This window comes from Pelobates fuscus, chromosome 10 (genome assembly GCF_036172605.1).
Source record: "Pelobates fuscus isolate aPelFus1 chromosome 10, aPelFus1.pri, whole genome shotgun sequence".
NCBI lineage: Eukaryota > Metazoa > Chordata > Amphibia > Anura > Pelobatidae > Pelobates > Pelobates fuscus.
This window is the reverse complement of record NC_086326.1, coordinates 40,640,485-40,712,573: the sequence shown is the minus strand read 5'-3', so window position 1 is coordinate 40,712,573 and position 72,089 is coordinate 40,640,485. Positions and strand designations below refer to the sequence as shown.

The window sequence follows — 72,089 nt, the reverse complement described above, 5'->3', positions numbered from 1 at the left end:
AACGTTTTTTATTTTTAAAGGCACGCTATTGTCACACCAGATATGAGTGGCAAAGTGGACTGGCAGAGGTTGGCACAGTACACGCTGAAGGCCTGACACACCAGCTTGAAGGACACTGACTGCTATTAGCTTACAGTGAATAACTTTTTTTCTTTTTAAAGGCACGCTATAGTCACACCAGATATGAGTGGCAAAGTGCACTTGCAGAGGTTGGCAGAGTACACGCTGAAGGCCTGAGACCCAGACGCTTGCAGACAACTAACTGCTATTCCATCTATTACAGTGAAAACATTTTTTCTCTTTTTAAATGTCAAGCTTAAGCTATTGTGACACCAGATATGAGTGGTGGCACTGGGCAAGTGGGCACAGTATCCACTGTGAGCCTGACACAGAAGCTGGCAGACAACTAACTGCTATTCAAACTATTACAGTGAAAAATTTTTTTTTCTTTTTAAATGTCAAGCTTAAGCTATTGTGACACCAGATAGGAGTGGTGGCACTGGGCAAGTGGGCACAGTATCCACGGTGAGCCTGACACAGAAGCTGGCAGGCAGGCAACTGCAATTAGATTACAAAGGGAAAAAAAAGCAGACTGATGTTCTAGACCTAAAAAGGGCTTTTTGGGGTGATGTTCTTACAGCAGAGATCAGATGAGTCCTTCAGGACTGTAGTGGACACTGAATACCCTAGCCTAGCTATCAATTTCCCTATCTAATGAGCAGCAGCTACACTTTTCCTCCTCTATCTAAGAATGCAGCTTCAGAATGAATCTAAAATGGATGCTGTACAGGAGGTGGGAGGGTCTGGAAGGGAGGGTCTGCTGCTAATTTGTTGGAATGTTTCTGCTGACCGTGAGGCACAGGGTCAAAGTTTCCTCAATGATGACGAATAGGGGGCGGATCGAACCGCGCATTTGTTCGCCTGCCGGGGCGAACGCGAACACGCTATGTTCGCCGGGAACTATTCGCCGGGCGAACAGTTCGGTACATCACTACTGATCACCAATAAGCAGACAGGACAGGCCTCTGTTCCCAGACATTGCACACTGGCCAAATCTTAAAAAAACAAAACACTATTTAGTAGATACACCCTTAATTTAGTTATGCATTTTCTCATTGCGAGTATATGTAAATATTATTATTGGTATTTATATAGTGCCAACTAATTCCGCAGCACTTTACAATATTATAAAGGGCGGGGGGAAGAGGGGGTGGATTTACAATAAACAAGACAATTTCACAGGAACAATAGAGAATATATCTATCTATCTCTTGCAAAAGCTGCAGATCTCTTTTCTGTAGCCTTTGCAAGCTCTCCCCTTCTAACGCTGCCCAGACTTTATGTGGCAGTCGAATCAATGACAGACTTCCCAATGCAGCTTGATGATAAGTCTTTGCAAGGCAGGTGCTCTGAGCAATTGCTGCCTCTTGAGTCTATTGCCACTGAGCTAACCAAACCAGGAAGCAACCATTTGTCTGATTGACAGCCGGGAGTCTAACAATGTTCATTTGTAAAAGCACCAATTTCTATTGAAATCTGCACTGTTTGCAAAATAAAATAAATAAGAGGAAACACTCTTTACATATAAAGCAGTTCAGCAAGCTAAAGTGCATTAGAGGTCCGGAGTGTCCCTTTAACAATATGTGACCACGAACAAGTCCTTTCTAAAATGTCCCTAGGCAGTGCCGCACGTCCCATAATAACAGGCTCTAGAGAACATTACTACAGGGTAAACATGAACTGGTTTATTGGTTTAAAAACCTCAACTGTTTAAACGCAATAGAGATGGGTGTGGGGGATGACTATCCAATGAGAAACAGAGACTAAAAATTACTAGAGATGATATTGTAGACCCCACCGGACCACCAGGGATGGAATCTCCCCCCTCCCTGGACAAAGGTAAGCAGGGAGGGGGGAGAAACAATTTAATTTTTTATTTTTTTTAATTATGTTAAAATGCCCCTTCTTCCCCCGCCCCTCCCCCAGATTGCACATTTACACACACACTACATACACTGACACAACACACACACTACATACACACACTGCATACACTAACACAACACACACTCTGCATACACTGACGCAACACACACACACTGCATACACTAATACAACACACACTGCATACACCAACACACACACACTGCATACACCAACACACACACACACTGCATACACCAACACACACACACTGCATACACTAACACAACACACACTCTGCATACACTGACACAACACACACTCTGCATACACTGACACAACACACACTCTGCATACACTGACACAACACACACACTGCATACACTAACAACACACACTCTGCATACACTGACACAACACACTGCATACACTAATACAACACACACTGCATACACTGATACAAAACACACTGCATACACTAACACACACACTGCATACACTAACACAACACACATACTGCATACACTAACACAACACACACTGCATGCACTAACACAACACACATACTGCATACACTAACACAACACACACTGCATGCACTAACACAACACACGCTGCATACACTAACACAACACACACACTGCATACACTAACACAACACACACACACACTGCATACACTAACACAACACACTCTGCATACACTAACAACACACACTCTGCATACACTAACAACACACACTCTGCATACACTAACAACACACACTCTGCATACACTAACACAACACACACTCTGCATACACTAACACAACACACACACTGCATACACTGATACAAAACACACTGCATACACTAACACACACACTGCATTCACTAATACAACATGCACTCTGCATACACTACACACTAACACACTCACCACATCCACTATACTGACACACACACTGCATTCGCTACACATTAACACACTGCATTCACTACACTAACACACACTCTGCATCCGCTACACACTAACACACTCTTTGCATTCACACTCAGCATTCACTACACTAACACACACTCTGCATCCGCTACACACTAACACTCTCTGCATTCACTACACATTAACACACTCTCTGCATTCACTACACATTAACACACACTCTGTATTCACTACAAATTTACACACACTACATCCACTACTCAAACACTCTCTGCATTCACTACACTAACACACACTCTGCATCCGCTACACACTAACACATCCTCTGCATTCACTACACATTAACACACTGCATTCACTACACTAACACACACTCTGCATCCGCTACACACTAACACACTCTCTGCATTAACTACACATTAACACACACTCTGCATTCACTACACATTTACACACACTCTGCATTCACTACACATTTACACACACTCTGCATTCACTACACATTTACACACACTCTGCATTCACTACACATTTACACACACTACATTCATTACACTGAAACACTCTGCATTCATTACACACTAACACACACTCTGCATTCACTAAACTATGCACACACTCTGGATTCACTATACTGACACACACTCTGCATTAACTGTACACACAGCATCCACTACACAAACATCCTGTATTCACAGTACACACACTACATCCACCACAAATTGAAACACTCTGCATTCACTATACACAGACACTGCGTCTAATACACACACTACATCCACTACAGACACTGCATCCACTAAACACATTTCATCTAGTGCATAAACACTACATCCACTACACAAACACACAATACATCACTGTACACACACTACATCCACTACTCAAACACACTCTGCGTTCACTATACACACTGCATCCGCTACACAAACACACACTGCATTCACTGCACAAACACTACATCCATTACACACATTCTAATTCACTTCCACTATACACACCACATTCAGTCCCGCATCATTGTCAGTGGACTGGGTAGGGCGTGGGCGGGCCCCCGGGAGGGAGGGTGCGGGGGGGGGGGGGGGGGGCCCAGACCTTGTGCTTTGTCAGGGGCCCCAAAATTTCTGATGGCAGCCCTGATTGCAGTTTAGGAATAAATAATGAGTCCTATTTCAATATCTTAATTACAGTCTGTTTAGGAAGTAGAATGAGTAATTAGGGATTCTAGCCTCGGTGACGGAATAATCTAAATTTTATTAGAGACAGGAGGTGAATATTTGCTTTACCTTATTTACTGAAACCTCCAGCAGCAAAGAAATCGTTAACAGAACTTTTCAAAACAACCAATCAGAACAAAATAACAGCAGTATAAAACCAAGTTTTCATTTAGAATGTATCTACTAGGGGCGGAGTCTGACTGCCAAGGGAACCAGACGTGCTCGGCAAGAGCTCCTGCATCTGGCCCCAATAAAGCGAGATTACACCCAGGCCACTCACCTAGCAGACACTCACCTAGGCACTTATCTTACCAAGGGAGTCACGGTACACCGGAGGATACTCGTCTTGAGCTGATCCGACCCCGGTACGTCCTGATAGCAGTCTGCGGCCTACGAAAGCCTGAGCTCTGGAGAGACGGCCGCTCTCCAGGCTCCTTCGTTGCCTGAATGACCCTGGTGACCGAAGCTATGCTCCTTCCCCCCCCCTCTGGACCGGCGGGGGTTATCCCGGTATCCACTGGCTGGTGCCCCCATCAACCCTGCACAGCTTCCACCTCCCGACGCATGATCGCGGCTGACTCACCTAAGATGGCGGCCGGGCCTCTGCACTACCAGCAGGGCCTACTGCAGCCCATGGAGACACGAGGAGATGCTGCAGAATATGTGTTGGAGCGACTGGATGCCACCTTTGCTGCCTTCTGGGCTAAATTGGAGGCTTTAATTGCAGCGACACCTAATCAATCTCCAGAGGGAGATCAACCCAACGAGTTATCCTACCTACCTGCAGGAAACCAAGCAGTTACAGGGGGATATTCTACTACACAAAGCGGCAAGCATAACCCCCACCCCCGCACAACTAACAAACGGAAAAAGCGCAAGAAACCACAGTGGCGAACAACGCTCCGCCGACCAGGCCAGCAACATGGACGCTACTACCCACCTCGACCACGGAGCTCCAGACACCCACAGCAGGGGCAAAAAAAACCAGAGGTGATCTCCCTATGGAGGAGGCCACCGAAGCTGAGCATAAGACCCCCACAGACAAGGCAACCGAAGCGGAGGGGAGCTGGACCAGGGGAGGTGACCGCGACGGGAAGGAACATGCAGAGCTACCCCAGCCCAAGACAGGCACAGCTTACCCGACACACAGCTTGGTTGGAGCTACACCCAGTACCCTCAGCAACTCTGCATAGCCCAGGAGATGTCAGCTCCTTCACACCAAGGAGAATACACCAGCTGCACCGACTACCACAGCCCCAACAAGGCATCGGCTGACCTCCAGACAGAATAGGACTCAAAGCCAGGCATAGTACCCTCTGTCACACAGCCCTCTGTGCCCCATTTGAACTCTCACAAATGTATACTGGATTATTTGAATCTGCCTAAAATGTTGAAAAGTATGCCTTTAAATTTATCTAAGCAGCCTACACTAGCAAATGTTGATTACTATTGTTAACACTATACGCAAGACTAAATGTTTGACTAGCTTGTTTACCCATACTACAAATAGTTTAACGACACAGAACAAGGTTTGTTAGCAAGTACCCTACTGATACTACACTTGGTTTTATCTGCTATGGCATCTCATACTATTTATTAACCGCGTGCCTAAGTTATTGCATAGTCTACTGTCACTTTTTGATAGTCTGTCAGGATAGGCATAGCTACTAGCTACAACATGCTTTTGTTCCACGACAAGTTAACGCTACTTAAAAAAAAAAAAATGAGGCATCATTACTCAGGAAATGTAATTGTCCAAAGCTATCGATATACTAACCCTTTATTGTAAACTGTTATTGCATTTCCCTCGCTTTGTTTCTGTACCCCATTCAATATGCTTCAATAAAAGAAAGATTGACAAAAAAAAAGAATGTATCTACTAAACAGTGTTGTTTTATTAAATTTATTTTGTATCTGCTATGTCTGTGCCCCATTGATTTCCTACCTGTTCTATGTTAAATTTTGTATTTATTGTGTATTAATATTGTTTTTGTATTTTATTGTACCCTTATTGTAACAATGCAATGTGGACACAGGACATACTTTAAAACAAGAGAAATCTCAATGTATCTTTCCTGGTAAAATATTTTTTAAAGAAATAAATTTAGGCAGACCCTCCAACTTCCTCTTTCTTTGATGAGCTGGAGCAGGAGAGCATAAAGACCACACAAAACCAACTGTATCTGGCCCACTCAGACGAGAAACCGCCATATCCAGAACAACTTCAGATTACACTGCAAGGAAAAAGAAACAAAGTGAAAGTAAACTGCCAAAGCAGAATGTCAACCAAAACTGCAGTACCGAAATGTATTTATTTATGAAACATGAGACCATACATTACAAAGAATATAACAATACCCCTGATTAACACAACAGCAAAAGACAAAACCAATTCCAGGGCGGGAAACAGTAAGGAAGGGAAATATTCGCCTCCTGTCTTTAATAAAATTTCAATTATTCCCTCACCGAGGCTAGAATAATCCCTAACTTTATGGCAAGACAGGAGGCTTCATATTTGCAATTTTAATGCCCAGACATAAAGACAGGAGATCGGACGGAAATAAAAAGGTACGGAAAGTCGATTCCCTAGACCAATCAGCGGCGCCGAGAATATCCGGAAGGGACCCACCAGCTTCAAGAGCTGCTGAAGCTGCAGCGCCCCAAACCATATATGCCCAAAAGGAACTCACCACATCAACCGAAGAAAGAATCCATCGAATCCAACGAGCGATCGTAGTTGCAGAAACAGCCCCAAACAGTCGAATACAGGAAATCAATAGCTGCCCATGGGCAGAAGGCCGAAATAACGAAGTCACGGAGATATATGACTGTAGACAATGTGCCACACAGAGGCATGGTCTATCTGGAAAGTAGGGATACGACAAAGAAGACCAATTAGATTTTGTCCTGCGTGAGATAGAAACAGTCACACAGTCTGGTGAAAAAGATTCTATGTCAAAGGCACAGACATCCAAAACGCGACAAAAAGACACAAGATATAGCACTGGAGCCAGAGTAGCGGAAAGCTGGCGCAGAGACAAGTCCCGGTTATTAGGCCATTCCTCAAGGAAACGCGAAACAAGCAAGACATCCTAAAATGAGGAATAGCGAGAAGCAGGGGGTCTCGAAAGTCACACACCTCTGAGCAGTCTCCAGACCGAGGGGTCCCTACAAACACCAGAACCTTGAGAAGGTACATGAGCCGCCAAGATAGCCGTTCGAAAAACGTTAATAATCCTATATGACTTACCCTGAGAAAACAATTGAGCCAAGAAGTTCAGGACAGCCATAATAGGGGCCAAATGTCTCTCCAGACACCAGCCATGCCAGGATCGCCTGGCGTGCAGATATGATTGTCTGGTGCCAGGCGTCCAAGAGTCCTAGAGCAACTCTCTAGCCATAGTTGATAGGCCACCAGGGACAGACGATCCTCCAATATCAACAGATGTGGATTCCCTGCTGGATCCCGCAGGAGAGACCTGGAGACATGTAGCAGTAGCGGGTCTTTGCACGATAACTACAGCAGTAGAGGGAACCACGGTTGGCTCCTCCACAGTGGCGTGATCAGGACAATCGACACCCTCAGAAGCTTGATCCGATGTAATGTCCGGAGGATCATGGAGAAGGGGGGAAACGCACATGCCCCCAATGGAGGCCACACTTGGAGGAATGCATCCACTGCTACACTGAGGGGATCCGAAAGCCAGCTGAAGAACAATTCCATCTGACGTTTGACCCTGGACGCGAGTAGATCTAGATGGAGGGGACCTCGCAGGAGGTCCAGCATTCGGAACACCGGAGGGTGAGGTTGCCGGTCGCTGGCATTCCTCCAGTGTCAGGAAAACCAGTCCGCTACGAGATTGTCTTGTCCCGGGAGATATTCTGCTACGATCATACTGTACAGTTCTGGTAAAGGTCCTTCATGAGATCCAACAGAAGTTTGGAACGGGAACCTCCCAGCTGGTTTATGTAGCTGATAGCCAAGATGTTGTCCATGCGAAGAAGCAATGAGTAGCAACTCTTTCCTTTGGTGAAGCTGCGAATGGCAAAAGACCCTGCAATCCGCTCCAGACAGTTGATGTCCAGAGTCCTCCTGTCGCCACGCCATCGCAAGTAGCACCCCAGCTTAGGCAGCTGGCATCCGATTCCAGGACGAAGTTTGACTTGGATCCGAAGATTGCCCTGCCATTCCAAGCCTCCATGTGTTGAAGCCATCAATGGAGTTCCACACGGGCTTTGTCCGAGAGCAACACAATTTGGTCGTAGGAGGCGGACGAGCGAAGGTAGCGAGCCTTCAGGCGTTGGAGAGCCCGGTAGTACAGGGGTCCCAGGAAGATAGCTTGAATGGAGGAAGATAGCAGACCTATTGTCCGGGCCAGATCCCTTGACGTGACCCTCTGATGTCCTTCCTGATGGTGGCCACCTAGGATACCGGATGGCGGAGCAGGGCCTGAGCCGAATCCACCACAAAACCAAGAAACTGGACCGACCGAGAGGGGGTCTGCACGCAGATTGATTACAGGGCGGAAATCCCCTGACCTCTTCCTCACCAGGAAGATATTGCTCAAGAAGCGAAGGGGGGCAGCCGCCCTCTCCACCACTCCCAATAGGGCGAGTATTCCTGAATGGACCACGTTAGACGCCTCCTTGTTCATATGAATAGGCCTTGGAGCAGAGGCCTGCTTTGGAGGTGCCACAAAAATCGATCCGGAATCTAGACACGATCTGCAGAACCCACAGATCTCCTGTGATGGCCTCCAACTGAGGAAAAAAGTGATACAGTCTGCCCACAATGGGTAAGTGTGGTAAATAAGGCAGAACTCTTACCTGAGGCATATCTTGCCCGTGTGGACGGAGCACCCCGGCCCCTGGAAGATCCTCTGGAAAACAATGGACGGTACTTGTACCGGGATAAGGAGGAGGACGACTCCGAGATGTGGGGCCTGTTGCCCATGGAGGCAGCTCTGCTGGTGGCGCAGCCCCTGTGCCGGCCAGCCCTAGAAAAAAACGGTCCCCCGGACCGGAAGACCCTTTGGAGGGATTGTTGTGCCTCGTTGTGGGACGTGTAGATGGAGACGTGCGGATTAAATTCCTTCATGAAGGCGTCTTCGAATAGTAGGCCCTTGGCATCCGGACCCCGCTCCTTAGAGCATGGAAGCCAGGATCGTCAGACGTCACTGAAATAGAAGTAAAGTGCTGTCAGTATAGTACCTAGATCAGGCCAGCTGGGGGTCACCCAACAGCCCCTTGACAGGGAGCAGGGCACACACCCCACAGACAGCCCAGCAAATGCCTCAGATACAGTAGACATGCAAACACAGCAAGTAAATACTATGAAAAAAACAACCCAGAGCAGAAACTCTGAGTTGGTAAGTGCTCACCAGGAGGCAGCAGCAAAGAAAGAGGAAATGTGAGGGTTTGCCTAAGTGGTTTTTTAACTGCTGTTATTTTGTTCTGATTGCTGGTTTTGAAAAGTTATGTTAACTACTTTGCTGCTGGAGGTTTCAGTTAAGAAAGTGAAGCAAATATGAAGCCTCCTGTCTTGCCATAAAATTAACACTAGGAACTGTAGGTCTGAATTAAGGTGTTGGCTAGATACAGGTATCAACAGATCACAGATTTCTTCAAGGTCATAGCAACGACGTAAAAAACAAAAAAATAGGAAAATCTCAAATGAGAAATCCCTCTTAAGTATAAAGAAAATGATTGGTTGAAAAATTAGACTTACAACATATAACCATAGACGAGGAGGAGAACTATATAGACCCTAAAAGTTAGCAATAGGTATGTATGTGAAGGGTAAACCAACCGGCTTTATTGATTTTACCAAAATGTATTACCCATACCTAGTGCCATTTGTAAAAGCATAGAAAAGTTTATTGCTTCTGGTCCAAGTATTATATTCAGGCATATAGTATACAGAAATAAACCTATTGTAATGTAGTCCTGGTTTAACCGTGGAAAGATGAACTTATATCAACAGACATAGGATAAAAAAAATTAAAAAAAAAGAAATTAGGGAGAGACTTGCTAAGGTGTTAAAGGTTTAGAAATAGGAGAAAGATTTCAAGAAGAATATAAAACACGTAATTGTAAGACCTATATATTAGCACAGGTCAATAAAGCAATTGAACAGGACAATGTCTACTGTGTAAATGTATCATAAATATACCATAGGTAGAGTGGAAGAGAAAGTTTGTAGTGAAAGGTTCAGCCTCTCAATGATACAGCGTAATAATGTGGTATAAGTACCTTGCGAGCTACCTGCTCAATACTTGCACAAAATAGATACAAACATATCTTAGTAGAGTTAATTATTGCTACAAATAGCATTTGATGTTATCGATGTATAAGGTCTGTCTCAGTATACAAGGATAATACAATACTATAGAGACTAAGATGTGAAAATAATCAGTTCACAGATTCTACGTAGATTCTAGATGTGAGCTGATTACCTGTAGGTACTGAGTCACTGCGCTTTGCATACATTGGGGAATAGGTGCCAGTTTGACTAGAGTGTTGCTCGATTGATCGTGTCTGTATAGATACTTGTGGATAATCATTCTTAAGATACATTTTGAACTCAAAGATTTGAATGACCATTCAGCGTTCACTCTATGTACTCATACTGTAAGGAAACCAAGTGTATTTAAACCTCTTTCGGTAGTTTCCTCCCGAACCGCCAGAGCCTAGGATATATAGCTCTCTGTTCGGTAGCTGCATTGAACGAAATCCATACAGAATAACAGTAACTTCACAAGATAATTCCCTTAGTAAAGCATACAAATTCCAAATAACAGCCAAAGTCCAAGATCAGGATACAAGAAGAACTGAAAGTCTTGGCACACCCAGCCTTGTTTTTATTACAGTCTTTTCAAATACAGGACCACCCACAGGGAGGGATAAAACAACCAATCAAACAACAGTACAACCCACAGTTTCCCTTCCCCTCTGCCTGGGAGATAATTGAGTTTCTTACTGTATCTACTCAATTATCTCCCAGCTAAAACGTATACATTTTTCTACATTTTTATAACTTTATGATTTTTTTTATCACACCGCAATAAAACTTATATTTTTATGAATCACACAACTTAGGGACACACATATTAAAAATTCGTATGAATCGGTTCAGTGGTTCCAGAGATATGAAAAACGTCTCTTTGGACCGACCGCACGCCTGTTTGCATGCCCAAGATAGTTCCACAGATTCAGGCTGTGTGGTCGGTCTATTTCTGCCTTAAAAAAACAGCAAAGTCCCATCCGAAGGCGGCATTCGAATAGTCAAACGCACTTCGACTTTTGTAAAGTAAAACACGGTTAAACTTCCGCGGTGGTCGTTAGTCGAGTGGCAGTCTATTTCCCATGAAAAAACGGCAAAGTTCCATTCGAACGGGTGTTCGAATGTTGGAACGGGACTTAGTCTCCAGCTGCGGTGTCGAAGGGTAGGGGAAGGTACAGGTCACCACTGAGTGCATTAAAATGGCCGCCGCCACGTGTTCGAATGTCTAATGGCGGCCACTTCGGTACTTCGACGGCTTCGGCACTTCGACTGTATCCGAAGTTCAGTATCGAAGTACGAATCCTTTGTGCAAAACCGTTAAAGGGCCAGGAACAGCAATAGAAGGGAAACATGAGGAACTACCGGACCTTCCCTATCGCACCTTCATGGGTGCCGATTAAATAAAGTGTCCCTCAATCATAAAGAACTCCTCTGATAGTAGGAAAAAAATCCCCCAATCTCCAAATAAAATCCCCTCCTCCTCGTAGAGAGCAAAAAAAAATCTAGTAATATAGAGTGGAGAAATAAATTAGTGCATAGTGAAGTTATTAAAATAAAATAATCCCGATGCGCGTTTGTCAGGGGAGATGAAAGTTTCCGGTATGTAAAGGTGATTAGTCCCACCCATGATCAGCCGCAGCCTCTCAGGCAGTAATCTTGAAATCCGCCTTATAGCTTTAGAACAGGGGTGCCGAAAAGTTAGATCCCCAGATGTTGTAAAAACATGTCCCATGATGCTTTGCATGCGGTTAGGATGTCTTTAGAATGACAAAGCATCATGGAAGCTGTCGTTTTACATCATCAGCGGATCTAACTTTTGGCACCCCTGCTTTAGAATGTGATTGGACAGACAATTAAATTGCACAACTTTTTAAACTATTGATAGCATGGCACCTTTTTAGCTATATTTCAAATTAAATATACACAGATGTAAGGGTAAATACACTGTTTCTATTAGGTACACACTTAGTCTATGAACTGTACTGGCAGGATCATTACTTCATGTATCAATTAATACATTGACTTCCCTCAAGCATCATTTGCTTCTTCCAAGATTACAGAAATGAATAGAAAATGCTACGTTTCCTGGATACATATCATCAGTGAGAACTGACTGTAAATCAGAGTGAATTTCAGTAGCCAAACTGAAATCGTAGCCAACTTAAAGAATTTTTCCAAATCTTTTACGGAGGCCTTAAATTTGAAATTCGCTTTGAATGTTTGACAGTTTCTGATTTGTGATGGGCACCACATGAAAGGTCACATGGGGGCCAGAATGAATTTAGTTAAAGGAATCTGTAAGAACCTGCAAGTTAATGGATTTCACTCATACAGCATATAATTGCTGCATACTATAGGGTGACACTTCATTTGCGGACGGTCAGCATGTAGAGGTGAGGTGTCCAGAAAACACATTATGCAAATGGCGCAACCATGGGCAAAGAACTTATTGCTATGAAAATTTACAGTAAGACTAAAATATATAAAGAAAATGAGAGTCTAGATCCAGTGTAAGCATGAAACCTCATCAAAACCTTCACTAAAATCCAAATACTCAACTACCATAATTTCAATGTCAGAGAAAGGGGGGTGGGGAGGGAAGGGTTGTTGGACGGAACCTGCCTGCTGTGAATACAGGTATCTGCTTTGCAAGCAATTACCGCTAGATGTATGCATCCTGTTTTATGACAAAGGTCAGACTTACAGGCCTGGAGTTTCCAGAATCGTCACTACTTTCCTTTTGAACGGTGCCACTACATTAGGGTGGAGGGAATTTTATGGCAAGACAGGAGGCTTCATATTTGCTTTATCTTTCTTTGCTGAAACCTCCCAGCAGCAAAGAAATAGTTAACAATAATGTAAAATAATTCAACCAATCAGAGTGTATAACAGTATTATATGATGTCATCAAGCTCCTCCCATATCCTCTTTCTTTGCTGCTTGCCTCCCAGGTGAGTCTGTTCCAATTATATGGCTTTTGGTTCAAAAAATTATTTGTTACTCTGTTAAAAAATTTTTAGCACCATATTATCATTTAAATATTTTTTTCTAATTGATATCTCCTGATTACATTCTCACAATTTATTTCAGTGACAATTATCCTTACTACACATATTGTCCCCAAACATATAGGATTAATTTGTGTTTTTTTGTACAGTGTCAAATCTTTCATATGTTTCCCCTTTAAATCGCACCGGGTTTATCTCCGCGATTTTTTTCATACTTGCGGCCACGGTCTCTCCACATTTCTGAGTGACCGCGGCTCAACTTTCAGTTCCCCTCATCAGTGCCGCGGACTCCATTTCCCAGGAGTCCGTGACTCAGTCTCGCGCCCTTCACGGTTTCCCGCCCTTTCGCGCCCGAAATTCCTGACGCGCTTCTTCCCGCCCTTTTGCTGGCGGCGGCCATCTTAAACCACGGTTTTTGCTTTGCTTAACAGCCCGATCGTTCATCCCATGTCGGATCCGGTAAGTACCTTATTTACTTGGTTACTAACAGCAACATAAAAGTGCTGACACCCTTTTTTTTAAATTCAAGTTACTCATTAGTTTTATTAACAGGAAATACCTGCTGTACTTTTCTTTATCATTAAATAAAGGAGGGCCTTGTGGGTGACCCCCACCTTTTTTCTCTGCTACTGTTGTTCATTGAATGTTTGTTGTGGGTGACCCCCACCTTTATTCACTTTGATAATCAATTTCTAACAAGGTGTTTCCACACCATTACTACAGTGAGTGAACCTCACCGTTGCAAAATATATATATTATTTAAAGTGACCCCACACTTTACTATATTTTTTACAGACATACCAATTAAAAAGTCTTACTATTTGTGTGGTGAACCCCACTTCTTTTTTTTTTTTTTTAAATTCTTTATTTTTGTGGTGGGAAAGTGCCCACCTGTTTTGATGGTAGTTTACAAACGTTCATTACAAGGAGAGAAAAATAATCAAAAGGAATGCAATTCAATCATCACAGTAGATAATAGTTAACATGAGTCACTCTGCGCCAGACATGCTAGCTTCTCTGGTGCCGTCAGTGGCCTGTATGGGTAGTAACCATTATTAACGCTGATATGTATAATACACCAGCCGCTTGTGCGGACTAAGGGTGTGCCGTGCGCTGTAGCCCTATGCTGTTCCTCTTGGGTTATGGGGTATCAGTATGGCTCCCCAGTTTAACGGCTCTATCGGGCTTAAGGTATACATCACCCTTCAACTCACTTTTACGCATGAGGGCTTAGGATTAATTCAGGTTATATGTCTTTGCCTGCTGATAAACTGGGCTTAGGGTGAGCAGTTTGGTGTGTTGGGTTATCAACCCCTTGGGGTTCCGGTTGTTAGGGTTACCTCGTTGGGAGCTTAAGCGGACCCAAAGTATGGAGTTGTGCGCCATTTAACAAGGAGAGGAAAAGCAAACATGTTTTTCGTATCGGCTATAGTTAAAACATAAAATAGTATACACGCTTAGTGAACGTTGCTTTGACCTGGCACATGCAGTAAGTTCACTATTGGAAACCTGATTCGAGTTGAACAATAGCCAGGGTGGGTAATACATTCTTGTGGGGTCATGTGGTTAGTTGGTGTAATGATGAGCTCCCTCGTCCCGGGTCGATGTACTATCTGAGGCTAAGGAAGAACTACACAGAAGTGAGAAAAATTAAAACAGTTGGTATGCTCGCGGTGTTTGGCTCCGCTGTGTATGGCCTCACAGGGAGTTTTTGGTAGTACAAACTTTAAATGTTTTAAGCAATAATATCTAAATGTACAATAAAGTCTATTGCTAACAGCTCCCCAGGACATGTAAAAGAGGAGAACAGTAGATGTCATAGATATAAGCCGCTATATCCGAACCCTGGCCCATGGGTGGACACTGACGGGTACATGTGGCTATCTGAAGGGGGCCCGTGATCTGCTACCATATGGGGGTTACAGACACATCGCTATAGACACAGTTGCCGGCAGTACCTCGATCTCTGGGTTGCTCCTGCGGGGCAAGTATATCCATAGCAAGGCAAAACGAGCAGTAAAAAGTGACTAGTAAATTCCTCTAAAGCATTGAAATCTGTAGTTAACTGGTTGGCCGTGTCTCGATTAAGCGCCGCACCGCGGGCCTGCAAGGGCTGCGTCCTGCTAGACCTAGGCAAAACCGCCTTAAACTCGCATTGCCGTAAAGCATGTCTTTAACCTCTGTGCCCTATACTACAGGTGTCACACGTTATATGACCAGTGAAAGTTATAGCGTGAGTTCTTCGGGGCCTGCACATAGTATACAAACAATAAAAGCAGACATAACAGCCATAAAGGTACAAATAAAATAATCCTTAAACGTTCATCTAGGCATAGCACTAACAGATCAGTCTTTAAGCCAAAGTTAGTAGTGTGAAATCATCACAGTGGGGAAAACTTGTTTAACTTAGCTGTGGTGCGGGTAAGTGGTGTGAAATTATAGGAGCCGAGGGGTTAAGCTGTAAAATAAATGGGAGCAGACTGTGATTAGTCGTTGGAGTTCAGGCAAGTATTCATCGGTATCTTGGGTATGTGTGGAGGGTAGCTTGGGTTAGCTGTAGTTAGGTCAAAGGGATTTCCGTTCCCAATCTTGAGTCTTAACAGCAACTATGAAAGCCGGCAAAAGTACTGATCGCGCCCTATGTAGGACTCAGGTCTTCCCCTGTGGGGCTCACTGTTGTCCTTTGGAGTCCTATGGAGGATTCTCTGGGCGGGGTGGTTGTTGGCCTCCTCTGGGTTTGGTTTGTTGTTCGCGTGGCTTTGGGGTTAACCCCTCTGTTGGAGTCCCCTGTGTGTCCGAGGCGTCCAGGTGGGTATCCGGTAGCTTCAGTGCAGCCAAGAATCTTGTGGGGTCCTCTCCCGCCGACACGGTGAGCACTTCATCTCCGCGGGTCACCACCAGGGTTCCGGAGACTCCCCACCTGTATCTTACTCCATTTTCTCTTAGTTGCCTGGTGACGACCTGCAGTTTGCGTCGCTCTAGCAAAACCGAGAATGGTAAGTCATCAAATATCCTAATGTGATGGTTTTCTACTTGGACAGTGGGTTGTTTCCTGGCTTGGGTTAGTATCGCCCCTTTGAATGACACATCTCGGGTGATTGCAATTATGTCCCTGGGAGCATCTACAGGCGCCGTTGGGGCCTTCCGGATTCTGAACGCGGAGACTAAGGATGGTTCTCCGTGTTCTCCTGAAATGCCTAGTGCTTCTGCCGCTTTATTGACGTAGTTTAGCAAGGCCTCCGGGCCCACCGTCTCTGGTGCACCGCGGATGCGTATATTCCGTTTACGGTGTCGCGCCTCCAGAGAGCCTACAGTGCGTGTAAGCCTCTGCACCTGTTGCGATAGGGCTTCGACTTGGGAGCTTGTGGCTTCGAGCCGTCCATCCCTGTCTTCCTCTCGTGTTTCCACCTCCTCGATTCGCCTAGTGATGCTCCCCATCTCGGCTTGCACAGCCGCGAGATCTGCCTTCCAAACTGCCCGCAAGTCCAGTAGGAGCCTTTTGATGTCTCCTTTAGTGGAAGGCGAGGTGTCTGAGTCTGAGTCGGCCTTTCGGTGTACCCCACTCGTGGTCTGCGATCCCCCAGATCTCCCTTCCTCGTGGGATTCCTCGGACTCGGTGGAACTTTGTGGTTCTTCCAGCGCCATCTTGGGTCGGGCCTGTTGTTGCGGCCTGTCAAAGGACCGTCGGATGTCAGGTAAGTTATAGCACTCTGCGTGCGCCGTTTTTCTGTTTTTTCGTCCCATAGCTGACCCGGGAGGGTTAGGGTAGCAGTGGGTGAAGTTTTATGTTCGTTTTTCTCCTTTCTTCGTGGTATTTTAATCGATTTAGAATGGTGGAGGTCGGAGCTCTCCACCAGCACGTCTGTTCAGGTTCACGGCTGGCCACGCCCCCCCGGTGAACCCCTCTTCTTATCGGTACAGTGGTACAACCCACTTATATAACTTAGTGGTCTACCCCCTCTGAATATTGTGTGCTGCCCTTACATATCAACTACGTTGATTTGGGTGATCCCCATTTATAAATGTTATCACACACACACTTGGGTGAACCCCATTTAATACCCTGTCTTACATTTATTTGTCAGATCATTAATAAAGTTCCTAAAACCATGTCTGACAATACTGAGCCCGCAATCTCTCGGGAACTTAAAGCTTGGCTGGTCTCGACAATTGCCGAATCCATCCCCAAGGCGTTGGCAGCCTTCCATGAAAAAACTTCTGGTGAAATCAATCCCATCACACATTTACCCTCTGACTCAGAGGACTCTCAGCCCTCAGATCAGGAAATCACACGTAAGCGCCCTTGGAAAGGGAGTAGTGTGGCTGAGGGCAAGGCTCCTGCCAAGTCCCAAAAATTAACTGTCACTTGCCCCGCCAAAAACTATCTTTTACCCCTTGGAGGGTTCTACATCTCATAGGGGCAATGAGATTGAAGACTACTACCTTGGCTACTCTGATGAGGACCCCTCGGCGAAGGCGCTAGGGGATACACCATCGGAATTTGTCAAGGAGACATTTATTACACAAAAGGACACTGATGCAAATGCACCTATGCAGAAGGGACCCTACTCAGACATCCTCCTGGATGCTTCGGGTGTCCCATTTTTCGACCTCAGGGTCATCAGGCATCCACGGTCGGCCAAATAAGACAGACCAGGATAAACTCCTGGACATCGCTGGCCCCATCATTCAAATTTTCATAATAGCTGACGAAGCCATAACTAGTGGGGAGTTTGACCCAAACACAGTTAGAGAATGGGCCCAGAGAGCCTTATGCTTCCTGGGCAACGCAAATGTGGCTATATCCACTGAGAGACATATAGCATACAAGCTGGATGCTAAATTAGCCGATCTGAGCTCCCGAGAACTGGGACCAGAGGCCAATGGATTGCTCTTTGGAGACTTGTTTATGAGGGATCTCTCCAAACATGTAGCAGTATTCACTACCCTAAATAAGGCCCAATCCTCCTTGCGCAGGGTTTTTCGTTCACAGTCCGGACGTTTTTCTGGGAGAGCTGGACGTTATAGAGGCCGAACGAACAGCAGAGTTGCCTTCACAGGCTACAGGCCTCGCCCTTCAGAGAATTATTGGCACTCGGGACAACCCCGACCCTACCACAGGCAGTTATTCACCAATAGAGGATCTATCTGGGGACGTGGATCATGGTAAGAAACCTTCCTTTTTTCAATATACCTATAGCAGGTCGACTAACCCATTTTTTCCAACAGTGGGAATTGATTTCACAGGACCGATGGGTCCTACACACAGTGCAAGGGTTCAAATTAGACTTCCTTTCCACTCCCTTCCAGGACACATCACCTACACCACTACGGATGTCTGCATCAGACAACCTGACACTACAAACAGAATTGCAAAAACTAGTAAAAAAAAAGGGGCGATAGAAAAATCCCCTTTCCCACATACCTTTCTCAGCAACATTTTCCTGGTCCACAAAAAAACTGGAGACCTATGTCCAATTATCAATTTGAAAGACCTAAATCACTATGTCAGGTATCGTCATTTCAAGATGGAGGGCATCCATCTGCTCAGAGACCTCCTTTGCGTGGGAGATTGGACATGACGACGGCCTTGCTACAAAACCTAGGTTTTGTAATCAATTTTCAGAAATCGGCCCTGAAACCTTCTCAGAAGGTTCAGTTTCTCGGATTTCTGATAGATCCCGTACAGGCGATTTTGCAACTACCCTCCGCAAAAGTCAAAACTATAAAAAAAGACATTCGCAAATTATTATCAGCCCACCAGATTTGCCAACACGATCTGGCCCATACTGACCCGGGACCTTTACATTACCGAGCCATGCAACGGCTCAAGACATAATATCTACACCATTCCACCTCCTACGATCAGTACATCTATCTAACAGACGACGTTCGTATAGAAGTTCACTGGTGGCTTCACAACATGGAAGCCTGGAATGAATGGCAAAGCCATTTTCGGATCGCAACCAGACTTCATTCTGGAATCCGATGCCAGTCTCCTGGGTTGGGGCGCTACCTGCTCCTAACGGTCCACCAGGGGCCTATGGTCCCCCTCCGAACAAGCACTGCACATCAATTGCCTAGAATTGATCGCAGGATCTTTTGCAATTTGCAGTTTCGCAAAAGATTGTTTCAATTGCTCACTAGTACTGCGCATGGGCAACGTTTCTGCAATACGTTATGTGAATCGGTTAGGAGGTTCCCGTTCCAAGTTACTGTCAGACCTTACCAAGGAACTCTACCAATTCTGCCTAGAGCGGAATTTATCCATCAGAGCGAAATATCTTCCGGGCACGGACAACCTAGTCGCAGATTGGTTTTCCTGCCATTGGAGGGACGTAAGCGACTGGCAATTGGCTCCCCGCCTGTTCTATCAAATTCACTGTCTTCGCAGGCCCCTCACACTGGACCTGTTCGCGTCTCGGCTAAACCACCAGACGGAGGCCTTTTTCAGCTGGCTCCCAGATCCCCAGTCCCCGACAGTCGATGCCTTTCTACACCCTTGCGTTCCCACCTTTCTCCATGATCCAACGCACCCTTTACCGGGTCAAAGCCCTAGTAGTGATGATAGTCATTGTCACTCCTCTATGGAGAGCCCAGACTTGGTTCCCAACCCTACTAGAATTATCTGCGAATTACCCAATTCTACTACCTCGACATCCTCAGGAATCCAGCAGAGCTCTGTCACCCACTCGCCCTTCAAGGTCGGCTCCAGCTTGTAGCTTGGACCGTTTCAGGGGATCCTGGAACGTCTCGGGACTTTCAGAGACAGCTCAGGCTCTCCTATGGGACTTCTGGGCCCAAGGCACTAGACAAGCTTACCTTGCTGCATGGCGGACATGGGTCGGCTGGTGTTTGGAAAGGGATACCGATCCCTTTTCAGCACCTCTGACGATCATTCTAAATTTTCTATCTACTCTTTTTGATCAAGGCAAGTCCTATAGATCAATTCATGTTTTTAGATCAGCTATTTCTGCGGCCCACAACCCTATTGACAATGCATCAATAGGAAAACACCCTCCAGTTTGTAGACTTTTACGAGGGATCAGGCTAGCCCCCTCTTCCTAAATATTCCAATTTCTGGGATGTCACTCAGGTTTTTCCCCTTTTAGAATCCTGGCCCTCCAACGAGAATTTGACGTTACGTCAACTCTCTGCCAAACTGGCCTTACTCCTATGTCTGGTATCCTTCCATAGGGTCTCCGACATTCGAGCATTCGATTTCCACGCTGTTTTCTCGCCTGAAGGCGTTAAATTTCACATCACCAGGCGTAACAAAGACTAATTCCTCCTCTGTATTCTACCCTTATTTTCCAAATAGACAGTCACTCTGTGTGGCGCACTATATAGATGCCACAACCACTCTGCGTCCCCCTACAGGACCCCTTCTCGTGTCCTACATCAAACCACACAAACCGGTGTCCGCTCCCACCATCGCGCGGTGGATCAGATGGCTACTAGCCCAAGCAGGTGTTGACTCCTCTTTTGGAGCGCATTCAGTTAGAGGAGCAGCCGCATCCTCAGCCTTTCGTGCGGGTAGCGCTCCCTCTCAGACATTTTGTCGTCTGCGGATTGGTCCAGGGAGTCTACCTTTCGTACATTCTATTTCAAACCTATGCCACAAGCATCTTCTATCATATAGGACCGTTAAAACAGCAAATATGAAGCCTCCTGTCTTGCCATAAAATTTAGGGACTATTCTAGCCCCAGTGACTGAATAATCTAAATTGTATTAACGACATGAGGTGAATATTTCCCCCCCCCCGTCTTTGTTTTCATTATCATTTATAACCACCCTAAGGTAAGTTGAAACAGATCGACTAGAAAAAATATGTAGTAAACATATTCATACATCATCTGTCATAGGTTTACACCACAACACTCTAACCAAGAGTTTAATATACGCAACATCATTTTACATGAAATGTATTAAAATTGTTGTTCCTAATGTGCATGCCATAAACTTGCATTCAACTTGTATGAGAACCTATACTCATGGTTTTTTCTCTACTTCCCTTTAGTGTGAAAAATCCCAATACTTGTGATATATGGATTCATCAACCCCGTTGAAAGTTTACATGGTTGACTACATCAGGACCTCAAATTGGTCCACAGTTCATAGTGAAGTGGAAATCAATCAATAAATTGATTATTTTGTGTATCTGCCCCTTGCCAAATTAAAGAAACAGTGCGTGCACGCTCTCTGAAGTAATTCACACCAGACACAAGTTTCAGGTTAATGAAAAACTTGAGGTATGTTTATTAGAGGGGGTGGCATGCCCCTTATAAAGTAAAATTACATCATAAGCATTGTCAGAGATAACATAGAGTTATACCTCATTAATTGGTTAGGTGTTAAGTGGCTGATTTATTGCTCTTCCTACCGGGTGTGATGTCACTGGCATCTTGCAGGTCTCCCCAGATTCCAGCACCATCTGGTTAGTGAGGGTGTTATTCGATGACAAAGGGGAAACTCCCTGGCCCTAGCGGCCATTTTAGGTAAATCACATATGGAATGATAAATGCTCATCAAAAACTATATAAAGTAAATAGACATTTTACTAACTAAAATTAGGGTTATATTTCATGTCCACAACAGTCCCCCCTTAAAATGACTATTTACTATAAAGACAACTACAACTGTCGCTAAAATGTCCCAGCAGCTCATCTGTCTTAACCTCGAACGCTTCACTCCGTGGGTATCCCGCAGTGGCTAACCCACTACTTCTCCCACAACAGACTTTTGCCCGTAGAGACAGACGCTATCCCTAAATGAATGCAGTTGTCTGTTTAAACTGGTGAGATTGGAGGGGTGTGTGTGGTGTGTCACATTCTGTGTCATCGATGTCTTGGTGTAAAAATGTAGGAGTTGCATGATCAATGGTTTGTCCTACAGTTTTCTGTAAGTATTTCTGTATGCAAGGAAATACACAACAAGTCAAGAAGAGAAAGAGAACTGTCACAATAAGAACCGCCATTTCAACCTGGAATAAAGTCTTCTGCCAACCATTCATCCATCCAAACCATCTATCCCATGTATTGGGGACCCCAGAATTCTTTTGTAATTCGTCAGAGAGACTGTCCAATTTCTCTATTACCATGGTTTTACTTTACCATTGGGTCCAGTGTTGTCTGGGATAAAGGTACAACATGTCATGGTATCGGGGAGTATTTTACATACGCCCCCTTTCTCGGCTAGAATCATATCTAGCGCCATCCTATTCTGAAATGTCATCTGTGAGGTAGCTTGCAGCTGTTCTGCCAAGCCCTGTAGGGCATCTCTAGTATAATTAACAAACCGCTGTTGGTTATAGTATATATAGTTAATCCAGTTGACATTCTTGTTAGCAGTGATTAGTGGAACCAAAGATTCGAACCCTGCTGCTACCTCATCTCTGGCCTTAAATTCGTTAGGTACCCCCCTTGGCACCAATATAAACATGCGGGTCAAAACTCCCACGGATGGGGATTTCCCTTTTAACTCGGAAATATGTGTGTGGGGAATCAAGTGGACCTTGGTGGTCGTCAGAAATAATATGGATGGGCATTAAGGCTTTAGTCAGGGTACATTCTCCCCACCACAGGCCTGCTAATTGGGATCTTAGTTGCATATCACCACATAACCAATACATTTCTCCAACAGACTTGGCATGATTTACTAATAACGTCATGGGTGGGTCATGATATGTAGCACAATAGCCAGACAGGAATTTGCCCACGAACTTACCAGTGTTTTTACGCACTGTGTAACATGTGTAATTACCTAGGTATACTGTGACTGCATCAGATGGTCTGACGTTTCCCTGGGTGATAGGGTACACCTTTTTCCATGATTCACATGTTGATGAATTAGTGGTTGATTGCACATAGAGGTTTAGAAAACACAATTCAACATCAGGAGGTAGATTGAGGGGTACTGTACCCAAATGGGGTCTAGCCCCGCCACATACATAAGTTAGTCTTGTTGTGTGAATTAGCATTATATCTCATCCATTCAATCCACAGGTTATATCTGAGAACCCAGTTTCTACTGCCATTGTGTCTTCAAAAGTGGGGTTAGCATTGTAAACCATGTCTTTCAAAGTCTTAATGTGAGGTTTTAGTGGATTGACAGTCATGTGAGTAGTACCTACCCAGTCAGGTGATGTGAGCATGTCTTGTAAATAGAAGGTTCCCAACTGATTATGTGAACCACCTCCCTTCCAATACATACCCATTACATATTCCCCAGCATCCCCTGGGCTGTGATGCTCTATATTTAAGGTAAGTTTCATTGGAGTTGACCCTGTTGGCTTACACAGGGTCATTCTATACAACAAGGGCTTCCCATTTCTGTCAACTCTGCCTAAGGCACATTGGGGGTTATAGCCCCAGGGTCTACCAGTGTTCCATCCTGCTGCTTTCCAAGAACTACAGTGATGTCCCCAGTGCCCCCATGTTACACATATATATGGGTCCTTTTTGTTAGGTATGTCACAGGAAGCTCATGGTTCAGCTGGGGTAGCTTCCTCTGGGTCAGGTACTTTCTTACAATGTGAAGCGTGTATCCAGGAACTCTTTCCGGCCAGCTGTACCGAGGTAGCTGTAGTCAGTAGTACTTGGTAAGGACCATCCAACCTTGGTTCAAGAGTATGTTTCCTGAGGAATTTCTTGACCATAACCCAATCACCAGGAAGTAACTTGTGAGTGCCTGTGTTTGACTCTGGATCTGGAATAGAAGAAAACACTTGGGCATGGAGTTTGGTCAAGGCATGAGAGAGAGCAGTTACATAGTCTACCATAGCATCTGACTGAATCTGAATCTGTTGGGGAAAATAACAGCCTAGCCTAAGTGCTGTACCGAACAAAATCTCATAAGGAGATACATACCGTACACTGAACAGTGCTAAAGGAAGACTCACGGGCCAGGGCATGTTAGTTTCCTGGGACATTTTGAGCATTCTGGCTTTCAGTGTGCCATTCATGCGTTCTACCTTACCGCTACTCTGCGGGTGATATGGTGTGTGAAAGGCAAGGGTCACCCCCAGTGCTGCCCAGACCTCCCTAGTTAACAGAGCGGTGAAGGAGGTTCCTGGGTCACTTTCAATCACTTCTGGAACTCCATACCGGCAGACAATTTCTGTAAGGAGATGCTTTGCCGTGGTTTTTGCTGGGAGGTTAGCAACTGGAAAAGCTTCCGGCCAGCCTTAGAACATATCCACTATAACTAGTGCATACTCATACTGTCCACTCTTTGGCATTTGGATATGGTCAATCTGAATCCTCTGGAAGGGATAATGTGGTTTGGCCAGGTGGTTAGGAGCAGCTTTGATAACCTTTCCAGGGTTACACTTGGCGCAAATAGTACAAGATCTGCAATAGTTCTGTGTCAGTGTAGTTATACCAGGTGCTTCAAAGTATTTGTCAATCAGGGAGTTCATCAGATGCTTGGACAAATGGGCTGGCCCACTGAACAACAGCTGGATACATGTTCCTGGGTAAGCAAAACTTGATGGAGTAAACATCGTTTCGAAGGATTGCCCCTTTGTCCTTCCAGCTCTGTTTCTCTTGAGGGGTTGCTGCGGCTTGTTGTTCTCTCAAAAGTTTGAGATCCGTAGGTAAGGCTTGCATAGTATAAATATGAGTCTCTTCTAGCTACGGGGTCAAGCATGCAGGAGAAATAGCCAATTGGTCTCTGACGAGAGCCATGTGATTGAGTGAGGACCCCTGAAGCATGGCCCATCTTTTCTGAAACAAACAGTTTGAAAGGCAGCTGGTAATTAGGTAGGCCCAGGGCAGGGGCGGAGGAAATTGCCTTTTGCAGGGCTGAATAGCAATCTATTGCTTGAGGTGAGAGTGAAAACGGTTCGCTCTTCAAAGCATCATAAAGTGGCTGCATGAGTTGGGAAGCTTCAGGTATCCAAGATCTGCAATAAGTAATTAAACCCAAGAAGGCATGCAGGGTCTGATGAGTAGATGGGAGTGGCAAATTCAAAATTGCAAGGATTCTGTTTCTGGTGAGATGACGGGGTGCCATGGGAGAGGCAATGTCCCAAGAAGACCACAGAGGGCCGGCACCATTGTAACTTTGATTTAGAGGCTTTACAACCTTCCTCAGCCATAAAGCACAAAAGATCTTCGGAATCTCGCTCAGCAGTGGAGAGGTTATCAGCGCAGAGAAGAAGGTCATCAACATACTGGAGCAAGACCACGTCTGTGTGAGATTTTTTGCCAGGGATCCATAACAGTAGACATGGCCTTGGCAAATTGGGTAGGAGAGTTCTGTGCCCCCTGTGGCATGACAGTCCATGTGTACTGTTGGCGGTCATGAGTAAAGGCGAAGAGATGTTGACAGGATGGATCCAGAGGTACACTGAAAAAAGCATTAGCAAGATCAACCACCATGAAGAACTTGGCAGTTGGTGGGACCTGTGACAACAATGTATGTGGATTGGGGACAACAGCAGTGTCTGGGACAGTAACATCATTAACAGCACGTAGATCTTGGACCATGCGGTACTGATCTGGTTGGCCCTTTTTGGTTTTCTTCTTGACAGGGAACAAGGGAGTGTTGCATTGTGACACACATTTGATAAGAGCTCCTTTTGCTAGGAGGCTATCAACTTGGAGATGGCAAGAGCTTGTGCAGGTTTCAAAGGGTACTGAGGTCTTCGTAGTGGGGCAGCTCCTGGTAAAAGGGTAACCACAACTGGTGGAACACGCAGGCGGCCTATGTCATCAGGGCCTGTGGACCAGAGTTTAGCAGGGATCCTGTCCAGAGAACTGGGGGGCATCCGTAACCCTTGCTCCCTCTGTGGGGGACATAAGATGTAATAACAGGGGTAGGGAACAGAGGTGTCCTTGCGTGATAGGGGTGTGAGTAGTTGAATCTGACCATCTGCAGTGAATGTAATAGAGGCCTGAAGGCGGGACAAAACATCAGCACCTAAGAGGTTAATGAGACAAGTGGAGAAAACAACAAACCGTGAAAGGATATCAGAACCCACACGTAGGAGCTTAGTTAGTGGGTTGATGCGTGGAGTACCGTCAACACCTACACAGGATACATCAGTGTCTGACAGGCTGGATTGGTTCGGCAGGTCTTGTTCTCTAAGAACACTGCGGGCTGCACCTGTGTCAACTAAAAGGTAGTAGGATGTCCCTCAACGGGCAGGACAACTGTAGGAAGAGGGGCCCCCCCCGCTATCCCCTGTAGACACTGCCATGACAGGGGTGTCAGACACAGGCTTGCTGGTTACCTATTGCAATAGATCTAAATGTGCCTGGTCAGGACCAGTATAGTGGCGCGTGGAAGTAGAAGGGAGACTTGTCTGGTGGACCAGAGCGAGCAGTGCGGCTCTGTCTAGGTACGGGGCGTTCTTCCAGGAAATCATCGGCATCATACCCGCCAGCAGGAAAGTAACCTGAAGGGAAGTATCCATAGGCAGTAGCAGAAGGATTAGAGTACCTGTGGAGAGGTGGCCTGTTCAACCTAGGATGAGGACACTCTCTCCGGAAGTGGCCAACCTGATGAGCCATTCTGCAGAAGAAGGGCATGGGCTGTTTCTCCGGGTCCGTGAGGGAAGTGGCCTGTCTTTGAGAGGGCGGAACGGACTATGTCCTTGTACATTGTCATCTACGGGAGGGACAGGGAATGGAAGGCCATGATAGGAAGCAACATCGAGGGAAGCTGGAGCTTGTGCAGCTGGAGTTACAGGGGCAGGGAGGCCGGTGACAATATTGTAAGGAGTAACCAACTGTGACGTAGTAGGATGGAAGCCTGAGGCTGCCTGAGAGACACCCATAGCATAGGGTTGTCCCGAGGTGGCGGACTCATCCGAACCGACCGAAAAAGGCGGAAGGAGCGAGGGGGGGAAAAAAAGGCGGAAGGAGCGAGGGGGGGAAAAAAAGGCGGAAGGAGCGAGGGGGGGAAAAAAAGGCGGAAGGAGCGAGGGGGGGAAAAAAAGGCGGAAGGAGCGAGGGGGGGAAAAAAAGGCGGAAGGAGCGAGGGGGGGAAAAAAAGGCGGAAGGAGCGAGGGGGGGAAAAAAAGGCGGAAGGAGCGAGGGGGGGAAAAAAAGGCGGAAGGAGCGAGGGGGGGAAAAAAAGGCGGAAGGAGCGAGGGGGGGAAAAAAAGGCGGAAGGAGCGAGGGGGGGAAAAAAAGGCGGAAGGAGCGAGGGGGGGAAAAAAAGGCGGAAGGAGCGAGGGGGGGAAAAAAAGGCGGAAGGAGCGAGGGGGGGAAAAAAAGGCGGAAGGAGCGAGGGGGGGAAAAAAAGGCGGAAGGAGCGAGGGGGGGAAAAAAAGGCGGAAGGAGCGAGGGGGGGAAAAAAAGGCGGAAGGAGCGAGGGGGGGAAAAAAAGGCGGAAGGAGCGAGGGGGGGAAAAAAAGGCGGAAGGAGCGAGGGGGGGAAAAAAAGGCGGAAGGAGCGAGGGGGGGAAAAAAAGGCGGAAGGAGCGAGGGGGGGAAAAAAAGGCGGAAGGAGCGAGGGGGGGAAAAAAAGGCGGAAGGAGCGAGGGGGGGAAAAAAAGGCGGAAGGAGCGAGGGGGGGAAAAAAAGGCGGAAGGAGCGAGGGGGGGAAAAAAAGGCGGAAGGAGCGAGGGGGGGAAAAAAAGGCGGAAGGAGCGAGGGGGGGAAAAAAAGGCGGAAGGAGCGAGGGGGGGAAAAAAAGGCGGAAGGAGCGAGGGGGGGAAAAAAAGGCGGAAGGAGCGAGGGGGGGAAAAAAAGGCGGAAGGAGCGAGGGGGGGAAAAAAAGGCGGAAGGAGCGAGGGGGGGAAAAAAAGGCGGAAGGAGCGAGGGGGGGAAAAAAAGGCGGAAGGAGCGAGGGGGGGAAAAAAAGGCGGAAGGAGCGAGGGGGGGAAAAAAAGGCGGAAGGAGCGAGGGGGGGAAAAAAAGGCGGAAGGAGCGAGGGGGGGAAAAAAAGGCGGAAGGAGCGAGGGGGGGAAAAAAAGGCGGAAGGAGCGAGGGGGGGAAAAAAAGGCGGAAGGAGCGAGGGGGGGAAAAAAAGGCGGAAGGAGCGAGGGGGGGAAAAAAAGGCGGAAGGAGCGAGGGGGGGAAAAAAAGGCGGAAGGAGCGAGGGGGGGAAAAAAAGGCGGAAGGAGCGAGGGGGGGAAAAAAAGGCGGAAGGAGCGAGGGGGGGAAAAAAAGGCGGAAGGAGCGAGGGGGGGAAAAAAAAGGCGGAAGGAGCGAGGGGGGGAAAAAAAAGGCGGAAGGAGCGAGGGGGGGGAAAAAAAGGCGGAAGGAGCGAGGGGGGGAAAAAAAGGCGGAAGGAGCGAGGGGGGGGAAAAAAAGGCGGAAGGAGCGAGGGGGGGGAAAAAAAGGCGGAAGGAGCGAGGGGGGGAAAAAAAGGCGGAAGGAGCGAGGGGGGGAAAAAAAGGCGGAAGGAGCGAGGGGGGGAAAAAAAGGCGGAAGGAGCGAGGGGGGGAAAAAAAAGGCGGAAGGAGCGAGGGGGGGAAAAAAAAGGCGGAAGGAGCGAGGGGGGGGAAAAAAAGGCGGAAGGAGCGAGGGGGGGGAAAAAAAGGCGGAAGGAGCGAGGGGGGGAAAAAAAGGCGGAAGGAGCGAGGGGGGGAAAAAAGGCGGAAGGAGCGAGGGGGGGAAAAAAGGCGGAAGGAGCGAGGGGGGGAAAAAAAGGCGGAAGGAGCGAGGGGGGGAAAAAAAGGCGGAAGGAGCGAGGGGGGAAAAAAAGGCGGAAGGAGCGAGGGGGGGAAAAAAGGCGGAAGGAGCGAGGGGGGGAAAAAAGGCGGAAGGAGCGAGGGGGGGAAAAAAAGGCGGAAGGAGCGAGGGGGGGAAAAAAAGGCGGAAGGAGCGAGGGGGGGAAAAAAAGGCGGAAGGAGCGAGGGGGGGAAAAAAGGCGGAAGGAGCGAGGGGGGGGAAAAAAAGGCGGAAGGAGCGAGGGGGGGGAAAAAAGGCGGAAGGAGCGAGGGGGGGGAAAAAGGCGGAAGGAGCGAGGGGGGGAAAAAAGGCGGAAGGAGCGAGGGGGGGAAAAAAGGCGGAAGGAGCGAGGGGGGGGAAAAAAAGGCGGAAGGAGCGAGGGGGGGGAAAAAAGGCGGAAGGAGCGAGGGGGGGGAAAAAAGGCGGAAGGAGCGAGGGGGGGAAAAAAGGCGGAAGGAGCGAGGGGGGAAAAAAGGCGGAAGGAGCGAGGGGGGAAAAAAGGCGGAAGGAGCGAGGGGGGGAAAAAAAGGCGGAAGGAGCGAGGGGGGGAAAAAAAGGCGGAAGGAGCGAGGGGGGGAAAAAAGGCGGAAGGAGCGAGGGGGGGGAAAAAAAGGCGGAAGGAGCGAGGGGGGGGAAAAAAGGCGGAAGGAGCGAGGGGGGGGGAAAAAGGCGGAAGGAGCGAGGGGGGGAAAAAAGGCGGAAGGAGCGAGGGGGGGAAAAAAGGCGGAAGGAGCGAGGGGGGGGAAAAAAAGGCGGAAGGAGCGAGGGGGGGGAAAAAAGGCGGAAGGAGCGAGGGGGGGGAAAAAAGGCGGAAGGAGCGAGGGGGGGAAAAAAGGCGGAAGGAGCGAGGGGGGGAAAAAAGGCGGAAGGAGCGAGGGGGGGAAAAAAGGCGGAAGGAGCGAGGGGGGGAAAAAAGGCGGAAGGAGCGAGGGGGGGGAAAAAAAGGCGGAAGGAGCGAGGGGGGGGAAAAAAGGCGGAAGGAGCGAGGGGGGGGGAAAAAGGCGGAAGGAGCGAGGGGGGGGAAAAAAGGCGGAAGGAGCGAGGGGGGAAAAAAGGCGGAAGGAGCGAGGGGGGAAAAAAGGCGGAAGGAGCGAGGGGGGAAAAAAGGCGGAAGGAGCGAGGGGGGAAAAAAGGCGGAAGGAGCGAGGGGGGAAAAAAGGCGGAAGGAGCGAGGGGGGAAAAAAGGCGGAAGGAGCGAGGGGGGGAAAAAAAGGCGGAAGGAGCGAGGGGGGGAAAAAAAGGCGGAAGGAGCGAGGGGGGAAAAAAAGGCGGAAGGAGCGAGGGGGGAAAAAAAGGCGGAAGGAGCGAGGGGGGAAAAAAAGGCGGAAGGAGCGAGGGGGGAAAAAGGCGGAAGGAGCGAGGGGGGAAAAAAAAGGCGGAAGGAGCGAGGGGGGGAAAAAAAGGCGGAAGGAGCGAGGGGGGAAAAAGGCGGAAGGAGCGAGGGGGGGAAAAAAAGGCGGAAGGAGCGAGGGGGGGGAAAAAAAGGCGGAAGGAGCGAGGGGGGGAAAAAAAGGCGGAAGGAGCGAGGGGGGGAAAAAAAGGCGGAAGGAGCGAGGGGGGGAAAAAAAGGCGGAAGGAGCGAGGGGGGGAAAAAAAGGCGGAAGGAGCGAGGGGGGGAAAAAAAGGCGGAAGGAGCGAGGGGGGGAAAAAAAGGCGGAAGGAGCGAGGGGGGAAAAAAAAGGCGGAAGGAGCGAGGGGGGAAAAAAAAGGCGGAAGGAGCGAGGGGGGAAAAAAAAGGCGGAAGGAGCGAGGGGGGGAAAAAAGGCGGAAGGAGCGAGGGGGGGAAAAAAAGGCGGAAGGAGCGAGGGGGGGAAAAAAAGGCGGAAGGAGCGAGGGGGGGAAAAAAAGGCGGAAGGAGCGAGGGGGGGAAAAAAAGGCGGAAGGAGCGAGGGGGGAAAAAAAGGCGGAAGGAGCGAGGGGGGGAAAAAAAGGCGGAAGGAGCGAGGGGGGGAAAAAAAGGCGGAAGGAGCGAGGGGGGGAAAAAAAGGCGGAAGGAGCGAGGGGGGGAAAAAAAGGCGGAAGGAGCGAGGGGGGGAAAAAAGGCGGAAGGAGCGAGGGGGGTAAAAAGGCGGAAGGAGCGAGGGGGTAAAAAGGCGGAAGGAGCGAGGGGGTAAAAAGGCGGAAGGAGCGAGGGGGTAAAAAGGCGGAAGGAGCGAGGGGGGGAAAAAGGCGGAAGGAGCGAGGGGGTAAAAAGGCGGAAGGAGCAAGGGGGGGAAAAAGGCGGAAGGAGCGAGGGGGGGAAAAAGGCGGAAGGAGCGAGGGGGGGAAAAAGGCGGAAGGAGCGAGGGGGGGAAAAAGGCGGAAGGAGCGAGGGGGGGGAAAAAGGCGGAAGGAGCGAGGGGGGGAAAAAGGCGGAAGGAGCGAGGGGGAGAAAGGCGGAAGGAGCGAGGGGGGGGAGAAAGGCGGAAGGAGCGAGGGGGGGAGAAAGGCGGAAGGAGCGAGGGGGGGAGAAAGGCGGAAGGAGCGAGGGGGGGAGAAAGGCGGAAGGAGCGAGGGGGGGGAGAAAGGCGGAAGGAGCGAGGGGGGGAGAAAGGCGGAAGGAGCGAGGGGGGGAAAAAGGCGGAAGGAGCGAGGGGGGGAAAAAGGCGGAAGGAGCGAGGGGGAAAAAAGGCGGAAGGAGCGAGGGGGGGAAAAGGCGGAAGGAGCGAGGGGGGGAAAAAGGCGGAAGGAGCGAGGGGGGAAAAAGGCGGAAGGAGCGAGGGGGGGAAAAAGGCGGAAGGAGCGAGGGGGGAAAAAGGCGGAAGGAGCGAGGGGGGGAAAAAGGCGGAAGGAGCGAGGGGAAAAAGGCGGAAGGAGCGAGGGGAAAAAGGCGGAAGGAGCGAGGGGAAAAAGGCGGAAGGAGCGAGGGGAAAAAGGCGGAAGGAGCGAGGGGAAAAAGGCGGAAGGAGCGAGGGGAAAAAGGCGGAAGGAGCGAGGGGAAAAAGGCGGAAGGAGCGAGGGGGAAAGGCGGAAGGAGCGAGGGGGAAAGGCGGAAGGAGCGAGGGGGAAAGGCGGAAGGAGCGAGGGGGAAAGGCGGAAGGAGCGAGGGGGAAAGGCGGAAGGAGCGAGGGGAAAAAGGCGGAAGGAGCGAGGGGAAAAAGGCGGAAGGAGCGAGGGGAAAAAGGCGGAAGGAGCGAGGGGGAAAGGTGGAAGGAGCGAGGGGAAAAAGGTGGAAGGAGCGAGGGGGAAAGGTGGAAGGAGAGAGAGAGAGAGAGATATTGACAGGGAGGGGGGGAGAGAAAGATATTGACAGGGAGGGGGGAGAGAAAGATATTGACAGGGAGGGGGGAGAGAAAGATATTGACAGGGAGGGGGGAGAGAAAGATATTGACAGGGGGTGAGAGTAACAGGGGAGGGAGGAGAGTGGGGAGAAGAGAGTGACAAGGGAGGGGGGAGAGATTGACATCTCCCACAAACCCACACAGAAAGACAATGCATTACACACACAAGCAATGCAACCCTTACACACCTTGCAGCCCTTACACATACAAACCGATTCACACAATGCATTCCTTACACAGATATCAGGACACCTACACACTCCACCCCCTGTGAACAAACTCATTGGTGGAACATGAAGGTGGACCCTGGGACCCAGACCTTGAGCTGTGTAAAAGGCTCCCAAAAAATGGAGCTGCTTCCCGTTGGCCCAGAACATTGATTTTTGTGACCACAGTTAGCCTGTGCTACACCAGACCAGTGGAGCCAGACTGCAGCTAGAGCCCATCATCCTCATCTGGTTGTAAGGAGGCAATCTAGTATATTATTCGTGGCACTAATCTACAATTTACCTCACATTAAATAAACACTATAGTCCTCAGAACCACTGCAGCTTAGTAGTGGTTCTGGTGTCTAAGCCTGTCCTTGCAGGCCTTTTAATGTAAACACGGCGGCACTGGCGTTGGTTAACATGGCAGATCATATGGGTGGGGGCGTCAAACTTTACTTTTGCCTAGGGCGGCAAAAATCCTTGCACCGGCCCTGGGTAGGCCTCAAATGAAAGTCTGATATCTGGTATTCTAGTGCCCTCCAGATAGCGTGTTTTTTTTGTGCCCCATAAGGTCTGTGTGAGGGCAGTGATTTGTGAGCGTTAGTGGAGCCTTGAGCGGTTTTATTTAGCTCTAATTCAGTCTCTAGGTCAGAGCTTCACACAAACCAGTCTTCTCTGTAGCTCAGTCAGCCACCGGACTTGTAATTTTAAGTCCCAATATATATTACCCTCCACCTTGAGTGCGCAGCAAAGGAGGGAAGAGAGAAGAGGAAAAACAAAACAAAAAAAAAAAACAGGGCTCGTCCCAAATAAATAGGGACTTTTTGGACCCACTATTTCCTTTTATTCCACTAGTTGGAAAATAGGCTGTGAACCCTACCCTTTTCCCCTGCACCCATCACAGGTCTATTTAAAATGATTCTCTTTTCTATGCAGGAGTGGACTGGCTGTTCATACCAGTGCTTTTAGGGAAGTTTAGATTGTAAAAGCTAAAAATGTGTTTTGCAACAACTGTACAAGTTAAAAAAACAAAACAAAAAAAAAAAAACACTACCTTGCTACATCTGGTTTGTTGTTTCTCAAATTAAAAGTCAAGTTGCAGAGACATATTAAGCATGCTTAGGGTCTGAAAACATATTCCACAATTGCAGCGCTTCGTATGAGAATGCTGCTCAGCCTGCTTTCTTGCTATGAGAGTTAATTTCTTGTGGACTGAAGGTGATGGGGCAGGCATGTCATATGGAAAGTGAAATGAAGAAGTAGGTCGCAGAGATTTTAAAATTACACTCACCACCATGTAAACACCACCCAGACCATGTTTCGCTCAGCCTTAGTCTCCCACCTTTATCTTACTGGTGTCTCATTTCCCTCCCTGTAGAACATACAGAAGTAAAGTGGAAAAGTAGTTTCCAGTTCATCTGTTTGTTCCACCTAATCTCTGAAAGAGTTGGACTCCATGGTAAAATGAATATGACAGAACAACCTTGGTGTTTTTAGGATGGCTCCACAGAAGATGTGATCCATTACCGAAGAGCGGATGTAAAATGTGATGGACTGCTTGGCACCCCGACTGGGTACCTCCGTCCACTGGGCACCATAACCACCGTAAATCCCACAGCTTTGTTGGGGGTCTTTCGGTCCTCCATCCACCCTGGACCCAACACCAGGATCCAGCTTCCAGTGGATAGACCTCTCCTAGTCCAGAGAGCGAAGCAGTCTGCTCTTACAAGAGCAATCGTGAAGGGAGTATAGTGATTATAGCAATCCCCAGAGTGAATATAGCTCTCCAATCCCCCAAACATGAGCCTAGACTTCATGAAGGGTAAAACTAAATCTGTAAAATGGCATCCACAACTGTCCTTATAGGCAGGCCCCCATGCAATAGGCACTCCACCCTCCACCTAAGAGTAGACTACAGTAAAAACCATACACAGTTACATTGGCTCTTCGGTCCAGGACATCCCCGCACAAAACAGGTCAATCCCTCCCCCTATGCCTGGGAGATAATTGAGTCAGCACTGTATTACACTCAGTTATCTCCAGGCACATACAAAAAAAAAAAAACCATTTGTACAAAACCCCCCAAATACCTTAAAAAACACACAATATTTATTTCTGTAGTTATGGCTAGATAACCGTGGAATTAACATTAATTCCAGTTTTGCAACCCATACGTTTTTAATAGTGTTTGACAAGATTAACATGTTGCTTTGAATCGACAGATATTGCACGATTATTTTCATGGAAATAAATGGTTGCTTGGGACACAGAGGGTAAAAATTGCAGATCACCCAACTTTCACCTTGAATGGTTTGTAAATATTCTGCCTTAATAAAAGCCCACGGCAAAGGGACACAGGAAAACTACTGAATATTCCTTACTGAAAAAAAAACAAAAAAAACACACTAACAAACTACAGAACAGAGTCAATAGTCTTACCCTGGAGCTCGATAGTCTTGTTCGTGGGAACATTTCCACCGAACAGCGCCTCTAAGTGTTGTAGAACCGACCACAGGCGATGCCCACGGCAAAGGGACACAGGAAAACTACTGAATATTCCTTACTTCTGAATATAAGTTACTTCCCATTGCAGCTCCAAGAGCTGCCTAATCTTTGGGTTGGTAAATCCTATAGCTACAAACATACGACTGCGCATGCTCCAGAAGAAATTTTAATACATTCAATGCCACCAAAACATTTTCACACCATGCATATCAGCTGATCTGAGGCAGACCTGTCAAAAGCCACACAGATTCGGAGCACTCCATAACAGACAAAACCTCAGCTTTCACACAGATGTCACACGATTTAGCCAACTTGTGACATTACAGAGAACCAATACCATGTGTACATCAGACTGACTGAATCCCCTGTGCACACAGCAAACTATTTAGGGGAGAGATGAAAGAGTAATACCCACTTTCTTCACCACATGGCCATACCGTGATGTAACGTTACAAGTGACAAAGCAGAGGAATGCTTTGTGTCCAATTACAGTGCTCCTACCATTACATTAAGAGGGGAGGAAGAGAGTGAGTTCTAACAAAGGCAGAGACATTCTGCTATGAAGATAATGTTGAATGCACATGCATCTAGAGTGACTTCTTACAGGAAAATCACACTATACACAAGCTCATCAGAAACCAGATCAGACCAAAAGAGTAAAAACCAAAACAAAGAATTTAATATTTAAGATAAAAATCAGTTTTCAAACAGGAATAAAAACATTAAAAAACATAAAAAGCATTAAACGCAGGTCACTTAGCACGTGATCGAGAAGTACGTCTAATGGGTGTTGGGTTTTTTGGGGTCTCCGCATCACTCAGCTCGGCTTCCATATCTATTTAGATAAAAAAAAAGTAGACTTTTCTCTTAGACTTGGTTTGATATGGGATTTTTAAAGTTTATATATTTTTACACAAAAATGTTACTTACCAGACTCCTCATCACTAGAGAACGTAACAACCACAGTCTTGCGAGGGTTCCTGCGCGGACAATGCTTGGGCGTCTGAAAATCATCTTCATTTTTAGGTTTCTGTACAGAGTTGATGGAGGAAAGCGGCTGTCTCTTTGCTGACCATGCAGAAATAAACAAAGAGCAGGATAGGGAAAGAAAATCTTTCAGTTACATAACCCAAGGCTTCACTTTAGTTTCCCATTTCTACGCACCATACGACCATCATTTCATGACCCCAGTCTGTCTCTTGTACCCACAAATACCGGAGCACAGGGCAGATACTGCAGAAAACAAATTAAATTTCACCATTTCACCCACCAGCAAGACCAGACTCACCAGGAGGATTTTTTCTGGCAGGCTGTGGAGGATGGCCTTCTGCATTTTCTTCTTGAGGTTCCTCACTCTCCATATTCTCCAGACCTTTATTATGACACTTGTGCAGCTTTTGTTCAAACTCCTCTATCAGAGTCTACAGCACAGATTGGTGGGGGGGAGAAGATGACAAATAAAAAACACACATTAAGTAGGAACACTTGAACAATCGACCTGGTCAGAACTATTCATCCATCCAGTCTCTTGCCACCTACAACCTCTTGCTTTTTTTCCCCCAGGCGGCAAAAGTTCCAGCCAGCACCCATACCATTGATTTGTTTAATTAAAAAAAAAAAAAAAAAAAAAAAAAAAAAAATCACACCCACAGAAATGGAAGTTTGTACCTTAAGTTCTGGCTTTGCTCCTCGACGCATCTTTGCCACTGCGTTTATAAAGGAGTTGTATACATCATCATCACTTAATTTGTCCCCATAACAGTCAAAACAATCCTGCATCTTTCGCAGTCCTTTCTCTGTGAAAGGCAGGAGAGAAAGGCAGTGCGCAAGATCTCTCCACTGTCGCTCGGTCCTGATATAAACATAAAAAAACATGCGGCTTACTAAAAGGTGGCATTTGTGCATATTTTTAGCCAGCACATTATGGGGCAGATGCTTTCCCACCAATTTTTCTCTTCTACGGTTAAAATTTTGCATGACAAGACAGAAGTCATGCAAGTAAAGTTAACACCAGTCATTATCCAACTTCTAGAATCTGAAAGGTTTTGAGAGGCATGGGCCCTTTCCCAGGTACCACTTTTTAGAGTCCATCCCAAGGTGGATAGATGCTCCAAGAGAGCACAAAATTCCTCTTCACATGCAACACATTAAAAAGCACAATGTTCCTCTCCGAGCTCCGCTGTAGATTGGAAGCCACTTTAAAGGAAACCTGCCATGGGCAAAAACTGCAGCTCTTTTAAAAAAAAAAAAAAAAAAAAAAAGCTTGAAATCCTATCTATACATTGCACTAGCAGTCTTGACTGTAAATTTATAGATTTAGTTGAAAACTTATTTAAATTCGTTTTTTCTCCCATCTGCCTCAATTCCTTAGCAGATATATAATGCTAAGGAATTGAGACAGGGAGATCAGAGGAGACCTCCCACATAAGTTCTCTGCTCTCCACCCATAGCAACCCCGGCAAATGCACTGATTGCTATAGCGTCACCCTAGCCAGCGCTGCTATTCGTGGCTATGGAGTGATGTGAAGTCACTCAGTTTAGATACTGGCTATGGAGCCAGTGTGTCGACGAGATAGGGGATATTTTTCCTGTGCAAATGAGCATTGGTGGGGCAGACAGGGTGTTACAGAAGTAACATTCATCTCTATAAAAAAAAAAAAAAAAAAAAAAAAAACCAGTGAGCAAAGAGTCCCTTGAAAAAAAGAAGTCAGATGCCATTTTGTAATTTGCTGTGGTGATTACACGTAAACAAGTTATAGTTTAACACACACACAAACCTTTATGGTGGCAGTGGACAGTTTGTCCAGCAGTAATGCTGAAACAAATAAAAAACATTAGATCAACAGCATTTTCTATGCTTGCTAACCTAATAAGGTTTAAAACCAAGTGCTCTAAATAGTTTTTCTGTAGAAAAACATTTGCTGGTGTGGCAGGACTAGGTACTTTATAGGTGTGGAGTAAACCATTAAAAAAGGTACTTTATTAAGTGCGGATTTCTATGAGAAATCTGAACTTTTAATAATTGAACAGCCAGGGAGGTTAGCATCTGGATTCCATAAGCTCCCCAGAGCCAACAAAAGTGACAAATGTACTCCACTTGAGTGCTCCTGCCTCCCCACAGAGTATCTCTGGCCTTCTCAGAACCCTGTGCAGAAGCCAGTGTGCACTCACTGGGGAAATCGCTTCAGAGGCTTTTAACTGAGAAGTCAATCATTTCCAAGAATAAAAATTGCACACTCATTGGTTATATCTACTAAACAATTTTCCCCTTGATTTTAACCCCTTAAGGACACAACTTCTGGTATAAAAGGGAATCATGATGGAATATTTCCGTCATGTGTCCTTAAGGGGTTAATGGATAGTACTCCAAAAAGATAAATAAAAAAAAAAGACCAAAACACAACCACTTACTGTGCTGTACGGAACCGGTGGCACATTTTCTCTACTAGGCTCTCTGTCTGCTTGTCTTTTGTGATGTAAGAGAGAAGTTGTCTAAGAGGGAAAGAACCATTAATGCCTACTGTAGATTTCTACCATTCCACCAACAGTGGCAGGAAGGAGCACATGGCTCAACTTTAAAATAGTTTGACGCAGCAATCAAATGACAGCCATGCTGCAATACTCCAACACTGCCAGAATTACACGTTACAGAGACAATTCCCCAAAATAGCCAACGTTCCACAGTTGTGTAAGATTATGATATACAAATCATACCACAATTTTCAAACTCAGATTAGTCACTTCAGTGAGAATTGCTGGGAATTCAAAGTGATCTTCAATTTTAAGGCCATAACAGCCTAATTAAACGAACTGTCCAAGTCTGTTTTCAGTTAGTCTGTTATGGCCTTAAAATTGAAAATCACTTTGAATTTCCAGCAATTCTCACTTTAATTAATAACCCTAAATGTTAACTGGATACAGACCAAACCAAGGACTCACCAACACAAATTGTCTTCATTCAGATGCCATCTCACACAACTCCATACAAACAAGAATTTGTTATAGCAAGCATATTTTTTTTTCTCTGAACTTAATTACATACTTCATTATAGTGTGAAAGGATTCCTCCTCAACTCCACAGTCTGGATCAGAGAGTCTACTAATAATATCAGGCAGAAGGTTGTACACGGCATTCCCCTGTAAAGAGAAAATTATCTAGATTACTGATGCATTGTGATCTACTTGGACAGGCAACTCCCTTCGTCTAGTCTAACCCAGATCACCTAACCAAAGGCCATTTCATCATCCTTACTGGACACTGTACCATGCCAACATCTCCCAGAGATATCTTGTTGGGACACCCACCCCCATATAAAAGCCTCCTGTTCAACAAACCCCTCCATTGTGTGTGGTCGGTGGGATCACCCACCTTGTTTGAGAGCTCATTAAAGAAATTCCTGGAGAGTGAAGCAATCTCTTGATCAGAATCTATAAGCAGCACTGCCATCTCACTGACTTGTCCCTTAACCTTCACCATATCCTTCAGAATGAGGTGTGTCATTACAAGGCCAGAGGTCTTCCGCACATCCCGAGAAGGATCCCTCAATCTGACAGGACAAGAGGACAAATTAGAGGTATCAAAATTGACCCATAATGGGTGGGTGGGGGTACTTTCTTATTCTGAGGTAGGTGACCACGTTCTAAATATATTTGGTAGCCATTAAGGAATTTGCATATACAACTGTATGGCGGGAGTATAGTTAATCTGCATATTTTCTGTGTTTTCCAACATCACAACTTTTTCTAATCTGGATCATGGTTCTGGTGCAAAAAAACAAAACTAGTAGACTGAGGGGAGTAGCCCCACAACTTGAAGAGCTTTAATACCTACAAGGGGGCCTTTTTATGGAAGAAAAGGATAAGAAATTGATGTTTGAAAAAGGAGAAATTTATTTATTTTTTAAAAAATCCATAAACCAATTAAAACTTGGAGGCTACCTTTCTAGTCACATTTAGAGAATGTTTGTATGATTTCAGTCAGAGTATCTAATTTAATGAGGAATGATTTTCAAAGTACTTTGGACATTCAAAACTGAAAACCAACAGTTACTTTCTACTCATAGGTGCTTTTAAGATTCTAGCCAGTTCTTAGATTCAGATAGTATAAAGTGGTTCACAAACTTTGTATTTGGTTAATTGTACAGCTAATAGATTAGTAAATGAGTTGAAGTGCAAAGCTGAAAATAACCAGATATTTGTTTCAGCGGTTTACCATACAACTTCCAACTTTGGAACATAGAATGGCCTTCTGCACTTACTAATTATATACAGGCTTGGAACTTGCCGAATCAAAATTCTTCCTACAGATCAGCAGGGATCAATGGACAATGCTCATACTAAGCTTCAGTCATCCTGCTACAAACACCTAACGTACAGTGGGTGAGAATGAGTCAACACCAAACACCTAAATAAAGAGCTTAAAAGGGGATAATCCAGTCCCCTAACACTCAGCTTAACACCTACTTATTAGAATGGTGTCAGATGAAGGGAAGCTTACCTGGCATAGAGGTGTGGGGTCCAGGGTTCAATGAGGTTGGGGAAGCGGATACTGAGGTCACCAAGCGCAATCATGATGTTTGAACGAACTCTTGGCAGAGGAGACTTCTCAAGTAGAGTGAATAGTAATCGCAAATGACTATCGCAGAAATCTGAACTAGAAATGAATAAGCAGAGAAACAGGTTAATAAAATATGGGTTAGGATAGATTGACTAGACCGAAATAAAATAAAACCTATAAGCTTGCATTGTTGATACACTCAATTGGGAAAAATACTGGGATTAGTAGGAGAGTTTGAGCACATGCAAATTATGCTCAAATCGTTACGTTAGGACCGATATCTGGGTAGTGTTTAAAAGAGTGTTTTAAACACAATATGGCCAGACGGTATGACTTGATTCTCAACAATTACACGGTTTTAAAATTGCCTTGAAAGAGATTGACAAAATTTAGAAATTATTCCTTGATCATTTGCATCCCTTTACGACCATAGGGTAACCATTTCCGAATGTTTATTTCCAGCATGATAATGCAACATGATACACATCTTAAGCTGGTCCTATGAACAGGACAAGTTCAGCATACTTCAGAATTCTCCAGCATCACTGATCACCAGCAAATACAGCACCATCAGAATGCTTGGAAGAGGTGATAAACCTGCAGCAACTGTGTGATACCATCTCAGACAAAAATCAAATGAAGACTACTAGCTCTGCAGGGGTCAATGAGGGAAGTGGGCAGGTCCAACTCCATAATATAAATGTGTACCTAATAAAATGGTCACGGAGTGTCCTTGGTAACCAACAGAAAATATTAAAACCTGGATTGCAACCAATATTGTCCCCCTATTGTCAAAGAACAGAGCACGGGTAGCTTCTTGCACCATCACACACAAACCGCATAGGCAGTTACAGCTCTTTGAGAATCTATTAAAAATACTAGTATTCCTACACAAATTGTCAATATCAACTTTTCTAAGTGAGGTTGAACAAGACTACACTGGGCTATTATGCAACAGCATTTACTCAAAGTGTATTCCTTTCAACAGTTTGTGTCTGATCATCTACCAATAAAAAAAAAAAAAAAAAAAAACCCCCAGAGTGACCCTCCAGACTCCACGTTCACACATACCTGGTCATCATAAACTTTGCAAGAGTCAGGGAAGCCACGGTAGAGAGAACAGGATCACTATATTTCCCTGGATTACTGCAGATCTGGAGCACAAGGGGTAGGAAGGCAGAGAGGTACTGTTTCCCTGTTACAGAAAGGAATTTGAGCCATAGATATGCAAAGGTAAGAAAACCAAGTGTGTATAATCAACCCAAAAACTTTAAATCTCTACTGCTCCTTCCACTCAAATGTCAGTTTTATAGAACTCCTTCCCAATTTAACCTAGTTTTGCACTACAGAAGTTTAAATCCACATTCCAGTTTGACCAGTTTAACCACCCCCCAAAACGTTGACAAAATACCCACTCACCATCAAGAATCTCAGAGTCACAAATCTTCCGGATCAGTTCTGCTTCAATATCATCTGCCGAAGCACCAGCCAGGCCAAGTTCGTCCTCCATAGTGCTATCATTACCCTGTAAAAAAAAAAAAAAAGATTTCATTTCTAACCCACCATATACAGAGTTTACTGAAACAAGTATATTACTCGCACACAGATTGAGGACACCCGCACTATAGAAAGGACACCCCCACACACCCGCCCTAGAGAAAGGACACCCCCACACACCCGCCCTAGAGAAAGGACACCCCCACACACCCGCCCTAGAGAAAGGACACCCCCACACACCCGCCCTAGAGAAAGGACACCCCCACACACCCGCCCTAGAGAAAGGACACCCCCACACACCCGCCCTAGAGAAAGGACACCCCCACACACCCGCCCTAGAGAAAGGACACCCCCACACACCCGCCCTAGAGAAAGGACACCCCCACACACCCGCCCTAGAGAAAGGACACCCCCACACACCCGCCCTAGAGAAAGGACACCCCCACACACCCGCCCTAGAGAAAGGACACCCCCACACACCCGCCCTATGGAAAGGACACCCCCACACACCCGCCCTATGGAAAGGACACCCCCACACACCCGCCCTATGGAAAGGACACCCCCACACACCCGCCCTATAGAAAGGACACCCCCACACACCCGCCCTATAGAAAGGACACCCCCACACACCCGCCCTATAGAAAGGACACCCCCACACACCCGCCCTAGAGAAAGGACACCCCCACACACCCGCCCTAGAGAAAGGACACCCCCACACACCCGCCCTAGAGAAAGGACACCCCCACACACCCGCCCTAGAGAAAGGACACCCCCACACACCCGCCCTAGAGAAAGGACCACCCCACACACCCGCCCTAGAGAAAGGACACCCCCACACACCCGCCCTATGGAAAGGACACCCCCACACACCCGCCCTATGGAAAGGACACCCCCACACACCCGCCCTATAGAAAGGACACCCCCACACACCCGCCCTATAGAAAGGACACCCGCCCTATAGAAAGGACACCCGCCCTATAGAAAGGACACCCGCCCTATAGAAAGGACACCCGCCCTATAGAAAGGACACCCGCCCTATAGAAAGGACACCCGCCCTATAGAAAGGACACCCGCCCTATAGAAAGGACACCCGCCCTATAGAAAGGACACCCGCACACACCCGCCCTATAGAAAGGACACCCGCCCTATAGAAAGGACACCCGCCCTATAGAAAGGACACCCGCCCTATAGAAAGGACACCCGCCCTATAGAAAGGACACCCGCACACACCCGCCCTATAGAAAGGACACCCGCCCTATAGAAAGGACACCCGCCCTATAGAAAGGACACCCGCCCTATAGAAAGGACACCCGCCCTATAGAAAGGACACCCGCCCTATAGAAAGGACACCCGCACACACCCGCCCTATAGAAAGGACACCCGCACACACCCGCCCTATAGAAAGGACACCCGCACACACCCGCCCTATAGAAAGGACACCCGCACACACCCGCCCTATAGAAAGGACACCCGCACACACCCGCCCTATAGAAAGGACACCCGCACACACCCGCCCTATAGAAAGGACACCCGCCCTATAGAAAGGACACCCGCCCTATAGAAAGGACACCCGCCCTATAGAAAGGACACCCGCCCTATAGAAAGGACACCCGCCCTATAGAAAGGACACCCGCCCTATAGAAAGGACACCCGCCCTATAGAAAGGACACCCGCCCTATAGAAAGGACACCCGCCCTATAGAAAGGACACCCGCCCTATAGAAAGGACACCCGCCCTATAGAAAGGACACCCGCCCTATAGAAAGGACACCCGCCCTATAGAAAGGACACCCGCACACACCCGCCCTATAGAAAGGACACACGCACACACCCGCCCTATAGAAAGGACACGCACACACCCGCCCTATAGAAAGAACACATTAACTGCAAGAACTAACTTTGCTCTTCCTTTGCTTGCCACGTCCCAGTTTCTCTGCCTCCTGTTCCTCCTTGAAGACTCTCCTTCGCCTTAGCTCTGCACTAACTGCTCGCTCCAAATGGACAATGTGGTTAAAAACAACATCCCCGGCCAGAGACAGCAGGTGGGTAAGGAGAAAGGCAGGCAAGGTTGAACCTGAGAATGGGGAAAGGTTAACAAGGCTGATCAAGAGCAAGCAGGGACAGTGGCAGAGAGACAGGCACAACAAAGCACACACTTACATGCTCAGGCACTAGTCATTCCAAGAGAACTCACAAAAATGTGAATAGCTACAATTCCCACCAGTTGTCTTACCTTCCCCGGTACAAGTGATCTGGTCTAGAACATGGCGGCTACATTGCAGAAGGATCTCTGCGCAGATCTCATCAGGTTCTTCTGCAAGTTCATACACCAACTTCACCGCAGTCTCCTTGAACGGAAGCCAGTGCGAGTCAGACCGTCCAATCCCTGTAAGAAGAGATTTTATTTTTCATAAGACAGGAGAGAATAAAATATTGTATGTGACTAGTCAACATCAGGAGCTTCAGACAGACTAGGTAGGTCCCTGGACTATTCTTATGTTTTAGTCACCCTGTACCCAATTATAGGTGCAGGGTGTGTAAAATATTTAGTGTTAAAGGTTTTGTCTGCTATGCTGTCCTGCTGAGGATTGCAACCAACAAGGTTTACTTGGCTATGGAGCCTGTAAAGTGCCCTCTGTTGGTAGCAACAATATGCACCAACTGAATAGCAAGGTTTGCTAATTTGCATATTGCTAATTTTGCAGGCAGGAGAGGGGTGAGGGGTGTTTATTATTGTCCTCCCCACCCCTTTATAAAATATGTTACAAGTTCCTGTAGGTTTTCTGATATGATTTGGTTAGTTGTTTTTTATTAAGTTTGTCACAGCAAGGTTGATTTTACATACATAAGCTAGTTTCAAGTTAAAGTACCGTATATACTCGAGTATAAGCCGACCCGAATATAAGCCGAGGCCCCTAATTTTTCCCCAAAAAACTGGGAAAACTTATTGACTCGAGTATAAGACTAGGGTGGGAAATGCAGCAGCTACTGGTAAATTTCTAAATAAAATTAGATCCTAAAAAAAAAATATATTAATTGAATATTTATTTACAGTGTGCGTATGAGTGCAGCGTGTGTGCGTATGAGTGCAGCGTGTGTGCGTATGAGTGCAGCGTGTGTGCGTATGAGTGCAGCGTGTGTGCGTATGAGTGCAGCGTGTGTGCGTATGAGTGCAGCGTGTGTGCGTATGAGTGCAGCGTGTGTGCGTATGAGTGCAGCGTGTGTGCGTATGAGTGCAGCGTGTGTGCGTATGAGTGCAGCGTGTGTGCGTATGAGTGCAGCGTGTGTGCGTATGAGTGCAGCGTGTGTGCGTATGAGTGCAGCGTGTGTGCGTATGAGTGCAGCGTGTGTGCGTATGAGTGCAGCGTGTGTGCGTATGAGTGCAGCGTGTGTGCGTATGAGTGCAGCGTGTGTGCGTATGAGTGCAGCGTGTGTGCGTATGAGTGCAGCGTGTGTGCGTATGAGTGCAGCGTGTGTGCGTATGAGTGCAGCGTGTGTGCGTATGAGTGCAGCGTGTGTGCGTATGAGTGCAGCGTGTGTGCGTATGAGTGCAGCGTGTGTGCGTATGAGTGCAGCGTGTGTGCGTATGAGTGCAGCGTGTGTGCGTATGAGTGCAGCGTGTGTGCGTATGAGTGCAGCGTGTGTGCGTATGAGTGCAGCGTGTGTGCGTATGAGTGCAGCGTGTGTGCGTATGAGTGCAGCGTGTGTGCGTATGAGTGCAGCGTGTGTGCGTATGAGTGCAGCGTGTGTGCGTATGAGTGCAGCGTGTGTGCGTATGAGTGCAGCGTGTGTGCGTATGAGTGCAGCGTGTGTGCGTATGAGTGCAGCGTGTGTGCGTATGAGTGCAGCGTGTGTGCGTATGAGTGCAGCGTGTGTGCGTATGAGTGCAGCGTGTGTGCGTATGAGTGCAGCGTGTGTGCGTATGAGTGCAGCGTGTGTGCGTATGAGTGCAGCGTGTGTGCGTATGAGTGCAGCGTGTGTGCGTATGAGTGCAGCGTGTGTGCGTATGAGTGCAGCGTGTGTGCGTATGAGTGCAGCGTGTGTGCGTATGAGTGCAGCGTGTGTGCGTATGAGTGCAGCGTGTGTGCGTATGAGTGCAGCGTGTGTGCGTATGAGTGCAGCGTGTGTGCGTATGAGTGCAGCGTGTGTGCGTATGAGTGCAGCGTGTGTGCGTATGAGTGCAGCGTGTGTGCGTATGAGTGCAGCGTGTGTGCGTATGAGTGCAGCGTGTGTGCGTATGAGTGCAGCGTGTGTGCGTATGAGTGCAGCGTGTGTGCGTATGAGTGCAGCGTGTGTGCGTATGAGTGCAGCGTGTGTGCGTATGAGTGCAGCGTGTGTGCGTATGAGTGCAGCGTGTGTGCGTATGAGTGCAGCGTGTGTGCGTATGAGTGCAGCGTGTGTGAGTGCAGCGCGTGTATGAGTGCAGCGCGTGTATGAGTGCAGTGTGTGCAGGGCCGGTGCAAGGATATTTGCCCCCCCCCCCCCCCATATGTCCTGACCTCCCCTCCTCCTCCCTCAGTAGTCCTTACCTCCCCACCCCCGTGTTCCTTCACCCCCTTCCCCCAGTGGTCCTGACTCACCCCTCCCCTAGTGGTCCTTATCCCCCCCCCTCCCTCCCATAGTGGTCCTTATCCATCCCCCCCCTCCCTCCCATAGTGGTCCTTATCCCCCCCTCCCTCCCATAGTGGTCCTTATCCCCCCCCTCCCTCCCATTGCGGTCCTTATACCCCCCCCCATAGTGGTCCTTATACCCCCCCCCCCCCACAGTGGTCCTTATACCCCCCCCCCCCTCCCATAGTGGTCCTTATACCCCCCCCCCCTCCCATAGTGGTCCTTATACCCCCCCCCCCTCCCATAGTGGTCCTTATACCCCCCCCCCCCCATAGTGGTCCTTATACCCCCCCCCCCCCATAGTGGTCCTTATACCCCCCCCCCCCCACAGTGGTCCTTATACCCCCTTTTTTATTATTATTATTTTTTATTATTATTATTATTATTATTTTTTATTATTATTTCTTTTTTATTATTATTTCTTTTTTATTTATTTTTCGTCCCCCCTCCCTGCTTGATACATGGCAGGGAGGGGGGCTCTCCTTCCCTGGTGGTCCAGTGGCAGTTCAGTGGGGGGGAGAGGGGGGCTGGCAGAGCTGTAACTTACCTGTTCTGCAGCTCCTGTCAGCTCTCTCCTCCTCTGCGCCGTCCGTGCAGCTCCTTCTATCAGCTCACACTGTAAGTCTCGCGAGAGCCGCGGCTCTCGCGAGATTTACACTGGGAGCTGACCGAGGTGCTGAACGGACGGCGCAGAGGAGGAGAGAGCTGACAGGAGCTGCAGAAAAGGTAAGTTACAGCTCTGCCAGCCCCCCTCTCCCCCCAGTCTGTATTATGGCAATGCAAATTGCCATAATACAGACCTTGACTCTAGTATAAGCCGAGTTGGGGTTTTTCAGCCCAAAAAATGGGCTGAAAAACTCTGCTTATACTCTAGTATATACGGTATTTTATATTCGTTCCATTTGGAACATTGTGTCCTGTGTGGATTTTTTCGGGACCCCAGTGACCGTCTTTAGACCTGTAGGCTGGCTGCACGATCCCTCTAGCCCTGGGATAGGTCAAGAGAGCTAGGCATAGGCAGGAGAGGATTTACATAAAAAAAAATGTTGAGAGAAAATATATATATATATATATATATATATATATATATATATATATATATATATATATATATAAAAAAAAATATTATATTCACTATATCCAGTGATGCAGACTAATTTCAGACCAGAGTTAAAGTTTATAAAAACACTTCACACAAGAAACCACCCAAGAAGCATTGAGCCTACACCCAGCATACATTATGTTACATAACCAAAATTTGTTTACACGTTGGGTAATCTTAAGAGAATAGAGCCAAAAAATTAAAAAACACCACACCCCACAAACACGCTCTTTCTAACCGTAAATTTTATTTTCCTGGTCATAGGCCATGGCAGCACAACTATGGGTGGCTCCTCCTTATCCTAATTCGACAGAAACCTAGTTAAAAAAAAAGAAAAAGTCAGGGATCGGAAGTGGCACCTATACCCTTTTGTTTTAATTAGGTTCCTGTCTATGTAGGAATAAGGAGGAGCTACCTATTGTGCTGCCATGGCCTATGACCACAAAGAAAATTACAGTAAGGAGGAGTGAATTTTCCTGGCCATATCCATGGCAGCACAGCAATGGGTAATACCCAGGCAATAACCAAGAGATTGAAAGAAACACATAGGACTTTTAGTATTATGAAAATAAAGAGATTACACACATAAGGATATTGAACATTAGGTTTAGTAGCCTGGAAATAGCAGAGACTATCCATCTGCTGATGGCTTATATGAAGATATTTAAGACCTCTCCTTTTACATTAAAAAACAAAAACCACACGTTCGAATAGAGGGATCAGAGTGCAGAGATATGCATCTCTAAAGTTATGTAGTCAAGTCCTAGAGGAGTCCTGGATTTAAGAACTCTAGAACATCTTTGGTAGAGGGCATTTGAATGATAACCCACTTAGAAATAGGCCAGGAAGAAAGGCAGCCAAGGAGGAGTTTCCCTGGCCTTCAGAAGGGTATTAATTGAAGCCAAGAAACACTTCTATTCAAGTTCTTCTTTTCAACATCTAAACCGTCAAGATGAGAAAAGCATCACTGGACCTGATGGAGAAGGAAAGAACTCTTATGGGAGATACCATGGAGGTACTGATAAGCAGAAGTGGAAGCCATGGACTGGTGACAAATATAGAACACTCAGAATAATTTCTACTGGCTCTAGCAACCTACGCAGAAGAGGTGTAGGATTTTAAGGATGTCCCTTTCCTGAACAAATACGATTTTTGAGAACAGTTCCCCAACTCCAGTGGATGGTATTCGTAGTCACGGTCCAAAGGGATTTCTATAGGAAAGAAAACCTCCATTGTGACCATCTTATTAGACCTATGGTGGAGGACCCAGATCAAAGCTCTCTTTTGAAGTGATCCCAGCTATACTGTGAACGGTAAGGGAGTAAGGGGACTTCAGCAGACCATCTTTAATCATGAATATGTACAAATGAAAATGTCCTTCCACTGCAATCGAATAGACCTCATCCTGAGAGTCTATAAACTCCATCCACTGTACTAGGAATACTGCCTTTATGATGAAAGATGTTTGAGAATCAGGTAAACTTGCACAGATCTAGAATGGATCTCCACCCCCTGTTAGAAACAGAATATGTGTTCTACAATTAATGCGTGACTTGGTGTGGGTAGATAAACCGATTTCGTGGATCGGGAGGCTTCATTCGGTAAAAAATAATATCTTGCCTCGGATACTTTTCCTCTTTCAAGCCCTCCCGATACACTTGACCAAATCCAGCTTGGGGCCGCTCCAACAGGCAATCGGTAGGTTTATCTGGCAAAACAGGAAACATAGGACGTCGCGAAATATACTTTACAGGGCGAAACAGAGGGGGGGCCTGGGGCTGCCAAATCTTTATTATTACTATGTGGCGGCCCAATTAGCCCAGATAGCGTTGTGGCATACACCCCCTGACGAGAGGCGGTGGGTGGACTTAGAATCCTCTTTGTTGAACCCGGACCTCCCCCAATTCCTCATATGGACCCCAAAAGAATTTAGACCCCTAGACAGAGTCCCGTGCCAAGTGGTTCAGACCTCCTTGAAGGTCTGGGACACGATCGCCCTTAAACATGACCTGACTGCCGCTCTATCCCCGATGACTCCGTATCTGAGAAATAGAGATTTCCCTCCAGGTATGCAGGCCCGAGACTTTAAAGGCTTGGAAACCGCGGGACTGCAGAGACGGCATCATTTATATGTTAACCAGTCTATGGTCGCTGTCGAGGAATTGAACGGCAGGACCCCGCTGAAGCCTTTTGACTACTTTCGTTATATTCAACTTCGGGATTATGCCCGAGCTGTCAGGATCAAACAAGCGGCACAGGCGCCCTTTACGTTCGAGAAGATGTGCTCCAGGGAACAGTTTCCGAGAGGACTCATCTCCTGTATATACGCACACCTGAGTACGCACACCTCGGAATGGGGGATCATAAAATACACCGATCAATGGGAAGCGGACTTAAACGAAGTGTTGGAAGGAGCCGAATGGCAAGAAATATGGGAAGCAGCCGCAACCTCTTCAGTGTGCGTAACCCTGCAGGAACAATCGTATAAGACCCTTTTCCGATGGTATACCACCCCGGCGACACTTTTCCGCATGGGAAAGGCTCCGACGGACGTATGCTGGAGAGGCTGCGGCCAGAAGGGTACGTATATTCATATGTGGTGGGAATGCCCGATAGCGCAGACATATTGGAAGAAGATTGCGACATTATTAGGAGATGTATTTGACAGAGTAGTAGAGCCAGACCCGTGGGTGTTCCTGTTATCGAGATCTCTGGAGAATTGGTCACGAACAGAACAAACCCTCCTCCACAAAATAACCCTTACTGCAAGGCGAGCCTTAGCGCAAACGTGGCTACAGAGTGACGCCTCTACCATGGCATTCACAAAACATAAAATAAAGGACACTTATGTGATGGATAAACTGACGGCTCAGGTTAGGGGGACTATCAGGAAATTTGAAAAGATTTGGGATCCGTGGGTTAATAGCATAGCCAACGACTGAGATGCAACCAGACGAGATTGTACTTGATTTAAACCTCGCCACACTAACTACCACCGCCCCACTTGTTTCCCATGTCGCAGAGAGATTGCCAACAGTGATGCCAAGGACAGGTAGCTGGTGGAGGGGGATCCCTCCCCCTAGTATCGCTACTGGAATAGAGGTGCTGCTCGGACCGACCTCCCTCCCATAAACCGCCCCATTCCCACTCGCCTTCCCTCCCTTTTTCCTCCCTCTTTTCTCCCCTCTCTTATTCTGCATATCTCCTTTTCCTTGAATCTTCTAGGAAACTTACCTTCTTTCCTTCTCTTGAAATTCCGATATTTTGAACTTACGTAACCAGCATAAGGGTTTGCTTGCAACTGCCGGGGTTATGGGGGGCTTGCCGTACAGCTAGAGATGCAAATGCGATTATTCATAACTCCCTTAGTTGCATGGCATTGTGACTACGCTATGATAGTTCCTTGTTATATTTTGTTGTTTCAAGATTAAAAAAAAAAAAAAAAAACTAAAAACACTTTGCGAGATGTACAGCGATACTTAAAATCGCTTTAGCAGGACTGGAAATTATGGGCAACATCATATTGTACGAACATGGACACTGGAATGTGACACTCGCACAGTGCGTCGCCGCGGAAGCGGTTTTCATGGAATACCATTACATAGCTGCAAATCAACATGCCGTATTTCCGTTCTGTTGCTTTTATGTATGATCTGTATCTGCTATCTTGCAAAGCAAAAAATAAAGAATATAAAAAAAAAAAAAATGAATATGTGTTCTAGCTACTTTCAAAACTGCTCACGATAGCTCCATCTAATTGAAGGAAAGCCATGGAATTTACAAAGGATCTTTTTCACTCTTCCTCTGGCAGAAGGACCACCGCAAGGTTGAGATCTACCATACTCTTCCAGGCGTGAATTATCTGGATCCTGAAAGGAAGGGAATAAGTCCTTGAATTGAAAAAAATAATTAAATCTCGTGAACATTAGGTCTTGAATTAGACTAGCTTTCCTACCCTGCCGTTCTCTTAATACATTCCTCTAGGAGGATGCCTCCGCGGACAAGGTACTGAGCCAAAGAGCACGTCTAGCAGACAGCCATATATCAGGCTGGAGAATAACAGCCCTACGGAGGGCGTTTGAGCTGAATACTATTTCGGGCTTAAGGACTTTTATATTGTCAGATAAATGATCGACCATTTCCGATATGCTCCTCCAAATTATCCATTCCAATCTTTGATCCTTATAGATTGAGGTAAGAGCTTACACCAGGATGAAAGCCTGTGCGAACTATCCTATAGGAAGGGCCAGAGCAAGGATTTCTGCCGCCCTAGGCAAAGAACCATTTTGCAGCAACTTCATGTCACACATTTACCTCCCTGGAGTCCAATGTGTGGCAGCTCCTCACCCCACCCGCCGTTTAGTATGCCAGGGACGTAATAATGTCATTCTGGCTCCTGGCATCAGAGGGCGAGGGAGGAGTGAGAGGCTGCAAGAAGAGCCTCCCTCGGTCACCGCTGCTGTTCAAGACATGGGGGGGGGGGGCCACCAGGAAATATCAAGGTGGGCGACCCCAGCAGGGCGGAGCCCTAGACAAATGCCTAGTTCGCCTAACGGTGGCGCCGGCCCTACCTATAAGTTTTCAGATAATCAAAACCATCTATATTCTACAGAAAACTGAAAGCGACCCTACAGGTACAGAAGCCACAAAAATCTGAAAAAGAGGTGAATAGTGAATGCACAAAGACAAGTCGAAAGGCTGAGAGGAACAAAGCAGCAAATAGCCAAGTACAGAGGCCTAGGAATAAGTGAATCCAGTGGCTAGCTTAAAAGACCAAGTTTATCTGCTTATTCCTAGGCCCCTTTGAGTTAAACGTAGAAGGAAACTCATACCTTACAGATAAAACCCAATGCAGAGTAGTAGGGGAGATCAATATAGATATTTGCCCTGTAAGTGCCTGCCCAGCCTGCCACCCTTTGGTCAGGAAATAGTGTGATTGCATAATCTTGCTACCCCTAGTGTCACAGCAAGTAAACCCCTGTCATGAAGGGAAATTTCGGGTGGAAACCATTGCGCAGGGCCGTATCCTTAAGCTTTCCAAATAAGAAGCTGAACTTCCTTGACGCAGAAGGTAACCTTCAGGGAAGTCAAAATAGAAATATTCTACAGTCCTAGGCATATGGCAGGAACAAAAAGGCCTAGGGTATACCTAGACCGTTTTAATTAGGTTTCGGTCTAGTTAGGGGTAGGGAGGAGCTACCCATAGATATGGCGAGGAAATAACCTTAGCTTCCATTCAACTTATGAATACACTATACGGTCATCTGTTTATCAACACTTCAAATATTAACCATTGCCACTATTCTATACTATGTATTTGTTCCCTGCTTAAAGACTGCTACTCACCTCCTGCGATTGCCCCGGTCAGACTTTCAAAGAGACAGTGATCCCTCGGGAGACGGAAGGGTGCGCTACTCTTCCCCAGAGATGGCTGAAAAATAGTGAATTTGACATGGATAGGTTTAGATGGGTGGTAGTGCCAAGCATTTTTGAAGGTTACGCAAGTCCATTCAGTGCATTGAGAAGTCCAAAATATTGCTGGTCGCTGTTCAGCACTTACATGCAAGCAAATGCCAAGTGCCTACCACTCCCTCTGGTAGCACGAGAAGTTGCTGCTGCCGTCAACTTCGTAAACAGAGTAGCAAGATCCTATTCCAAATAATGCAGTAATTATCTAGAGAGTCTGTTAGGACACCAGAAACAAAGACGACTTTGTTGGCAGTCATTTATATATTCTGCTACAGGTCCTAACATATCAGAAGAACATTGTAACAGACCCTGCTATTGCAAGAAGTAATAGGAAAGGACAGTAAACTGAATGCCGAGAGGAAATTGCAACATAACTCATACTGTCAGTTTAATAACTTTGCAAGTGTCAAATATTTGTGCATATCATGCCATCAATTGACCTAAGAGTTTGTTTTAGCCCATAAATCGAAATCTTGTGAGTGTCCTTTATCTTGATATAGAGCACAGCAGTTAGAATATACCTAATGTTGCAATTGAACGGTATTGATTCTAAAAGCAAGTGGTTTTGTTAAATGAAGAGGAGACAACTTTAACAGGTCACATATCACCCACAAACCTTGTGGCTGTCTGTAATCTTCAAGATGCTATTACAGACATCCCGTGCCAGTTGATAATCTTCTTGAACTCGATCCCCCAAACTCACAGTCACCATTGTATCCAAGTTACTGACCACAATCTCTGGCTGCCCGCTAAAAAGAGAAATTAGTCAGAATCACGTAACAAGGCAAAGAGTTAGATCTGACAGTTTTGATTCCTGGGTCTCACCGTGACATCATGCCCAGTAGCATGATTGCAGCTCTCCGCTCCATTTGGGAACAAGGAGACTTCTGGGTAAACCTTTCCCAGAGCAGCTGTGTCACAGAAGGTCGGAGGTCACCTTTCTGCATAAATTCATAGACCTAGAAACAGAATTAAACGATGCGTTGAATGGCAAGAGATGGCATGAGCATGAAGTTAGAACTAGCCAGGCTCTAAACTTACTATCTCCTCCAGGCAACTGATCAACCCTGCAGAGGAATCCACCATGAGAAGGGATAGATTGTGAACCAAATCTTGAGCATTCAACCTGCAGCAGAGGGGGGACAAAGGTCAGGTGGAGCAAAAGTAACATTCCAGTATTTGCCACAGCAATCCGAGGCCATACATGGAAAATCCTCTTCTGGCTGTACTATCCATCTATATATACACACACACACGACAAATTAATGGTAGGATGGCAAGCACACACACTATACCAATTAAGGAATATACATTACCGGTCAGACTCCCCTTTGGGTGTAAGGTACAGACGTCGGTAAGCATTTATCACAGCATCACGTACACCAGGCTCTTTTGACCAGACAAGAGGCAGCATTCGTCGTACTCCAAGCACTGCCTGAGAAACTCCGAACTGTGACACAGTGACAAAGAATTCAATGACTTCCTGCACCACTACACCGAAAAGAAAAACGTGAAAATCAGTAAAAGGCTAGTCTCACACAACAAGTTACAGTCTGGTTGCCCGGTTGCTTTCCACTAACCAGAAACAGCTGTCTCATACATCATCTTGCTGATCACATCAATAGCCTCCTCAATCTTCTGAGAGAAACTGTAGGCATCAGTTAAGTATTGAACCAACATCTCCTGTTTACGCAAGTCCTGTGAAGACAGCTCAGTATCAGCTTCTTCATTGGCTTCCACCGCTACAGGTGCAACTTCACTAGCGGTGGGTTTTTCACCAAGTGACTTCTCTGGAGAGGAAACAAACAAGTCATACCTATTGAAGTGTTAAGGTAACATGGAGAAGTAGTTTCAAGAGGAAAGCCACTAAACGAATGCTGAATATCAGACGGAACATATTTTGTACCACATCACGATGCACCGGGACACATACAGCGAGAATTCCATGGTAGGAAAGTGTACCAGAATGTAGGTCGGTATTTTAACTGGTGTCCTGTGTGCATACAGAGCTGACATTCCAACAGGTACCTGTAAAAATATGTTCCAAGATTCTCAGTACTGCATCCTGCTCCATGGTCTTCCCTGCAGAAAACAACAGATCACCATCAAAGCGCAAGGCACCGCTCTGCACTAAACGAATGGCATTCCTGTTAAAAAGGGGAAGGGATTAATCCAGAACTAGTGTAGGATCAATAGAGCGTATTCATGCTTTCAGTGCTTACATTCCCTACTGACTTGTAACTAGTCTTTTGTAACAGCAGCAAGATATGTTCACGCAGAGCCTCAGGCGTTTCAGCCTCATCTTGGTAGCCATCTTTATCCTCATCTTGCACAAACATCTGGAAAGCCTCTTTCAGCTCTGGCAACATGGCTTCCCATTCCTCCTCAGGAGATATCACCACAACTAGATGCAAGAAAGCAGGTCTTTGTGTTTTATGTGTGGGACTCAGTGTAGTTCTTAAATGACAGGAGTATGCATCAACTACAAGTCATACCTGTTTGTTTCTTGCTCAATTGTTCTTTCAACTCACTCAGCTTTTTGGTCTCTTTAAGCAGTGGCTCCTGCAGATCAGCGCTGCCAAGCTGTAAAGCCACAAGAAACATGAGATAACAGACAGTATATACAAAGAGCTAAGGAAGCAGTTTGCAGGACTACCTTGCACGTGAATGGATTGTTTGCTAGGAATGACGCCAGAAGCTGGATTGCGTTCTTACAAACAGAAACAGACTTATCAAAGAGACGGCCAACAGCAATTGCAACCACAGACTGGAAACGAGTCAAGGGAAGAGCCTGTTGAGGAAAAGTTGAAAAGGCAATTTATTGGCTAGTGACAAAAATAAATAAATAAAAATCAGTGCATTAGGGCAACAGTGCAGAATGGAAAGTAATGGGGGACAGAAGAGCTTTGCAAAGCAATGTAGAATTTACGTATAGAGTTGCATTTTTAATTTGCAATAAAAATATATCTAGGCTTCAATTAAAAAAAAAAAATAGCAAAAAAAAAAAATAAAAATCGAAATCACTGCATCTTTTATGTGGTTTCGGTGCAGAGATGCAGATTGATTAACTGAATGCATAGGGTTCTCCCTGTAATTGTACATGTAAGGTAGGATTTGTCTGAGATCTGAGTGGATACTACAGACAAGCAGCATTAAAGGGACACTATAGTCACCTGAACAACTTTAGCTTAATGAAGCAGTTTTGGTGTATAGAACATGCCCCTGCAGCCTCACTGCTCAATCCTCTGCCATTTAGGAGTTAAATCCCTTTGTTTATGAACCCTAGTCACACCTCCATGCATGTGACTTGCACAGCCTTCCATAAACACTTCCTGTAAAGAGAGCCCTATTTAGGCTTTTATTGGAAGTTCTGTTTAATTAAGATTTTCTTATCCCCTGCTATGTTAATAGCTTGCTAGACCCTGCAAGAGCCTCCTGTATGTGATTAAAGTTCAATTTAGAGATTGAGATACAATTATTTAAGGTTATTACATCTGTTTGAACGTGAAACCAGTTTTTTTTATCATGCAGGCTCTGTCAATCATAGCCAGGGGAGGTGTGGCTAGGGCTGCATAAACAGAAACAAAGTGATTTAACTCCTAAATGACTGAATGGAGCAGTGAAATTGCAGGGGAATGATCTATACACTAAAACGGCTTTATTTAGCTAAAGTAATTTAGGTGACTATAGTGTTCCTTTAATCTCTACCACTTCAGCTAGAAGGCTTCTATTCCATCATTTTAATGACACTACACAGATAAGCCACAACATTTAAACCACCTGCCTTTTATCTCATAGTTCCCTTCATGCTGTCAATACAGCTCTGTTGCATTGAGTAATGGACTCTAGATGTGTTTATGATATCTGGCACCAAGACATTAGCAGCAGATCCTTTAAGTTCTGCAAGTTGCGAGGTGGGCCCCCCCCATGGATCGGATTGTTGTTCCAGAACATCCCACAGATGATAGAGTTGAGATCTGGAGAATTTGGAGGCCAAGGAAACACCTTGAACCTTTTGTCATGTTCCTTAAACAAATCCTAAACAATTTTTGCTGTGTGGCAGGGTGCATTATCCTGGTGAGAGGCCAGTGCCATCAGGAAACACCGTTGCCATGGAGGGGTGTATGGTCTGCGACATTCTCTAGGTAGGGAGCATGTGTAAAAGCAGCATTCCACACGAGTGCCAGTACCAAAGGTTTTCCAGAGCATAACATTACCTCCAATGACCTGGCTTCTTCCCATAGTGTAACTGCTGCAATCTCAATTTTTATATCAGGTGAATGGCTGGTGTGCATGGTTTACCTAGGGAAAACATGATTTTAACAGACCAGGCAACTTTCTTCTACTGCTTCACAATCCAGTCAATGAGACTTTGGCACCCATGGTTAGTGGTCTTTCCTTGCACCACTTTTGGTAGATATTAGTTGTGAATCGACCAATATTTTTCCAGAGCCAATGCAGATTATCTGTAGCTGAAAGCCGTTGCCGATATGCTGTACATTTAAAGTGTTGAAAAATCAACACAAATCTGGCATTAATTGAACAATCACACTCCAAGCAATCAATCATTCTCATCCTGCCATGTACAGTGCAGTTACTGATAGGTGTATTATTGCAGACAGCAAATTACTCTAAGCCAGCCTAGTACTTTAGTCACGGTCTCCCTCCCGGGTTTTAGCTGAGCTCTTCATGGAAGGGGTTACGCAAGGTCACAGCTTTCCACATGCAGAAGATGGCACATGGTGCCTATGAGATGTTAGCAAGTCATCAGTAACTTACAAGGCTGATACAGATCAGTTCCATGGATACTTTGCCATATTTCTGATTATCTGTCTATCCCTAGTACCAACCACTGCATATCAGGAACACCCCACAGGATTTGCTGTTTTTGAGACGCTCTGACCCAATCATCTAGCCATCACTATTTGGTCTTTGTCAAAGTTACTCATTTACGCTGCCCATTATTGCCATATCCAATAGATGAAATTCAAGGACTATTTCACTTGCGGTCAAATATATTCCACCCCTTGAAAGGATCCATTATAAATATAAATTATTCACTTCACCTGGTAGAGGGTTTTTTATGTTGTGGCTGATCAGTGTACATGTGACCCAATGAATTGTAATTTTTCAAACAATGCATGCAGAGCCTTACTTTTTCTTGTACAATGCGGTTGTAGATCTGGAGGACGCAGTTGCGAACAAATGTATGGACATCATGGATATGCTCCTGCAAGGTGTCCAAAAAGTGATCTCGTGTGTTTTTTTCTGCTTCCTCAAGCTGATCCCCACTCAGCACGCGAATAACCATCTCGCCCATAACAGTCAACACGGCATTCCTCATCACATAACTCTAAGTACAAAGAATAACATCAGGATAAGTGCCATCATAACACAATAAAGGGGGAGGAAATCTGAACAGAAAAGTTAGGCAGCTCTCACCTCACCATCCAAATAGTCCAATAAAACACTGATGCTTGGCATCATTATAGCTGAAATTCTTTCAGACAGCTCTGTTAAAAAGGCGGCGAGAGCCTTCACTCCAGACGTCTCTCTCGAAAGGTCCTGTGAACATTTCTGTCCAATCTCCCTAAGAACAGAGGCACAGAAGACGTTTAAACAAAACAGTTTCATTCACACCAAATATGGGGAGAATAAATAAAAAGTTCTCACCTCATTATCTCCCCAACTATAGGTTTCATGCCGTATTCTGTGGCCCAAAGACTCACAACATGAACCAGAACTGGAGCCAGATGATCAAAGTGCTGCAGCAGCTGAATCACCTTCACACAAGCACCTATAGGAAAAAATAAATTTAAAAAAATAAAGTTGATAAACCTCTTACTTCTAGATTAGCGATATGCTGAGGGAAGGGTCGGGTATTCCTTGATGTGTGTGAAACTGCTCAAAAACCAAGTAAAAATCTGTCTCTGCATTATCTGTACCAGAGGCATCAATCCCGGAACAGATACATCTTAAAATACATTTTAACCAAGTGCAGTTTACCAAGGAAGCATATTCACAATTCCACCACTCAAAAAGTACTGTAAATCCCAGGTTCAACATTAACCCATCTCAACCTCTTTTTCTTCTCTCCCCCCACCCCCACAAAAGAAAAATCACAACAATCCACAGATGATCCTGTAACATGCAGTTAAGAACTCACTGAGCATATGGTTGTAGCGTTTCACCATTACTCCAAGGAAGTGTCCTAGAACATCTCGTACTGGCTTGTTTTTAGCCATTCCTATGGTCGGGTTTTCCATCATCTTGTAGCAGCAGCCAGTCATCATGCTGGAGAGGAGGGGTGGCAGGTTGTTACAGAAATGCCAAACATCCTTTTTATTTCTTAAACATACAGCAAGCAAGGCAATTATGAAAGGAAAACCCCAGATCCAGAAATAGATTATAGAGTACTTACAGATGTGAGTTTAATTATCACCAGGTCAAGGTTTAAAAACTTTAAATTTTGTTTTTTACTTACAAAATAGTCACAATTAAGGCATAATGTTACGATAGAGTGGGATGGAGGAGAAGAGTGTTAGAGGGGAAAACCCCCACACAAAACACTATTAAATGGCCACTTTGCACAAACATATTTTGGGATATTTTCCAAGCACATGGGAGTGTTATCCAATAATTGCCAATTATCACAACATTGCAGATAAGTCATTAGGAGTGAACAAGAGGTTTAGCCCATAAGCGTAACAACCTGCCCGACAGACCTGAATCGGGTTCTTTGATCAGAAACAGAATATGTATTAAGCATTGTAGCAGGAGTTAAACTTCATATGGCATTAAGTTAGAGACCAGTGAACCTATTGTGCCAAACTACTCATTAATGCAGCGTTTTGCATGCGTCAATGGTATAAACAAAAGTATCTAAAAAGCCCGCATATGACATCACAACTGACAGGCTCTCCATACCTGACGAACTCTTCCTCCACCAGAGACATGCTCCAGAGACGGCGGATTTCAAGCTGCAGGAGGTGAGTGAAAGTCTGCAGGACCTGCTCTCTTTCTAACTCCCAGTTGAATCCATCTGTTTTGGACTTTCCCTTCTTACCCTAGGGAGAGAAGCTCAGATGTGTGATGCAACACAAGAACCCCCAAAAATAAAGCAAAACTCATAATGAGTGACACTAAGCATCAACACAACTTTAGCTTGATGAAGCAATTTGTGTGTATAGATCATGCCTGTACAGTCTCACTGCTCAATTCTCTGCCATTTAGGAGCTAAATCACTTGTTTCCATTAATGCAATCCTGGCCACACCTCCCCTTGCTGAGACTCACACAGCCTGCATGAAAACAATGGTTTAAAACTCTATTCAGATGTAACTTGCTTTAAAAAAAAGTTTTTAACTTCTGCTTGGTATAGTGAACTTTAAATTTCAGACAATTCTTACTCAAGGCCAAATTAACTTGGCTAAAGTAATAGCTGACCCGATTTCCCTCCCCAATTCCAGTATTTTGGCATTAAATGCAATTCTCACTTTAGTAAATAACCAGCACTACTGCAAAATGGATCAAATAAATAAATATATCCACACAAATAAATAATTCAAGCTAGCATCGCTTTGTCCTTCTTACCTTCCCACTAGGCTCCACACTCCCCAAAGCAGCTTTGTAGGTCTCTGCCTCAAAAGCCTCTACAAGCTGTGCAAGGATGAAACAATTCATCTTCAGGGTGTTGAGGTGGGCATTGCGCTGGGGTGCAGGCATTGCAAGATCTTCAAGGATAGCAGGGAGCTCATTGGCATGCCGAGATGTGGCTGAGAAAGTACAAAATAGCTTATTACGATACAGACAATGATGCCAATCAAACAACATTCGAAAATACTTACTATACCAGCCCCTGAGCAGTAATCAGAAAACTGTCTTAGATGCACTCACCAAAATCAAGTATTTTACTACTTTCCACCCCTGTACAAGAGTTCTACGAAATTGGGTCATTGAACACCCCATAGCCATCAGATTACCAAAGATATGTGCTCATTCCTCCTTTTAACCTCCAAGAAGTTATGTCATAGACCTGCACACTAGGTACTGATCGATCCTGTAGGTCACTCTGATTTCAGCACACCAAATCTGCAGTGAGCTGACAAGTGTCAGAGAGACCAGCCACAAAAGCTACTGTTGGTCTGGCCTTACAGCGGCCGCGAGAAGCTTCTACACAACCACCAAGATTACAGACCAAGTGCAAAGGTCAGAGATCATAACCCAAAGAAAAAGGGAGTCACATTCGCCTTGGATCATCACTTGGCAGTTAGTAAGCATAATAGAATATAAATAAATAAAAAGAAGAAGTTTCCAAAATGGACAACTCAGTTGTTTGGAAAGGTAGCATTTCCTTCAGACTAGAGCTACACAATGCATAGGATACATTTTAATGCAGGGGTAGACTACCTGCAACACTCCAGATATTGTTGACTACTTATCTATTACTTACCTGAAACGGTCCCTCTGGGGCATCGCTATCTTCCTCCAGTCGTTACTCCAGCTCCTGGAGCTTCCTGCATGCACGTGAGTACAGCACTGAGGTCTACGGAAGATCCCATGATCATATATGGACTAATCCAATTCCCTGCAGCCATCACTGCTGAAGGTTGTCGGGATTGACACTGTAGCTTTGCCCCGAGTCTGGGAAGCTGATCTCTTGACTGGGTTGGAATTTCAGGGAGATTCCAACAGTCAAAATAAGTATTTCATAAAGATTCCATGAGAGAGTGTGGCTCAGATACAACCTGCTCCACAACTCTCAAGGTTCTCATAATTTATAATCAGAGTATATTCATACCTTTCACCATCACCTCAAGGAAATCCTCTTTCAGTGCAGTATCCAGTGACCGGAAATGACTAAAGACGAGGAAGGGAAAAAAATACAAAATGTAAATAAGATTCAAAGCCTACTCTCCCATTATTCATTGCAAAACCATGACCTCATTTCTTTTATTCCATCCAGCCAGGTTTCAATAAGTCATTTCTGCAATTCTGCCCATTTATATGAAGTTTTTTTTTTTACAAAATGTTATGGTAGTGCTTAATAACCACATTAGAAGGTTAAACTGAGTTGTACAGAATTTAAACTAAACTGGCAAAAACTAATCAAAAACAGGGAAGCTCTGAATACAGTAGTCTGAGAATTTATAGATTTGACATTTTTGCTTAAGTTGCGCCTTTCAGATTACAAAATCCTATGTCTGACATATTATGGGAAAATGAATGCATTTTGAATCAATTCCTATGGGACACAACTAGATTACTACCAACTCAAGCCTGAATGTTTTTTGAGATACATACACAATAGCCATCAGATTACCAAAGATATGTGCTCATACCTCCTTTTAACCTCAAAGAAGTTAAAGCTACTGACCTGCACTCTTTAGGCACCGATCCATCCTGTAGGTCACTCTAATTTCTGCACACCAAGTCTCAAATGAGCAAATATCAGAGAGACCAGCCACAAAAGCTACTGTTGGTCTGGCCTTACAGCGGTAGCGAGAAGCTTCTACACAACCACCAAGATTACAGACCAAGTGCAAAGGTGAGAAGTCATAACCTGAGGAAAGGGAGTCACATTTGCCTTGGGTTCATCACTTGGCAGGTAGTCAGTGTATATTAAAATATGCCAATGTCTGAAATTGCAACTGGACTTTAAACAGGGGTATACAAGCAGGTCATGCATACAGTTAGAAATAGATTGTAGCCATGAAATCAGATAATTGCAGTTTATCAATTAGAGTTAAGGTTTCGGTTCATAAAACATGCCCCGAATGACAGTAGATACATAGATACTTACTGTAGCATGCTGTACAGAGCATCAAAATGCTGAAGGATACACAGCGGGCCTTGGACACGGAGGGCACTCTGAAATGCTAAAAAAAAAAATTTTTTTTTTTTTTTGTGACATTCACACGAGTGCTGATATAAACAGAAACTCACAATTTAATCCGGTTATCTTACCACTTAGCTGAACATCCAACTGCCGTAGGGGTAGAACCTCTTGTACTACATATTGGCCAATGCCGCCACTTTTTAGAAGGTCCCCAAAGGACAAGGGAATATGAAAGTTAAAAGTCATCGTGGGTGCCTGTAGAAAGATCAGATTTGTAATCACACCAGTCTTACACGTCTTTTCTATTTACACACTCCCACTCAATGGACTTCTCAGCCAATGAATGAGGTTCTGCATCGGCTTATTCTATAGACATAGAATATACTGGTTTCTCTTGCAAAAGACTGGACACGGCATGTGGACCTTGAGGAACCCTAGTAAAACAGTGACTGAAGGACAGGGACAAGACACTCCATGCATATTAAACACCAATGGATTGGCTGTTCTTTTAAAGCAGCTCTGTTAGAATCTGTTATGAAATACTAATGTCTGGGTTGGAGTGTCAAAATTCCAAGACAATCAAAAGATAATAGAAAACAGACTCATTTGTCTTACAGACAAAATTAGAGATTTTTACAGAAGGTGTAGGGGCCAGCATCAAATGTTATCCAATCCCAGCAACAGCCATAGAAAAAGACTTATCAAACATGTAGTGCTTTTAGGAACTTACTGTATTTTCCATAGTGTAGACACTCAGACAAGAACAAGAGTATAAAAAGCAACGCCAACCAAGGATATAGCAAGATAGAACTCAAAACAGTCCAGCACTATCATGGTTTACAAGATCCCAACATATTGCACTCACCACAATTTTCTGACCCATTTGTATGATTTTTTGACAATGACCCTACCACTGGATCAAAACATTATTGTTGCAAGAGCTCAATAAAGGTAAACAAACATCGAGTTATGGACCATTTTACATTTCTATTCGGATGCTTGGCTGGCTGTTGCATGAGACCGGAAGTCAACGGGCACGTTCCAAAAAGTTTTAGTGAGTGTTGGTCCATTATTTATGATAAAGGCTCCAAGTGTATTAAGCATCAGGTGCTCAATGAAAGCATCACCCATAAGGAAGTCCTTCAGATCAACCCATCATCGTAGGGCTTTCTTCGCCACAGTGCAGCTGGACACCAAGGAGTCACGACAGCTTTGAAAGTTTGTGCAAACTATGGGCACTGCCTTAAAGTGACAGCCACTTTAACAGACACTAGAAAATGACGAGACGTCAGTCCAGGTAGAATAGAGAATAGACGGAAGTAAAGGCTGTATCTACAGAGGAATCACTCACAGCAGGGACAGACTCGCCCACAGGGATTATTTACTAAATATCGAGAGATCGCTCACAGCTGGGACTGACCCGCCCACAGGGATTATTTACCAAATATCGAGAGATCCCTCACAGCTGGGACAGACTCTCCCACAGGGATTATTTACTAAATATCGAGAGATCATTCACAGCTGGGACAGACTCACCCACGGGGATTATTTACTAAATATCGAGAGATCCCTCACAGCTGGGACAGACTCTCCCACAGGGATTATTTACTAAATATCGAGAGATCCCTCACAGCTGGGACAGACTCTCCCACAGGGATTATTTACTAAATATCGAGAGACCACTCACAGCTGGGACAGACCCGCCCACAGGGATTATTTACTAAATATCGAGAGACCACTCACAGCTGGGACAGACTCTCCCACAGGGATTATTTACTAAATATCGAGAGACCACTCACAGCTGGGACAGACTCTCCCACAGGGATTATTTACTAAATATCGAGAGATCCCTCACAGCTGGGACAGACCCACCCACAGGGATTATTTACTAAATATCGAGAGATCCCTCACAGCTGGGACAGACTCTCCCACAGGGATTATTTACTAAATATCGAGAGATCACTCACAGCTGGGACAGACTCGCAGTTTAGTGAATAGCCCGAGAGTTTCCGACCGATTTCAATAACGAGCGATTTTACAGGATATCTGTGGTAACGGACCGCAGCTCACAGTAACGCAGTCCGGTGTCACCCCTCACTCATTCTCTGACGGAGTCACTCACCGCAGTCTGACTAACCCGCAGCTCCGGTAACAGCAGCGGCCCTGCACTTCAAACCGACTCTTCCCGCCACAAACTAACCAATCACAGCCCAGCGCGCTCCATACGTACTGTGAGCGGCAGCCAATCACAGAGCAGCCGGAAGTTGGAATTCTCTAGCCCGACGCGGCGCCTGCGTGAGACAAACCAATGAAACGCGCAGTATGATGACGGACAAGAAAGCTGTCCAATAGGCAATCAGAAGAAAGGGCAGCCAATAGTGGAATAGGAATAAAGAGCGGGCAGCCAATAGGAGTCAGTGTCGTTCTCCAGGGTCCGTTACGTAGTTGTAAACAGTAGAGCTATAAGCAATGTGTGGCCATTTTCCCGGAGTCCTAGGTTTCTGTGAGCTCGCTGACGCCTAGCACGTTATTATTATTATTGGTTGACATATACTACCTAGAATTACAAATGGCAGATTGAAAGTACAAAAAATGGATGTTAGAGGGAATCTGATAAAAGTATGCCCCAGTGCCCAGGTGTAATGTGCAGGTGTAATGATGCTCCATTATAGCTCTGGGATTTGTAGTTATTATTATTATTATTATTATTATTGCCATTTATATAGCGCCAACAGATTCCGTAGCGCTTTACAATATTTTGAGAGGGGGGGATGTAACAATAAATAAGACAATTACAAGAAAATTTACAGGAATAATAGGTTGAAGAGGACCCTGCTCAAATGAGCTTACAGTCTATAGGAAGTGGGGTATTAGAAACATTAGGATAGGAAATATCAAGTAGGAGTGAAGCAGAGTTCAGCTGTTGCCTTTCTACAGCAGATAGCTGACTAATGAACTACATCTCCCAGAATCCCTGCTATGCCCATAAAGTAATGCTATATATTAAAGACCTGGTTGGAGTTCCAGACAACGTAGTGCCATAGTTGCCAACATTTGAAAAAAAAATTCCAGGGACACTTGGCAGCACAGCTATCAATTACTACCTTGAAAACGTACCACACCCACTGCCACAATGCCCCGCCCACTCTGTCTAACCCACATAATATCCGCCTACTTACTGTAACCGCAGCTGGTTCCCCTATTTACCGCTATAACGTCTTAAAGGGACACTATAGTCACCAGAACAACTACAGCTTAATGTATAATAGCTCCCTTCAGGCATTTTCATGTAAACATTTACATTGCCCCTAGGGACACCTCCAAGTGGCCACTCCTTAGATGTCCACTGGAGGTACTTCTGATACCGGAGAAACTGACGGAAGCGAAGCACAGAGAGATGGACACAGGTTTCTTCAGGAAGGAAGAGATTCTTTATTGGATCACCGATCGGGACTCAGAGGGACTAGCGTCACCAAAATACCACAAGTTCTGAGCCCCGGACAATAGTGCAGGCTCCTTATATAGGCACATAACTCCTCCCATATTAAGCTCCACCCGCACATTCTCTTGACCAATCAATACAAATAAGAATTAACTTCCTGCTTGACCGCATGGCTTGTCCAGCACAATGGAGGAGGGGAATACTACATCCTGTATTCTTGCACATGCTCCGTACACTACTGATCGTATCTTGCCTCGTGCAACCAACTGATCGATACGTCAGCATATGCACGTACACATGCCACGTGGTAATCTCGGCCTACTAAATTTATTTTTACCGAGATTCCACCACATTCCCCCCTTTGATGCCTCTTGATATTTCACAATTACTTGAGGCATCACTTAACCTTAGTTTGCATACACCACAAGTTACCTTGAACCAGACCAGACTTAACTTATGATGTGAATCTTCAACACTCATCTTCCTGCATTGGTTCTCCTTGATCTAGAGCCTTATATTTATAAATTGCCATTATCTGTGCAGCAGCCTTCCTTTCTGCTATATTTTCTATCAGGCTTTGCACAGACCTAACTACTAAGGGTATAAGACACGGCAGGAGTAGACACAACATTAAAATCAGTAGGACTCCACCTACCACTGCCTTAAGCCCTCCAAACCACTCATACCAGCTACCAAACCAACTACTTGGATTGTACCCTTTCCATACCTGAGTAGGCACATGCGCTAGTTTAACCATATGGCTAGTAAGCTCAGCTATTGCTTGCCCTTCGTCATCTATTTGAAGACAGCAATTGCTCAGGTTAAACTTCCCACATACACCTCCCTCTACTGCCAAAAGGTAATCCAAGGCTAATCTATTTTGGTAGACTGCTGTCCTCATCCTGGTATTATGCTTCGCTAGAAGATTGAGCGCTTGTGATGTTTCGTTAGTAATAATCTCAACCACCGCCTGTAATCTTATAATACGGTTGAGCATATAAATAGGGGTTCTATAACCAAAGGTACCATCCTCTGCCCACGTGGCTGGCCCATAATAATCTATGATACGCTGGGGAGGCCATTCATCATCTTCCCAGGCACCTATCTCTATGGGTCCCCTTTTCTTCCTATGATTCACATCATACACTTTAACACCTAAAGTCTCACCTGTTTCAATCGGTAACAAGAAGAAGGATGGTTTGAGCATACCCAACACACATGCCCCTTCCCAGTCCTGTGGCAACTCCGAATAGGCTTTCTTACCACAGATCCAGTACAAATTTGCTGGGGCTCTCCAGGTAGATGTGATGGATAAATCAAACCACACATCCTTTAAATTGGCGTATCTAGCAAACGGGTTAGATGGTTCTGAGACATTTGAAGCCGACCACCAAGTTGTATTCTTTGTATCATCATCATAAGCTTTTTGCCCTAGACAAGTTAATTCTCCTACAGAAGTATTATACATTATTCCTTTCCTTGCTATGCAAACATAACCTATGATGGAGGTCTTTAATCTCCACTCAGATTTACCTCTAACACTCATATGATAATCGGCTTGTGTAGATATTAATTGGTCAACTGCCTCAAAACCGGACATTACCTCCTTTGCTTCCCAAGGCCATTGGTCTCCCATGTTAGTACCTCCACACACATAGCAGTTGGTAACATTAAGACTACCGGCAATACTTTCAGCTAAGTCAATGAACAGGGTTTTAGCATTATGGGGGATCTTATTATCTATACTCATCTCTTCATAAAAGGAATGGTATACTTGATGAGTTTGGGAGGATACCGTATCAGTCTCTATCCCTATAAACAATACTGTCCCAGGATCTAAACCCGTCCCGTATATTTGAAACCCAAATAAATTGCCATATTTGTCTAAGAACTTATCGGGGTTATTTATAAGTATATGGACTGGGTTGAATTCCATAGACTTACAATATGGGCTGGTAGGCAACTTAGTCACTATCATGTCTTTGTCTACTGTCTGTCCCCAAGTCGCCCACCCCACACAAGACCAATATGGGCAAAAGTTATAGTCTTTATTTGGGCATCTAGGACTCACATATTTATTTTTACTACTGGGACAAATATATTTATCATTAGACCCATACGTCCTCTCCCATCTAAGATCCCCACATACATTCCACGGCTTTCTACCACTTGATATCGCCTTACACGCATCAAATAGCAGAACACCCGAAGAATGTACGGATTCTAACACTGTCTTATTAATTAGGGTCCCCTGAGGATCTCCATTCCTGAGAGTCAACCAAATTGTACGGGGTTGATACTCTGGACTGAAGCACTTAGGTTCTCCTACTCCTAAATGGCACACACTATAGTCTATATTTAGGTATCTACATCTCGATACATCTCCTTTACACTCGTATTGTGAATGCCAAATTAGGGTTTGGGAAATATGGTTACCTGTTCTTGTAGTCTTAATGCATACCTCACAGCTAGGAGTGTTGGTACCTCTACCTTCCTGAATATAAAAATACACATAAATAAACATTATCATCAACACATCTTTCGCCGTCATCCTCAGTCTTCGTCCGTGCGAAGGCACCTCAGCTTCCAGGATGTAAGGGCTGCAGGGAATGGAGTTCTGCTCGTCTTCACAGGAGTCTCTTCGAGACTTTCCCTGGCTTATAAACTATACGTCGGTGGGCGGACAGGCTTTATTATGGCCTTCTCACTCACGCACCAAATCCCAAAAATAATAAAATTTTGTAATCCACAATAGTTCCTCGTTACTCCGACTGAGTCGTGCGTTTTAACCGGATCTTGCAGGGATTCTCTGGATCTGCTGTAACTTGCCAAGAATCGACTGCTGCTGGTTTAACCCTGGAGTGATGTATCCACGGAGTCACTTCGGCTACTTTTATTGCTGTAGGGGTAGACAAAAGAACAACATAAGGACCTCTCCACTTGGGCCCTAACGGTACATTATTCCACTCTTTAATCCACACTTGGTCTCCTGGATGGTAACTATGAACTGGGGGATAAATATTCACAGGTAATCTATCTTGTACCCATTTCTGTACCTCCTCCATAGTCTTACCCAACTCTACAACCTGCTGCCGGGTAATTCCTTCTCCCAACTGACTCAAGTCCCCCCTTAAGTTACCAAGTACGGGAGGTGGTCGCCCATACATGATTTCAAAAGGAGAGAGGCCCATCCTTCTGGTAGGGGTACTGCGGATTCGCAATAAAGCTATGGGTAAGAGAACGTTCCACTTAAGTTGGGTTTCCTGACACATTTTAGCCAACTGATTCTTAATAGTTCTATTCATTCTCTCTACCTTACCAGAACTCTGGGGTCTATATGCTGTATGAAGCCTCCACTTTATACCAAGCATATGAGTCAGTTGTTGTAGGCACTGATGAACAAAAGCTGGACCATTGTCCGATCCTATAGAACAGGGTAGTCCATATCGGGGTATTATTTCTCGTAGCAGGAATCTCACAACTTCTCCTGCTTTCTCTGTACAAGTAGGACATGCTTCTACCCAGCCTGAATAGGTGCACACAATTACCAGCAGGTAACGATGTCCACCCGACTTAGGCATCACTGTAAAGTCAATTTGTAAATCGGACATGGGGAGTCCCCCCATAAACTGGACTCCTGGTGGCTTTACTGGTCCTTGTCTTGCATTATTTTTAGCACACGTTACACATCTTCGTACAATGGCCTGAGTCAAGTTGGACAATCTTGGTATGTAGAAATGTTTTCTGAGAGATTCTTCTGTGCTGTCTCTCCCAGAATGTGTCCCGTTGTGATAATTTTGGACAATTTCTACCGCTAGTGATGCTGGTATGACTATTCTTCCATCTTCTAGCTGATACCACTTGTTCTCCAAATACTTTCCTGGTTCAGTCTTTAACCACTCCTCTTCTTGAGCTGTATAAACTGGAGTCCATTGGGACAGTGGAGTTGGTATAAGAGCAGCTATATGCCCCACATATTCCTGTCTTCCTGATTCAGCAGCACGCTTAGCTGCACTATCTGCCATCCGATTTCCCTTGGTTACATCACCATCTCCTCTCAGATGCGCTCGACAATGTATGATACCGACTTCTTTCGGCTCCCACACTGCTTCCAATAGTTGTAGGATTTCAGCTGCGTATTTGATTTCTTTGCCTTCTGAATTCAGTAGTCCTCTTTCTTTATACAAAGCTCCGTGGGCATGAGTGGTTAAAAACGCATATTTGGAGTCCGTGTAGATGTTCACTCTTAAACCTTCAGCCAATTGTAACGCTCGTGTCAGTGCTATCAATTCTGCCTTTTGTGCTGATGTTCCTTTCGCCAGTGGCCGAGCTTCTATCACCTTGTCTATTGTTGTCACTGCATATCCTGCATAGCGGATCCCTTCTTTCACATAACTACTGCCGTCGGTATAATATTGAACATCGGGGTTCTGGATGGGAAAATCACGAAGATCTGGTCTACTTGAGAATACTTCATCCATTACTTCCAAACAATCATGTTGACTTTCAGTAGGTTGTGGCAAAAGGGTAGCTGGATTTAAGGTGTTTACAGTCTCTAAATGCACTCTTGGGTTTTCACACAACATTGCTTGATACTTGGTCATACGGCTGTTACTAAACCAATGATTTCCTTTGTAATCCAACAACGTCTGTACTGCATGTGGGACTCGTACATAAAGTTCTTGACCCAGAGTGAGTTTATCGGCTTCAGCTACTAGCAGGGCGGCTGCAGCTACGGCTCTTAGACAAGGTGGAAGTCCGCTGGCCACTGCATCCAATTGCTTAGACATGTAGGCAACAGGTCTTTGCCATGATCCCAAGTACTGTGTCAATACTCCCACAGCCATTCTTCTTTGCTCATGTACATACAGGTAGAATGGTCGTGTATGATCAGGTAGACCTAATGCTGGGGCACTCATCAAAGCCTTCTTCACATCTTCAAATGCCGTTTGCTGTTCTTGAGTCCATAAGAAGGGGTCGTGCTCTGTACCTTTGATAGCTGCGTACAGAGGTTTTGCCAGTATCGCGTAGCTGGGAATCCATATCCTACAGAAGCCTGCTGCCCCCAAGAATTCTCGCACTTGTCTTCTATTCTTGGGTATCGGTATTTGGCACACAGCTTCTTTTCTCTCTGGCCCCATAATTCTTTGACCTTCAGAGATATGGAATCCCAGATATTTGACAGTTGGCAAACACAACTGAGCCTTCTTTCTAGACACCTTGTATCCTGCCTTCCAGAGAATGTGTAGTAGATCGTGCGTTGCTTGCTGACAGATTTCTTTTGTAACTGCTGCTATCAACAAGTCATCTACATATTGTAACAATACACACTCTCCTGGGATGGACTCGAAATCCAGTAGATCTTGACTTAGAGCTGAACCAAATAGGGTAGGTGAATTTTTAAACCCTTGTGGCAGTCTTGTCCAGGTCATTTGGCGTTTTGAGCCCGTTACAGCGTTCTCCCATTGGAAAGCGAAAATACATTGACTTTCTGCAGCAATTCGGAGGCAAAAGAAGGCGTCTTTGAGGTCTAAGACTGTAAAGTAAGTAGCCCCGCCCGGAATTAAAGCAAGCAGGTTATATGGATTGGGTACAACTGGATGTATACTAACAACCGCATCAT

General features: G+C 45.8%; 1 protein-coding gene and 2 non-coding genes across 5 annotated transcripts; all 3 read right to left on the bottom strand.

The window, feature by feature from the left end:
- Nucleotides 1-35,671: 35,671 nt before the first annotated feature.
- On the bottom strand, nucleotides 35,672-65,232 carry NCAPD2 (non-SMC condensin I complex subunit D2). Of its 3 annotated transcripts, none has more exons than XM_063435352.1 (32): nucleotides 65,147-65,232; nucleotides 63,153-63,279; nucleotides 62,989-63,064; nucleotides 61,987-62,045; nucleotides 60,780-60,961; nucleotides 60,115-60,254; nucleotides 59,354-59,481; nucleotides 58,861-58,984; nucleotides 58,630-58,777; nucleotides 58,343-58,540; nucleotides 55,844-55,978; nucleotides 55,683-55,770; nucleotides 55,423-55,591; nucleotides 55,216-55,334; nucleotides 54,768-54,977; nucleotides 54,504-54,678; nucleotides 54,229-54,313; nucleotides 54,013-54,146; nucleotides 53,804-53,936; nucleotides 53,065-53,149; nucleotides 44,239-44,391; nucleotides 43,904-44,079; nucleotides 41,929-42,034; nucleotides 41,581-41,704; nucleotides 40,450-40,605; nucleotides 39,322-39,499; nucleotides 38,995-39,089; nucleotides 38,364-38,444; nucleotides 36,621-36,804; nucleotides 36,241-36,373; nucleotides 35,883-36,020; nucleotides 35,672-35,787 (listed from the first exon to the last, which is right to left on the bottom strand). In XM_063435352.1, exons 2-32 carry the CDS (start codon nucleotides 63,268-63,270, stop codon nucleotides 35,705-35,707), a joined length of 4,113 nt encoding a protein of 1,370 aa, XP_063291422.1. In that variant the 5' UTR covers nucleotides 63,271-63,279; nucleotides 65,147-65,232; the 3' UTR covers nucleotides 35,672-35,704. The 3 variants fall into 3 exon arrangements, with proteins under 3 accessions (XP_063291422.1, XP_063291424.1, XP_063291423.1); XM_063435354.1 differs by having other exon boundaries at nucleotides 65,162-65,181; XM_063435353.1 differs by lacking the exon at nucleotides 65,147-65,232 and adding an exon at nucleotides 64,992-65,011.
- LOC134575953 (small nucleolar RNA U85) lies at nucleotides 61,155-61,453 on the bottom strand. Its single transcript, XR_010085796.1, has one exon. It is a non-coding gene; the product is annotated as a small nucleolar RNA U85 (small nucleolar RNA).
- Nucleotides 62,495-62,791, bottom strand: LOC134575954 (small nucleolar RNA U85). The gene has a single exon (XR_010085797.1). It is a non-coding gene; the product is annotated as a small nucleolar RNA U85 (small nucleolar RNA).
- Nucleotides 65,233-72,089: the final 6,857 nt, after the last annotated feature.

Coding starts and splice junctions, on each gene's coding strand:
- NCAPD2 (XM_063435352.1), bottom strand. CDS start 63,270: ATGACTTTTAACTTTCATATTCCCTTGTCCTTTGGGGACCTTCTAAAA. Junction 58,778..58,860: donor ATAGTTGGGGAGATAATGAG/GTGAGAACTTTT, acceptor CTCTGTTCTTAG/GGAGATTGGACAGAAATGTT. Junction 41,705..41,928: donor TGACTCTGAGATTCTTGATG/GTGAGTGGGTAT, acceptor TTTCTGTAACAG/GGAAACAGTACCTCTCTGCC.